The sequence below is a fragment of the Somniosus microcephalus genome, chromosome 11 (assembly GCF_052327205.1).
Source record: "Somniosus microcephalus isolate GS21.2 chromosome 11, FLI_Smic_1.0, whole genome shotgun sequence".
NCBI lineage: Eukaryota > Metazoa > Chordata > Chondrichthyes > Squaliformes > Somniosidae > Somniosus > Somniosus microcephalus.
In genome coordinates, this window is record NC_140997.1 from 29,566,546 (window position 1) to 29,638,634 (window position 72,089).

The 72,089-nt window shown below is 46.9% G+C and overlaps 1 protein-coding gene across 1 annotated transcript; it reads right to left on the reverse strand.

The window, feature by feature from the left end:
- Positions 1 to 19,169: 19,169 nt before the first annotated feature.
- LOC147110439 (phospholipase A2-like) lies at positions 19,170 to 43,112 on the reverse strand. Its single transcript, XM_086000423.1, has 4 exons — positions 42,355 to 43,112; positions 38,937 to 39,099; positions 36,885 to 36,991; positions 19,170 to 19,819 (listed from the first exon to the last, which is right to left on the reverse strand). Exons 1-4 carry the CDS (start codon positions 42,392 to 42,394, stop codon positions 19,671 to 19,673), a joined length of 459 nt encoding a protein of 152 aa, XP_085856549.1. The 5' UTR covers positions 42,395 to 43,112; the 3' UTR covers positions 19,170 to 19,670.
- Between the last annotated feature and the right edge of the window lie 28,977 nt (positions 43,113 to 72,089).

Consider the following 72,089-nt stretch of genomic DNA (forward strand, 5'->3'; position numbering starts at 1 on the left):
CTGAGTGTTTCCAGCATTTTCTGTTTTTATTTAAGGTTTCCAAATTGCATAGTGGGCAGAAGCATTTTCCCTCATAGGGCTAAACTGGACAGGCTGGAAGCGCCCTGGTTTGATTCCCAGTCTGTGTCGTATTTACTGATCTAAACCAGGACAGCAGCTCGGGTTTACAACTGGCCATTATTCTTGGAAGTGGAATTATCAGGCAGGATTCCTGCTCCTGATTACTATCCAGTGACCCCTGCCGGAAAACATAGAGCCAATTTTCATCTTCAGGTGTATAAGTCAGTTCTAATTTCATTGACATTGCTTTGAGCTCAGCCTGAATCTCAAGTGCAATTACCACTCATTCTTCCACTCTAAGATTATTTGTATAAATATTCATAACTGTAGATGCAAAATCTGATCGGTCTTGGGCTGACAGCATGGGGGCGATGGAAAGCTTCCTCCAACTGAAGGAAAGTCAAAAATAGAAAAAAATTAACCACTTAAAAAAAAAATAACAACACAAATGCACACAGACATAGACTTCGAAGAATATACAGTACCAGGATACAAATCTGCGTGTTGCTGTGCCTGCAGAATTGGCACAGGGCAAAATTTCTGCCCATTGCCTTGACCTGCCACTGACTGGGTTCCAGGTTCTGGGGATGGGAACATTTTAATATAATCGAGGCGAGTTCGCATGCTTGTAGTAATGTAATGTGCAAGAACTAGAAAACTGAATCCCCTGCACAGAAACCACGTAAATGCTATAATTCCCAAGAGATTATGGAAAATATAGAAAATTGTTAGCACAGTTATTGTTGTCATGGCAATAATACTTGGATTCGAATATACGCCATCCTCACAAGATGGGAATTAATGGAAATAAAAGGAGAGCTAAAAATATAACAAATGTCCCATTCCCACATGAGCACAGAAAAACTTTCTCAAACATTGAACATTTGTGGTTTCCTATGTTTACTCTTTTTAATTTAATCACAACATTGCAGTATTTTTATTTGATATTTGGTCCAAAAAATAATCAAGAGCACACGGGCTATTTGTCTTGTACATGTTTGTACGCCATTTAACTCAGATTAGATGTTCAGTACATGGAAACGTAACATTAGCAAATCAAGGGTAAAATCCCTCCCTCGATTATTTTATTTTAGTACGAAATGTGGCAATCGAGTCAGCTAGTAGTATTACATCTGAGAGTGCATTGCAAATGAGAAAACTATAACAATTAGTAGAATTTACAAAAAAAACACAAACAGAAGCAGAGCTGCTAATCACAGTGCTCTTTAACTAGAAAGGCCATTTTCAAGCTGAACAAAATCGATTGGCCTTTTAAGATCAGTTTTGTGATTAAATTCTTGTTCTAATTGCATTTTTGACTATAAAGTATATAGCATATCATTCAGTGTGAAAGGGTGTAATAGCCCTGTGTGAATCAGATGGCCTATTAATTCAGCTTGGATTCCATGGCAGCCAGTCAGCTCCCACTCAGGCTATCAATAACTCCTGCATCTTCCACACTTAGAGCCCAGTCATTAGCTACTTTCTATGACTTATGTTATTTTTATCCCTTAGCCTGCTACTTTCTGCTATTTATATATCACATTTTCAGGCTTCTGGCTTAGGCTAAATATAGATCCTGCAAATCACCGCTAATAAACACTATAATTTGCTGCTGTACTAGCAGAATCAGATGGGCCCCAATCTTTACTGGGGCGTGATTTTGGGGCGTGATTTTCAAGCGGTCAAGGGGGGGCAGGGGTGGGGCAGTTCTGGCCCCCGAATGCTACAGTGTGTGTGTTTTATTTTCAGTAGGATTCCCGCCCTGGAGCCAGCCTGATTGCCGGTGTTGGTTCCCTGTCAGGCAGGGAACACTGTGGAAGAGGCCGCAGCCCAGGAACAGGTAAGTTCCTGCTGCTGGAGTAGAGATGGCGAGGTGGGGTGTGGTGGGGGCGAGGGTGGTGGGCACAGCATGGCTTGGAGGTTTGCAGGGTGATCGCGGGGGGTCGGGTAGAGATCAGAGGCAGAGATGGGGGGTTGGGTGGGGTCAGTGATCGCGGGGAGGGGTCAGTGATTACGGGCGGGTCGGTGATCGCGGGGGTTCTGATCATGGGGGGGAGGTCCTGTCGCAGGGAGGGAAGCAGGTTAGCTTGGGGGGCTCGGGGGAAGCACTCCTGTTCCTCCTGGCTCACAAGCAGTGCTGGAAAAGCACTTACCTTTTGCACGCAACAGTCCTCGCCTCCCTTTAGCTGCCGGGTTTCCTGAAGCCCAGAAAACCCGGCCGTCCTGGGTTAAGCCTGGAAGAGAGATAAAACTTGAGGCACGCAACCTCATTAAAATATTTAAATGACCAACCCGCCTCCTGGGAACAGGTTGGTTGCCCGCTGCCCCGTGCCATCTCTGTTAAAACCAGAAGTGGGTGGGTTTGAGGCGGGTTGGGTTCGAGTTTGAGATTTTAAAATTTTTTACATCCCACCTGACCCAAACCCACCCTATGGGGGTTAAAATTCCCCGCATAGTCTCAGTAACCCTGCAAGAACTCTCATATATTTATATTTTCCAATTGATTCTACATCCAACCTAACGTGTTAAACTCTCACATAATAGCAGAGGAACAACACGCCTGACATCTAGGAGTGGAATTTCCTGTGTACTTCTGCCCAGAGGCATGAGTAATCAGGCATAAAGCAAGTAAGCGGAGTGACAGGTCAAGAAAACTCGGGCGCAAGTGTGTTGCGCATGTAATTACGCTGTGCCCGAATTTCCTCAATCTATTGATCCCTAGCCCCAGAACGCATCTCAGCTCATTATGATGGCTCCACCTCCAGGCTAAAGAGCCGCGCAAGCGAATTTCCTGCAATTACACTGGTTCAAAATGTGTGATAAGTATGCCCAGAATTTTAGATGCAGTCATTTTTCTGATGTTTTATTACACTTTTTTAAAAGCAATTTCTTTTATCTTCACTGAGACCTGCACTATATATTCTGTTTCTTTGAATGCATTTTTATGTCTTCAGTATGAGTTACATTACAAATTGAAAAGCTTCCACAGTTGCATGTTAGATAGTATTACGTAGTATTTACAGCACAGGAACAGCACATTCGGCCCAACAAGTCCATGCTCCACACGAGCCTCCTCCCACCCTTCTTCATCTCACCCTATCAACATGTCCTTCTATTCCTTTCTCCCTCATGTGCTTATCTACCTTCCTCTTAAATGCATCTATGATAGTCGCCTCAACTAATCCCTGTGATTGAGTTGCACATTCTAACTACTCTCTGAGTAAAGAAGTTTCTCCTGAATTCCTTATTGGATTTATTGGTGATCATCTTATATTTATGGCCCCTAGTTCTGGTCTCCCCTGCAAGCGGAAAAATCTTCTCTACGTCAACCCTATCAAACCCTTTCATAATCTTAAAAACCTCTATCAGGTCACCCCTCAGTCTTTTCTTTTCTAGAGGAAAGACCCCTAGCCTGTTCAATCTTTCCTGATAGGTATAACCTCTCAGTTCTGGTATCACAGAATCACAGAATCACAGAAACCCCACAGTGCAGATAGAGGCCATTTCGGCCCATCGAGCCTGCACCGACACATATCCCACCCGATCCCCGTAACCCCTACACCAACACATATCCCACCCTATCCCCGTAACCCCACGTATTTAATCCCCCTAACACTAAGGGTCAATTTTTATCATAGCCAATCAACCTAACCCGCACATCTTTGGACTGTGGGAGGAAACCAGAGCACCCGGAGAAAACCCACGCAAACACGGGGAGAATGTGCAAACTCCACACAGACAGTCACCCGAGGCCGGATTCGAACCTAGTAAATCTTTTTTGCACCTTCTCCAGTGCCCCTATATCCTTTTTATGATTTCACAGTACTCGAAGTGTGGTCTAGCCAAGGTTCTATACAAGTTTAACAAAACTTCTCTGCTTTTTAATTCTATCCCTCTAGAAACGAACCCAGGTTTGCTTTTTATGGCCTTATTAACCTGCGTCGCTACTTTTAGTGATTTGTATATCTATATCCCCAGATCCCTCTGCTCCTCTACCCCATTTAGACATTTTTTTTAGGAGTATGTGGGCTCCTTATTCTTCCTACCAAAATGCACCACCTCACACTTACCTATATTAAAGTTAATTTGCCAATTACATGCACATTCTACAAGTTTATTAATGTCTTCCTGTATCCTGTGTTCTTAAACATGTTGGCCTAGAAATTCAGTTGTTAGCGCCAGCCGCTAGCACCTTAGGAGGAGGAGAAGTGGGGCGCTAAGCGGCTAGCGCCCGGGCGCGGCGCGATCTGCGCCTCTCGCGAACTTCACTCAAAATTTAGCGGCGGCGCAAAACTGCAGCGCCCGCTCAGCTGCGCACGCAGATCCTGACGTCATTTTATGGTGTAACGCCCTTGGTGCGCCCCGAACCAGAACTTCAGTGGCGCCGCCCTTCTGTGCGCCTGGCGCCCCCAGTGACTGGTAGAGGGGAACGGTTCCCAGTCGCTGCGGGGCACGGGGGGCGCTATTTAAAGGGGACTCCTCCTGCATTATAAGTGGCAGCCATTTTGTGGTAATCTTTCTGTGTGAGAGACGGATATTTGGAGAGAGACAAAGGGAGAGAGCTTTCTGCTTTGACTCAGCGCTCGCACAGGTACTTCTGGCTTCAGGCCAGAGCTTTGCACTTGGATTTAACTTTCAGTGCCATAGCCTTGAGTCGCCACATATAATGGGGGTTGCAATGGATGGAAACGTTGGCTTCCTGCATTGCATTCAAAGGGCTCAGAGACGCTGTGAGAGAGTGCCAGTCATGGCCAGACGGTGAAGGGCCAACAGGCGTCGGCACAGGAGGCCTTACCCACCCAGGGTATACCGCCAGCAGTTCTCATATCTGAACATGTCTGAGGAGCAGTGTGTTCGGAGGCTGTGATTCAGAAGGGAGGTGGTCACTGAGATCTGCCACCTGCTTCGCAGAGATCTGCAGCCACAGCTGAGGAGCAGCATGTCTCTGTCGGTGGCAGTGAAGGTGACGGTGGCTCTCAACTTCTATGCCACCGGCTCCTTCCAATCCGCTACTGGGGACATTGCCAACATCTCCCAGTTTGCGGTACATTGCTGCATCCGCCAGGTGACCAATGCCCTTTTCAGAAGGAGATGTCAGTACATCTCCTTCCCCATGACCCTGGACAAGCAGCAAGAGCGTGCAATGGGATTTGGAGGAATAGCAGGCTTCCCCATGGTCCAGGGCGCCATTGACTGCACGCATGTGGCTTTGCAGGCACCGCTAGAGAATGCCGAGGATTACCGAAACCGGAAGGGCTACCATTCGCTCAACGTCCAGTTGGTGTGTGACCACAGGCAGCTCATACTAGCTGTCAATGCCTGCTTTCCAGGCAACAGCCATGATGCCTTCATCCTGCGCCAGACTTCTGTGGCAGACATTTTCGAAGCCCAGGCTCACCCACGAGGATGGCTTCTCGGGGACAAAGGCTATCCTTTGTGCACCTGGCTGATGACCCCGCTCTGTGCACCCAGCACCCCTGCTGAAGAGTGATACAATGACAGCCATCAAGCTACCAGGAACATCACTGAGCACACAATCGGTGTGCTCAAGCAATGGTTCCGCTGTCTGGACCGTTCCGGAGGAGCCCGACAGTACTCGCCTGAGCGAGTCTCCCATTTCATTGTAGTGTGCTGCATGCTGCACAACCTGGCTATCCTCAGGACTCAGCCACTGCCAGCAGACATTGGAGGACCACCAGAGGAGGAGGAGGAGGTGGAGGAGGAGGAGGAGGAGCACCAAGACGGGAGGGAGGCACAAAGTGCAAGGGCCGTCCGTCGGCGGCTTATTGCAACTCGGTTCTAGGTCCCCTCTCAGGGAATGGCTTGTGCCAATGAAAGAACATGAATGGAGCCGCTCCGCAAGCCCTCAGCCGGTCAAGGCAACAAATAGTTCAAAGTGCAAACATGGACAATGTGATTAAAGAAAAATTTTTACTGTGCAAACTCTGTGCCCTTCCCGCATGACAAACTAATTCAGATAAACCCCCCAAAAAGCAGTCAGAGACATAACTGGCTCTCACAAACTTCAGAAAATGAAAAAAACAGTTAAACAAAAATGACCATGATCCTCGGCCTTCATATAAAAAACAAACACAACAGTCTCGGCCTTCATATATAAAAAAAACATTCTCGGCCTTCATATATAAACACAACATTTGGCCACACCTTCTACATTTTCCCCTGTGAGGGTGATCCGCCTCGCTTCCGTGAATGGCCCCTTCCCGCCCTGCAGCTCCTCCTCAATGGGACCCCAGTGGCTGCAGCAAGGCTGGGGGAAGGCTGCTGAGGATCAGATGGTGAGACGCCAGATGCCCTTGGGGGACGGCCTGGACCAGCTCTGGGCCTGGAGGGCCCGGCTGCTGACTGCTGCAACTCTGCTTGGGTGGCAGCAGTCTGTCCTACGGGTGGTGGCAGCTGCAGTGGAGGAGTGACAGTGTTGGCTGCAGGAATGCTGCCAACCTGACAGAGCACAGGCACTCTCTGGTCGGCTGATACACTGGCACTCGCACGGGCCAGCACTGCAGCATGCAGAGCAATCTGCTGAAGCACAGACTGCTGGGCTGCTGCAACGCAGCGAGGGCCCCGGCGATGCCTGGCCGATCCAGCGAGGGTGGCAGCAGTTAGTGTCCGTGTGGCCCTGATCTGTGTCTGCATCAGACCAACCAGTGAATGCACGGCACGACTGAGCACTTGGCTGGAAGCCGCCTGTGATGCAGCGAAGTCCTGCTGACTCCTAGCCTGTGCTGCCGCAAAGTCCTCCAGACTCCTTGCCTATGCTGCACTGAATTCTTGCAGACTCCTGGCCTGTGCTGCCCTGAATTCCTGAGCACTCCTTGCCAGTAACTCTATGGAGTCAGGCATCCTTGCCACTGCAGCCATGAGCTCAGTGTGCCTGCGCTCAGCCTGGGCACTCATTTCACCAAGGAGCCACACCTCCTCTGCACTCAGCGTAGCAGGACTGGAGGTCGCACTCACCCTCCGGGGAGAAGGCCGCCGAGCTTCCCCACCCCTCCCGCGTTGCTGCAGCCCGCTGGGCCCCGGAGCTTCACTCTCCTCAGGCCCTTCCCCCCTGCTCCCCTCTAGGGAAGACGTGTCCCCATCATGGCCATGGGCTGCCTCGGCTGAGGGTGGCACTGATGGGCCGGCTTCCTCTTCCTCCTCCTCGAATTCAGAATCACTGACAATGGCAGCTTGAGGGCCCACCTCCTCACCTGGCGAATCAGCATCTGAAAGCAGGGAGGCACAAGAGTTGCTTTAGAGTGAGGACAGGGCGGCAGCGAGGGAGGCATGAGTGCTGCTATGCACTGCACTGGTTCGATAGTGGCAAAGGATGCTGGTGTGAGGCACAAGTGGAAAGAGAGAGGTCAAAAAGGTGATGACCTTACCATTGCTGTCCAGAACAGGGTCGGCATCTCCACTGGCGACGGGGCCAATCAGCCGGCCTGCCATAATGCGCTCCACATGCTGCTCCAGGTCGCTGAGCTCTTTGAGGTCAGCACGGCCTCCCCTGGTCTGTCGCTGCTGCCTGCGATTGTGGGCCAGCTTGCCCTGCAAGAGAAAGGACGGCCTCTAAGTAGTAGAGTGTCAAGCCCACATCTTGCCTGCACTGCCTCCCATGGTGGAATAGCCCTGACAGTGTCAAGCCCTCATCTTGCCTGCACTGCCTCCCATGGTGGAATAGCCCTGACAGTGTCAAGCCCTCATCTTGCCTGCACTGCCTCCCATGGTGGAATAGCCCCGACAGTGTCAAGCCCTCATCTTGCCTGCACTGCCTCCCATGGTAGAATAGCCCTGACAGTGTCACGTCCTCATCTTGCCTGCACTGCCTCCCATGGTGGAATAGCCCTGACAGTGTGTAAAGTGCTGAATGCGCAAGTGGTTTTCATGAGAGTCCCATAGCTCTTGGATGAGGGCTGGGCATTGGGGCTTTCAGGTCCCTTTGGCCAGAAACTGAGGTGCACATGCAGGGATGAACAGGATAGTGGAAAGGGTACTCACCCTGACAACCCGAGTGAGGTCGTTGAACTTTTTCCTGCATTGAAGTGCAGTCCTGGCAACCATGCTGTTGGTGGTCACCCTGTTTGCCACATCCCTCCGGGCTTTTCGGTATTCGCTGGGAAGCGGCCTCCTCCCACTGTCAGGGAAGAGGACAGGTCGCCTGCACTCTACTGCGCCAGCCAGTAGCCTCAGGGCACCCTCGCTGAAGCGCTCCGCTCGCTCCCTAGCCTTCTGCATGGTCCTGGGCGTAGAAATGATGATCCAGCAATGGTCAGGCCTTGCTTCAGGGCTGCAGTGTGCAGGGCGTGGCAGCCAAACAAGTCCACCCTCCCCCTTTAAGAGCTGACCGGCGCCAGCGTGTCTGCCTTCAATCAGCAACTCGCCGCACCTGCGCTGCGCCCGCCCTCGGTGTTAGCGCCTCGGCTCACCGGCTTAGCGCCTTATGATAGTCGTGCATCGCCTGCTTTAGCGCAGCAGCAACCTCTTGGGGTGATGCAACTCAATTTCGACGAAGGTGGCGCCAAGTTGCGCCGGGCGCTAAATTTAGCAAACGCCCGGCTGTAGCGCCCCAAACGTGGCGATACTGAATTTCTAGGCCTCTGTGCCTAATGTGCCTGAATGATGGTTAGATGGCTTACAACTTTAATTTTCATAATTAAAAAGGTATATATGGTGTGACTTTGGCGCTTTCCTCGGGCCCTGATTGTTTACGCTGATTTCCACTTGTTTACATCGATTTTTATGTTCCGTGCGTGTACTAATGAAATCGGTAGGATCTCATGAGGCATAAATTGACATTGGCAAAATGGCCGCACAAATGGGCGTAATTTTGGGTGTAACCTCCCAATTACGCCCCCACAGGAAATTCCAGCCCCTAATTTTTAAACATTTTGTTCTGAGATCCTGTGGATGGTGCTGGCAATACGATGACATCGCTGTGCACGAACACCATCCTGTTTACCCCGTGTGCCTTTCCCTGGCAGTATAGAAAGTGAGCAATCCTTGCTTCGTAGCCGATTCCAATAGTGACTGGAATGCCACATATCAATTAAATATTGGAATGCATAAAATGAACAGTTTAAACTTACTGTCAAGTAAAGTACCCATGATTAGGTTTCCCTTATGGCTTAATGGGTAAATTCACTGCCACTAGGTAATCCTGCTGAACCATACAAACCAGAAAGAAAGAACTTGCATTTTATATAGCACCTTTCACGATCTCTGAAATGTCCCAAAGTGCTTTACAGCCAATGAAGTACTTTTGAAGTGTAGTCACTATTGTAATGTAGGGAAATGTGGCAGCTAATTTGTGCCCAGCAAGGTCCTACATCAACAGCAATGAGATCATTAACCAGATACAGGAAACTCTTTTTTATCCGGCACCGATGGGACCAGCGTGGTGCCGGTTTATCAAAAAGTCCGGATTACAGAGAGGTATAGTAAAAGCTACGAGAGCCTCGTACACAGCAGCAGACCCAGGCTTCCCTGTTGCTTAGCAACAGGTGCAGGAACCCCGGCCACAAGATCCAGGCGTCCCTGTTGCTTAGCAACAGGTGCAGGAACCCCGGTTACACAGCCACAGATCCAAGAATGGCCACTAATATGAAGTAAAACTTACCTGAACCTACTCCTGAATTTTGCCGGTTAACAGCGATTTCCGGTTATTTAGGTGCCGGTAAATCGAAAGTTCCCTGTAATCTGATAAAGTGATGCCGGTTGAGAGAGAAATGTTGTCCAGGTCACTGGGAGAACCCCCCTGCTCTTCTTTGAAAAGTGCCTTGGGACTTTTTACATCCACCTGAGAGGGCAGCTGGGGCCTCGGTTTAACATCTCATCTGAAAGTAATTGTATTGAAGGGGTCGATTTTGTCGAACATGTCGGGAAGAAGGCGGGACTTCCTCTTTCAGGTTTCTGACCCGCCTACTTCAACATCCGGCCAATCCGCGCGATTTTCCCTTGATTGACCTTGTTGAGCCCGCCCAGCGGGCTCAGCAGGCCAATTAACGGCCACCCGGCAACAGGTGACGTCACAGACTGAAATTTCATCTGTCAAGATTTCTGACAGATGAAATATCAGTGTTTTACAGTTGTTTGAAGCTGTCAAACACTGACAGTCTGATTTCTAAGATGAGTCCTTCTGCGCAGACTCATTTAGAAATCTCAGCAGCACTAAAAGCTGAAGGCTGTCACTTTTGACAGATCGCAGCCGTTCAGCTTTCAGTTCCGGCTGAGTGCTGCGCTCCCGACGGCTACAGGAAGAAAGGCTGTTAAGGTAAGTAAAGGTAAGTAAAAGTTCTTTACACACTTTAGACACACCAAACACACTTACCTTTACACTCATGCACCCATCACTCACCTGAACACCGACATCGCGACCCCTCCGACTCATTCAACCCGACGGCCCGCTGCTCTAACCTGGCATGGTTTGAAGCTGTCGGGAAACCCACACGAAACCCCTCAAAATGGGGATTAGGCTAAAAACTGCCTGTTAACTACCTGTTAACAGGCAGTTAATTGGCACTAATCCCTTCCCGCCTGGTTTCGGCGGGTCCCAGTGCGGGGCAGGTAACCGCCGCCCCTGAAACTTACGTGGGGCAGGGTTTTGGGCGGGATGGTGTCGGGACCCCCAAAGTCGGGATTTTCCCCCCCCACATGCCTGAAACCCCGCCTGACGGCTCCCCGAAAATCTAGCCTGAAGTGTCAGCCTTAGACTATGTGCTCAAGTCTCTGGAGTAGAGCGTGAACCCACGACCATCTGACTCAGAGGTGAAAGTGCAAAGGTCTCAAGTTCAATCTCTGGTCTGTGGTGTGTTAGCTGATCTCAGACAGTGTTGTAACAGTAGCAAGGCAACAGTTCCTTATCCTGACTACTATCAAGTAATCACTACTGGGAAGTAAGTGGGTGTCCTTTGGGTCAGGGAAAAGTTGGGTTTAGCTGTAGTGCCCCACTGGCCATATAACCTGACCAACACTCACTGTTGAGGCTCACAGATAAAGAATGGCTAGTTGAGCGATATACTGGAAGGTGACTAGTACCTACAGCACTGTACCCTAACAACCGTCACCACCAACAGGGAGGAGGAAAGTAAAGGTGAAAAAATGCACCAGAAAGGAGCAAAATAAATGGATATTAATTTTGTTGATGAGCCAACCCAGGCTCCTTCTGTACACCTCCCAGTATGGGATTTATGGGATGGGTAACCAGCGCAGTGAGACGGGATTTATGGGATGGGTGACCAGCACAGTGAGATGGGGTTTATGGGATGGGTAACCAGCACAGTGAGACGGGGTTTATGGGATGGGTGACCAGCGCAGTGAGATGGGGTTTATGGAATGGGCGACCAGCGCAGTGAGACGGGGTTTATGGGATGGGTGACCAGCGCAGTGAGACGGGGTTTATGGGATGGGTGACCAGCGCAGTGAGACGGGATTTATGGGATGGGTAACCAACGCAGTGAGACGGGGTTTATGGGATGGGTAACCAGCACAGTGAGATGGGGTTTATGGGATGGGTGACCAGCGCAGTGAGACAGGGTTTATGGGATGGGTGACCAGCGCAGTGAGACGGGGTTTATGGGATGGGTGACCAGCGCAGTGAGACGGGATTTATGGGATGGGTAACCAACGCAGTGAGACGGGGTTTATGGGATGGGTAACCAGCACAGTGAGACGGGGTTTATGGAATGGGTGACTAGCGCAGTGAGACAGGGTTTATGGGATGGGTGACCAGCGCAGTGAGACGGGGTTTATGGGATGGGTAACCAGTGCAGTGAGATGGGGTTTATGGGATGGGTGACCAGCACAGTGAGATGGGGTTTATGGGATGGGTAGCCAGCACAGTGGGACGGGGTTTATGGGATGGGTGACCAGCGCAGTGAGATGGGGTTTATGGAATGGGTGACCAGTGCAGTGAGATGGGGTTTATGGAATGGGTGACCAGCGCAGTGAGACGGGGTTTATGGGATGGGTGACCAGCGCAGTGAAACGGGGTTTATGGGATGGGTGACCAGCGCAGTGAGACGGGATTTATGGGATGGGTGACCAACGCAGTGAGGTGGGGTTTATGGAATGGGTGACCAGCGCAGTGAGACGGGGTTTATGGGATGGGTGACCAGCGCAGTGAGACGGGGTTTATGGGATGGGTGACCAGCACAGTGAGACGGGGTTTATGGGATGGGTGACCAGTGCAGTGAGACGGGGTTTATGGGATGGGTGACCAGCGCAGTGAGACGGGGTTTATGGAATGGGTGACCAGTGCAGTGAGACAGGGTTTATGGGATGGGTGACCAGCGCAGTGAGATGGGGTTTATGGAATGGGTGACCAGCGCAGTGAGACGGGGTTTATGGGATGGGTGACCAGCGCAGTGAGACGGGGTTTATGGGATGGGTGACCAGTGCAGTGAGACGGGGTTTATGGGATGGGTGACCAGCGCAGTGAGACGGGGTTTATGGGATGGGTGACCAGTGCAGTGAGACGGGGTTTATGGGATGGGTGACCAGCACAGTGAGACGGGGTTTATGGGATGGGTAACCAGCGCAGTGAGACGGGGTTTATGGGATGGGTAGCCAGCACAGTGAGACGGGGTTTATGGGATGGGTAACCAGCGCAGTGAGACGGGGTTTATATAGCAGCATGAGCAGAGGCCTCAACCTCTATGACCTTTGCCACAGGTGTTGATTTGTAACAGTGTGGGATGAACAAAAGGGAGATGGTGAAAGAAAAAGCAGCAGCTGTAAATACTGTTAACTTTAATTTTTCTTTTTGTCACTAATTTCCTCCCCTCGTCTCCCTAACTCCTTGTTGAGGTTCGGTTCCAGGGTGCTCTTAGGCACCTTCCTCAAGTGGCTATTATTCATGCTCTCTCTCCTCTGAGTTCACTGCCCTTCTATCCACCCTAAACCTATCCCTCCGTGTAAACTCCCCAGTCCATATTCATGGCAACCCCCTGACCTTGCCATCTCACATGGCCTCGCTACTCCCATCATGTCAATCACAGATAAGGCCATCTCTGACCACCTCCTTGTGTCGCTCTACACCCACATCTCCTCTTTCCCCCTCCCAACCCTACATCCTTCTGTGTCCATCCCTGGAAAAAACTCTCTCCCAATTTACTCACAACTGCACTTTCAAAATCACAACTGTCTAGCATTTGGCCCTCAGTTCACCACAAGATTTCTGCAGCTACCAATCTACTCAACCACACACCCCTTTGATGCCCTAGTTCCCATTAAAACCATTAGGGGTAAAAATTGGGTAACGCTTCCTTTGGGATGGATATAGCGCCCCGAAAAAGTTAGCGCCCCCACGGCTGATTTTCCCAGGTAGTGCCCCGAGAGGAAGGAGGGGCGCTACTGGAAGCACCCCGTGTCCCTCTTGGGGCACTGCGAGCCAATATCGCGGTGTTGCGGCACATCACGCCGAGGTACTGCAGGCCTTTCTCACCTTATTAAAGAGGAGGGGCCTGGTGCAGCGCGTCCTGGCGCACAGCTGGGCCACCAAGGGATCGGGAGAGCCGGCTAATGAGCCCGGCACCAAGAGGAGTGCCGGGCTCACGGAGAGCAGCCGGCACCCCGCGGGGGGGCTTCACGGGGGCCGGGGACAGCAACGGGGGCAGGTGCTGGCAGACAGCCAGCAACAAAAATGGCCGCCCACCACCTCCCCTTTAACTAGCGCTGCCCCGGCCGCAGGTAGGCCCCCCCTGACCCCGGTGGACATAGCATCCACCGGTAAGTCGGGGAGCACCACCCAATATTACAGCCAGGGTGCGAACGGGGCGCTGCGCACGTGACAGCGTCATTGCCGGCGGCGCCAACGAGTAACACCGCCGCTAACCTCCCGCTGAATTTCGCGGGATGCATTAGCTGCGCCGTGCCCAGGCGCTAGTTGATTTGCGCCCCGTTAGCGTCCTCTTAGGGCACCAATGGGAGGCGCAAATCAAACAAATTTAGCCCCCTTACTCTCTATCACCCTGGCCATCCCCCCAGTATGGCCCTTATCTCCACTCCCTTAAATCTAAGGGACACAGACTTGAATGGATATGGCAGACAACTGGTTTAGCCATTCACAGACAGATCTGGCTGGACCACGTAAAGCACTATTGGGTCCTGCTCTCGTCTGTCAAAAATGCTCACTATTCCAGGATCATCCTGTCTCCTCCACCCTCACCTACAACAACAAGTGCGAGGAGCTCATGGACATCTTTGTCACTAAGACTAAGACCATTTGTTCAGCTGCCTCTGCCGCTTCCCTGCCATCCCCTAGCCCACCAAGCCAAACTTCCTCTTGCCACAGTACCGAAATGGCTCTCATCAAAGTCACAAATGATATCCTATGTGACTATGACCATGGTAAACTATCCCTCTTCATCCTTCTCAACCTCTCTGCAGCCTTTGACACGGTTGACAGATACCTTGCAGCAAGTAGTGACTGCATGCTGTAGAATTGAGACTGTCGTGTATTTGGATTTCCAGAAGGCATTCGATAAGGTGCCACATAAAAGGTTACTACACAAGATAAGAGCTCACGGGGTTGGGGGTAATATATTAGCATGGATAGAGGATTGGCTCTAACTAACTAACTAACAGAAAACAGAGAGTCGGGATAAATGGGTCATTTTCAGGTTGGCAAATTGTAATTAGTGGGGTGCTGCAGGGATCAGTGCTGGGGCCTCAACTATTTACAATCTATATTGATGACTTGGATGAAGGGACTGAGTGTAATGTAGCCAAATTTGCTGATGATACAAAGATAGGTGGGAAAGCAAATTGTGTGGAGGACGCAAAGAATCTCCAAAGGGATATAGATAGGCTAAGTGAGTGGGCAAAAATTTGGCAGATGGAGTTTAATGTGGGAAAATGCGAGGTTATCCACTTTGGTAGGAAAAATAAAAAAATAAATTATTATTTAAATGGGGAGAGATTACAAAATGCTGAGGTACAGAGGGATCTGGGGATCCTTGTACATGAATCACAAAAAGTTAGCATGCAAGTAATTAGGAAGGCAAGTAATTAGGAAGGCAAACGGAGTGTTGGCCTTTATTGCAAAGGGAATGGAGTATAAAAGAAGTCCTGTTACAACTGTACAGGGCGTTGGTGAGACCACACCTGGAATACTGCGTGCAGTTTTGGTCTCCTTATTTAAGGAAGGATATACTTGCATTGGAGGCAGTTCAGAGAAGGTTCACGAGCAATCTGTGTGTAGAGCCGGAGGATGTGGGTGAGGTTTTAAATGAATATTTTGCATCTGTGTTCACTATGGAGAAGGACGATTTAGGCATAGAAATCAGGCAGGGAGATTATGATACACTTGAACAAATTAGTATTGAGAGGAAGGAGGTACTAGTGGTTTTAGCGGGCTTAAAAGTGGATAAATCCTCAGGCCCAGATGAGATGTATCCCAGGCTGCTGTGTGACGCAAGGGAGGAGATTGCAGGGGCTCTGACACAAATTTTCAGAACCTCTCTGGCCACAGGGGAGGTGCCAGAGGACTGGAGGATAGCTAACATAGTACCATTATTCAAGAAGGGTAGTAGGGATAAACCAGGGAATTACAGGCCAGTGAGCCTAACATCAGTGGTAGGGAAATTATTGGAAAAAATTCTGAGGGACAGAATTAGTCTCCACTTGGAGAGGCAAGGATTAATCAAGGATAGTCAGCATGGCTTTGTCAGGGGGAGATCAAGTCTAACCAATTTGATTGAATTTTTCAAGGGGGTGACTAGGTGTTTGAATGAGGGTAGTGCAGTTGATGTAGTCTACATGGACATCAGTAAAGCTTTTGAAAAGTCCCACATGGGAGTCTGGTCAAGAAGGTAAGAGCCCATGGGATCCAGGGCAATTTGGCACATTGGATCTAAAATTGGCTTCGTGGCAGGAGGCAGAGGGTGATGGTCGAAGGTTGTTTTTGTGACTGGAAGCCTGTGTCCAGTGGTGTACCGCAGGGATCGGTTCTGGGTCCTTTGCTGTTTGTAGTGTACATTAATGATTTAGATATGAATGTAGGAGGTATGATCAGTAAGTTCGCAGATGACACGAAAATTGGTGGAGTGGTAAACAGCGAGGAGGGAAGCCTCAGGCTACAGGATGATATAGAAGGGATGGTTAGATGGGCAGAACAGTGGCAAATGGAATTTAATCCTGAAAAGTGTGAGATGATGCATTTTGGGAGGACTAACAAGGCAAGGGAATACACAATGAATGGTAGGACCCTAGGAAGGTCAGAGGATCAGAGGGACCTTGGTGTGCATGTGCATAGATCCCTGAAGGCAGCAGGACAGGTAGATAAGGTGGTTAAAAAGGCGTATGGGTTACTTGCCTTCATTAGCCGAGGCATAGAATATAAGAGCAGGGAGGTTATGATGGAGCTGTACAAAACACTAGTTAGGCCACAGCTGGAATATTGTGTGCAGTTCTGGTCACCACACTATAGGAAGGATATGATTGCATTGGAGAGGGTGCAGAGGAGATTCACCAGGATGTTACCTGGGCTGGAGTGATTTAGCTATGAAGGGAGACTGGACAGGCTGGGGTTGTTTTCCTTAGAGCAGAGAAGGCTGAGGGGGGACCTGATTGAGGTGTACAAAATTATGAGGGGCATAGATAGGATAGATAGAAAGGAACTTTTCCCCTTAGTAGAGGGTCAATAACCAGGGGACATAGTTTCAAGGTAAGGGGCAGGAGGTTTAGAGGGGATTTGAGGAAAAACTTTTTCACCCAGAGGGTGGTTGGATTCTGTAACTCACTGCCTGAAAGGGTGGTAGAGGCAGGAATCCTCACAACATTCAAGAAGCATTTAGATGAGCACTTGAACCGCCATAGCATACAAAGCTATGGACCAAGTGATGGAAAATGGAATTAGAATAGACAGGGCTTGATGGCCGGCGCGGACACAATGGGCTGAAGGACCTCTTTCTGTGCTGTATAAACCTATGGGGGAGAAATTCAGTAGGTTGCGCCACCCGTTAGCGCCTTAAGAGGGCGCTAAGTGGGTCGCAAGGCAACTGGCGCCCGGGCGCGGCACTGTCCACGCCTCCTGCTAAATTCCGCGGGACGTTAGTGGTGGCGTTAACCGTTAGCGCTGCGCTGCTACTGATGACGTCTTCGGTGCCGGGCTCTTTTGCCTGCACTCCCGATCCTTGGGGGCCCAGCTGGGCCCCAGATCGCGCTGCACAAGGCCCCTCCCCTTTAAGAAGGGGAGGAAGGCCTGCAATACCGCAGCGCGACATGCTGCAGCGTGTGGCGCTGCAGCACGTTGCGCCACGATATTCAGTCGCAGCGCCCCAAGAGAGATGCGGGGTGCCTCCAGTAGCGCCGCGTTTCCCTTTGGGGCACTACCACTCAATTTCCGGCGGGCGGCCGCGAATGCTTCCGGGGCGCTACTTTTAGCGCCCTGGCGAGGCTGGCGCCCCAAACGGGGCTATGCTCAATTTCTCCCCCTATGACTCTATGAGGTTGATTCCGGAGATGAAGGGGTTCTCTTATGAAGAAAGGTTGAGCAGGTTGGGCCTATACTCATTGGAGTTTAGAAGAATGAGAGGGGATCTTATTGAAACATATATGATTCTGAAGGGGCTGACAGGGTAGATGCAGAGAGGATATTTCCCCTCGTGGGGGAATCTAGAGCTAGGGGGCATAATTTCAGAATAAGGGGGCACCCTTTTAAATCGGAAATTAGGAGGAATTTCTTCTCTCAGAGGGTCGTAAATCTTTGGAATTCTCTTCCCCAGAGAGCTGTGGAGGCTGGGTCATTGAATATATTTAAGGTGGAGATAGACAGATTTTTGAATGGTAAGGGAGTCGAGGGTTTTGGGGAGCGGGCAGGGAAGTGGATCTTATTGAATGGCGGAGCAGGCTCGAGGGGCCAAATGACCTACTCCTGCTCCTACGTCTTATGTAATCTCTCTCATTCACTGTGAAGTCTCTTGTGTTTTTCAACATGAAGCCTAAATTTTGTTTGGCTGTCTGAATGCATGCACAAAAGTTCACCTCTAGCTGTCTGGTTCTGCCTGAAGTCAGCCTTCAGTCTCAATTCTACAGCATGCAGTCACTACTCGCTGCAAGGTATCTGTCTTTCGTTTATCTTTCTCTAATTTCTAGGCACTTTACAAGACTTTTCTTTGTTCTACAATGGGGAGTGGTGAGACTGACCGTGGTGCTCCTCGCTCCTGTGTTTAGATTACAAATTAGTCATGAGGTGTGGTCTGTACACAAGTCAGGTCTTGTAACAGAAGAAGCAGCACAGATATCTGTAATCTGAATATGGGGGAGAGTTGCACCAAGGTTGCTCAACACTGTTCTGCCGCTGTGCTCGCTAACCTACATTTGGTTTCCGGTCCGACAACGCTTCAATTTTAAAATTCTCTTCCTTGTTTTCAAATCCTTTCATGGCTTTGCCTCTGCCTATCTCTGTAAACTCCCCAGCCCTACAACCCTCCGAGATCTCTGCACTCCTTCAATTCTGGCCTCCTGTGCATCCCTGATTTTCTGCGCACCACTTTTGGTGGCCGTGCCTTCTGTTGCCTAGGCCCTAAGCTCGGGAATGCTCTCCCTAAACTGCTCCGCCTCTCTCCTCCTTTAAGATGCTCCTTAAAACCTACCTCTTTTACCTGTACATCAAGGATGTAAATGTGTTGGAAGCAGTTCAGAGAAGGCTTACTAGACTAATACCTGGAATGGGCGGGTTGTTTTATGAGGAAAGGTTGGACAGGCTAGGCTTGTATCCGCTGGAGTTTAGAAGAGTAAGAGGTGACTTGATTGAAACATATAAGATCCTGAGGGGTCTGGACAGGGTGGATGTGGAGAGGATGTTTCCTCTTGTGGGAGAATCTAGAACTAGGGCTCACTGTTTAAAAATAAGGGGTCGCCCATTTAAGATAGAGATGAGGAGAATTTTTTTCTCACAGAGGGTCGTGAGTCTTTGGAACTCTCTTCCTCAGAGGGCGGTAGAAGCAGAGTCTTTGAATATTTTTAAGGCAGAGGTAGATAGATTCTTGATAAGCAAGGGGGTGAAAAGTTATCGGGGGTAGGCGGGAATGTGGAGTAATCAGATCAGCCATGATCTTATTGAATGGCGGAGCAGGCTCAAGGGGCCGAGTGGCCTACTCCTGCTCCTAATTTGTATGTTTGTATGTCCTACTACCTCCTTATGTGGATTGGTGTCAAATTTTGTTTGATAATTGCTCCTGTGAAGTGCTTTGGGATGTTTTACTATGTTAAAGGCGCTATATAAATGCAAGTTGTTGTTGCCTTTGTTCTCTTTGGATCTGGTAAATGCTGGAACTCTATAAATAAGATTTATTCTAACACCACTGTAAAAGCACAACTTTACTGAGATAGGGAAACGTATAGGACTGAATCTGCAATCCCGCACTCTAGGAGGCAGCTATGCTCACAAGGAGCGTATAATGGCAGCGCAGCCTGTGAGTTTCCATTCATTAAAGTTAATGTATGGAACATCGGAGGCAGCGTGGCTGCAATTTTACACAATCCACTCCCCATTCATCGCTGTAAGTGTGGGATCAGGAAAAAAGCTGATTTCTTATGGGCTGAGTCAAGTGAAAGATAGCTCTACATTCACGCACCACCCACATTTCAGAATATACTCTTAATATTTAATAGTAATTACAGTGTGGTCTTCTTCTTCCACAAAGGAAATTGGGCCACAGCGCATATCTCTTGTTGTACACAGCCTTCTTTAAGCATTTTGATAGATGCATATCACATTCGCAAATCATACTTTTACAACTGCCAAAGAAGTTCCCTGTAATAAAAACAAATAAATAAAATGAATGTCATCACTTGATGCTAAGTAATTAGTATAAAACACTCAGTTGATGGTAGTCTTGCCTGAATCAGAATGTTGCGTGTTCAAACCTCACTCCTGGACTTGAGCACATTACATAGGCTGATACATCAGTGCAGTACACAGGGGGTGCTGAATTGGCACAGATGCCATTATTTCAGATGAGATATTAAACCAAGGCCCTTATCTGCCTGGTTAGGTGGGTGTATAAGATCCCACAGCACTATTTCAAGAAGATCATTGTAGTTCTCCTGATGTCCTGGCCAACATTCATTCCTCAACCAACACCAGCAAAAACAAATAACTGATCATTTATCTCATTGCTGTTGTAGAACCTTTCTCTGTACAAATCAACAATGACTACACTTCAAAAGTAATTAGTTGGCTGTGAAGCACTTTGGGATGTCCTGGGAATGTGTAAAGAGCTACATAAATGCAACTTCTTCTTCTTCTTCTCCTTCATTAGATTAAACAACCTTTTAAGTGGTTGCTCCAGGGCTATGCCCCAGGACTAGGTATGGAAATAGCAGCTCAGGTGACTTCTTGGCTTTGTGTTGTAAAATGATAAATGCAATAGGCTCACTATCCACATCTGTCACTACACCTAGCTCAAGGTGATCAAGGGTTGTCGGAACTGTCTACTTTGATACAATACTACCTTAAAAAAATTAAATTAAATTAAAGTAAATATGAGTTTCAGATTTTAAAATGTTCTGATTGGAATTTAACAGGCTTGGTTAGACTCAATTTGCTGTTTTTTTATATGAGCAAACAGTATTAAAGGGTTTTCTCAGTAGACTCATCATGAGGTAGATGAGTTGGTAACTAAATTGACTAAAAGAGACTTGTCCACTGCCGAGACCAAACTCACTGTATTGCTGAGGTATTCTAATCACTCAGAAGTTAAGGGAGATGCAGCTCAATCAGAAGTTAGGAAGTATCAGTAATAGGAGTCAGGTGTAGCTGGGTCATTAGAAGTATTAAAAGCTCAGTGATGTTATGTTTCACAGTTTCATTCATTCAAGGTGAAAGTTAGTAAAATGGTGTCTCCATATTTATTATGTGGAGAAATAAAATTTAAGGAAGGAGTGTCAGTTCCAACAGTCTTATTAAAAATCAAATTGTTACAGACAGGGTGCTAACTTTGAGGAATCGAGCACTAAATTTCAGTGCAATGGAATGGGACAACTATAGGTACAATCCCAATTTGAGCTGTGCTGAGCTGAGAGGTACCAAATGGAGACTTGGATGTCACTTTATAAAAATTCATGATTCCACTAGGTGTTTAACACTGTCCTGGCCAATATTTATCCCTCAACCCACATAACAAAAACAGATTATCTGGTCATTATCACATTGCTGTTTGTGGGACCTTGCTGTGCGCAAATTGGCTGCTGCTATTCCCAAAATTACAACAGTGACTCCACTTCAAAAGTACTTCATTGGCTGTAAAGCACTTTGAGATGTCCAGTGGTCATGAAAGGCGCTATATAAATGCAAGTCTTTCTTTCTTATAGAGGGAAAGGGAAATAAGGGAGAGCCTCAGCTGGGTAATTCGTGCTCGAATGTTGTGTGTCACCACCTGGCCAATAACCATTTGATTTTTAATAGGACTGTTGACTCTGTAACTCCCTCTTTAAACTTTATGGGTAGGATTTGTATTGTGCCATGGAGTCGGGATTGGAGGCGTGGGGGGGTGTTAAAATCCCGAAATCAGGGGTCCCGACCCCTTCCCGCACCCAAACCCGCCTCCATGCCAGTTTCAAAGGAGATGGGTACCCGCCCCGCACTGGGACCCGCCTACCCGAGGCGGGAAGGGATCAGTGCCAATTAACTACCTGTTAACAGGTAGTTAACAGGCAGTTTTTAGCCAAATCCCTATTTTTGATGTTGAAGTGTGGGATTCCCGATGGCTCCAAACCACGCCAAGTTAGAGGAGGCGGGCCGTCGGGTTGAAGGACTTCAAGGGGTCGAGATGTCGGTGTTCAGGTGAGTGATGTGTGCATGAGTGCAAAGGTAAGTGTGTTTGGTGTGTCTAAAGTGATTAAATAAGTTTTACATACCTTTTCTTACCTTTTCAGCCTTCCTTCCTTTAGGTTCCGGGAGTCCCTCATCTCACCAGCACAGAAAGCAGAATGGCTGCGAACTGTCAAAAGTGACAGCCTTCAGCTTACTGTGCAGGAGAGATTTCTAACTGAGTCTGTGGAGAAGGAATCAGGTTAGAAGTAAAACTGTCAGTGTTTGACAGCTTCAAACAGCTGTGACAGATGAAATTTCAGTCTGTGACATCACCTGTTGCCGGGTGGCCCTTAATTGGCCTGCTGAGCCCACTGGGCGGGCTCAACAAGGTCAATCAAGTTAAAATCGCATGGATTGGCCGCATCTCGATGGAGGCGGGACTACAACCCCGAAAGTTGTAGTCCTGCCTCCAACCTGACTCCTGAGTTAAATTCCTGCCCTATGGGTTTTTGTTTCGCTGCAGAACAAATATGGAGACACATAAGAATAACTTTTACCAGCTTTCACGCTGAAAGATCAGCTACACATGACACCGTGCTTAACATAGGAGGAGATAGTGAGGGTCCAGAGCAAATATGTTGCCACAAAGATAAAGGGTGGGTCTCCCACACATAGAGCCCCTTGGATATCAAGGTGCATACAGGGTAGGATAGGGGAAAAAAAGGGGAGCTTTTGTCAGATACCGAGAGCTCAATACTGCAGAAAGGCTGGAGGAGTATAGAAAGTGCAGGGATGAAATTAAAAAGATTAGGAAAGCAAGGAGAAGGCATGGAAAAAATTGACAAGTAACATCAAGGAAAACCTAAAGATGTTTTAAAGAACAAGAGGATAACTGAAGAAAGAGTAGGGCCGATTAGAGACCAAAAAGGTAACTTGTGTGTGGAGGCGGATGATGTGCATATGGTTCGTAATGAATACTTTGCACCTGTCTTCAAAAAAGAGGAACGATGTAGAAATTGTAGTTAAGGAGGAGGCGTGTGAAATATTAGATGAGATAAACATAGTGAGAGAGGAAATCTTAAGGGGTTTAGCATCTTTGATAGTAGATAAATTGCCAGGCCTGGATGAAATGTATCCCAAGCTGTAAAGAGAAGCAAGGGAGGAAATAGCAGAGGCTCTGACCAATGTTCCCTCTATCTTTCTTTTGTGCGCAGTCCCTTTAAATTTGCTGAACGGCAGCAGCAACAGTTGGTGAGCTTGCCTGCGCGCGTCCTCCCAATCGATGCGTGGCCGTGCTTAGGGGGACTATTGGCTCTGACCATCATTTCCAATCCTCTCTGGCTACTGACATGGTGCCGGAGAAATGGAGGAATTCTAACATTGTACCGTTGCTTAAAAAGGGAGAAAGGGATGAACCAAGTAATTACAGGCCAGTCAGCCTAACCTCGGTGGTGGGCAAATTATTGGAAAAAATTTTGAGGGATAGCATTAAACGTCATTTAGAAATTCACAGATTAATCAAAGACAGTCAGCATGGATTTGTTAAGAGATGGTCATGTCTGACTAACTTGATTGAATTTTTTGAGGAGGTAACAAGGACAGTTGACTCGTTAGCGCGTTTGATGTAGTCTACATGGATTTTAGCAAGGCTTTTGATCAGGTCCTACATGGCAGACTGGTCAGAAAAATAAAAGCCCATGGGATCCAAGGGAAAGTGGAAAGTTGGATCCAAAACTGGCTCAGTGGCAGGAAGCAAAAGGTAATGGTCGACAGGTGTTTTTGTGATTGGATGGTTATTTCCAGTGGGGTTCTGCAGGGCTCAATACTGTTGTATCCGTGTGTTAATGGAGACACAGAATGCAGGAGTTGGTTTCACAGGTGTTTACTGAACAAAGTCTGGAGGTGAACTAACAGATTCAAGACACTATACAGGCTTATATAGCCTGAGTGGCCATGACCGGCATTACAGTACACAGGGGGCTCTTAAAGGCACATACACCACAATTCCTCCCCTTTTAGACTACCAGTACATAATATTTTAAGTAATCATTAATTAACATGTTACAAGAACAATAATCTACACATTTGCTGCAGTTAATCAATTATAAGTCAGTCTCTCTGGAGGCTTCCTGACTCGGTCCGGATAACGCCTCGGTGGTGTAGTAGTTTCTGGTGGTGTAGTAGGTTCTTTTGGCAAGGTCGATTCGGCTTGAATGCCAGTGTCGGGTTCATCTGGTTCCAGTATCACCGGATTGGAGGTAGATACTATGGGTATCTCTGCTTCATCATTAGGCGTATACAGTTGTGGTGTAGGTTGTCCCTTTTCGGATGACTCTATCATCTGGTCAGCATGGCGCCTTATTATGCTTTCTCCAATGTCCATGGTATACATCAGCGGTCCTAGTCATGTGCAAATAGTTCCAGGCTGCCATTTCTCGGTACGGTAGTCCCGGGCCAAAACTTGTTGACCTATCTGGAAGGTTCTAGTTGGCCTTTCATTCATGCCTTGAAATTGTCGGTTCTCCACGTCCCTTCTGATATTTGGCTTGATCAAATCCAGCCGGCATCTTAGGCTTCTATTGAAGAACATCATGGCGGGAGTTTTGTTTGTAACCACATGTGTTGCATTCCTGTATGCAAACAAGAAGTTATCTACCTTATGCTGTAGATTTATCTCTTCAAGAAGGCCATAAAGGCCATGGGTAATGAAGGTCTGGACAAACCTTTCAGCCAATCCATTGGTGGCGGGATGGTATGGGGCGGACGTGTAGTGCTTAACCCCATTGTTTTTTAAGAACTTCCTGAATTCTTCGGACACAAATTGCGGTCCATTATCAGAACAGATCTGTTCAGGCAGCCCATTCCTGGCAAATATGGTCCTTAATACTGTGATGGTTTTTCCCGTGGTGGTGGAGGACATCTTTATTACCTCCGGCCACTTGGAGTGTGCATCAACCGCGATTAAGAACATTGAGTCCATAAATGGACCAGCAAAGTCGATGTGTACCCTTTGCCATGGAGATGAGGGCCACTCCCATGGATGTAGAGGGGCTTGTGGTGGGGCGTTTTGGACCTTCTGGCATCCTAGGCAGCTCTTGGTCATTTCTTCGATGTCTCCATCGATACCTGGCCACCACACAAACGCTCTGGCTAGGTTCTTCATTTTCACTCCACCCAGATGCCCCTCGTGAAGCTCTTTTAGCACTTTATCCTGGAGTTTGGGTGGAATCACCACTCTGGATCCACACATCAAGGTTCCTCGGCACACTGACAGCTGTTCTCTTCTTTGCGAGAATGCTGGCAACAGTGGTTCGCCATGTGCTGGCCATCCCTTCACCGTTAAATCGTAGACTCGTGAGAGAGTCGGGTCATTTCTCATTTCCTTTTCAATGGCAGAATTTGTTACTGGTAGACATTCCACTATGGTTGAGTGGAACATCTCCACTGGGTCCGCTGTAGGTGCCTCTTCTACCGTTGGCAACGGTAGGCGCGATAAACCGTCAGCATTCCCATGCTGTTTTGATCCTTTGTATTCTATGTCATATTGGTGTGCCCCTAGGAAAAGGGACCACCTCTGTAGCCTTTGCGCTGTCATAATGGGAACACCCTTTTTAGGGTTAAATATGGAGACGAGGGGTTGATGGTCAGTCAACAAGGTAAATTTTTGTCCGTGTAGGTAATGGTTGAATTTCTTAACTCCCCATACCAGGCTGAGCGCTTCCCTGTCGATCTGGGCATAGTTACGCTCAGCTGAGTTCAATGAGCGTGACGCAAAAGCTATCGGCCGTTCCGAGCCATCAGGGAATCTATGAGATAATACCGCTCCTACGCTGTAAGGGGATGCATCGCACGCCAGTCTGATTGGCAGTGATGGGTCGTAATGAGCCAAAACTTCCTTGGACGTGATCAAGCCTTTGCATTTATGGAAGGCACGTTTACAGTCTTCGCTCCATTTCCAAATTACTCCCGTTTGTAGCAGTTCGTTAAGAGGGTGCAGAACAGTTGACAAGTTCGGTAAAAATTTATGATAGTAATTTATTAATCCCAGGAACGACCTTAATTGTGAGACATTTTCAGGTGCTGGGGCTTTTATGACCGCTTCAATTTTTTCAGGTGACTTATGCAACCCTTCCTCGTTAATTATGTGGCCACAATATGATATTTGTTTCTGGAAAAATTCGCACTTGGGGTGATTTGCTCGTAGGCCCCGTTCTCTCAGCCTAGTGAGCACCTGCTCCAAATTGGCAAGGTGCTCGTTGTCGTTTTCTCCTGTTACAAGGATGTCGTCTAATAGCATTGAGTCCCCGGAATCCCTTGGAGGACTTGCTCCATAGCTCTTTGCCAGATAGCTGGAGCTGATGCTACTCCGAAAACCAGTCGATTGTACTGGTACAGGCCTTTGTGTGTATTAATCGTGAGATACTTTTTAGAGGCCTCTTCAACCTCCATCTGTAGATATGCTTGTGCCAAGTCAATTTTGGTAAAACGTTTCCCTCCGGATAGTGAGGCGAAAATATCTTCTATCCTCGGAAGAGGATACTGTACCGTGTGAAGGACCAGGTTTACAGTCACCTTGAAGTCCCCACAGATACGAATTTTTCTCTGTTTTTCAGATTTATCATTATTCAATGTTTTTTTCATGACCGGGACGATGGGTGTTGCCCGCTCGCTCCAATCTATCTTGGATAATATGCCTGCCTTTTCCAAATTCTCCAGCTCTGCCTCGTCTGCTGGACGAATTGTGTATGGCACCGGCCTTGCCTTAAAAAACTTGGGAATTGCCACATCTTCCACTTTTATTGAGGCGGTGACGCCTTTCAAGGTTCCTAGTTCCTGTTGAAACACTTCCTTGGCGTTGGCCAAGATGTCTTTTAATCGTTCTGGTATGACGTCATCATCATTTTTTTTCTTACTGGTCACCGTCAGTGCCTGAATGGAGTGCCAGTCTAAACGTATCTTCCTGATCCATTCACGTCCCAACAGCGGTGGACCACCATCTTGCAGAACGTATAAATACAACTTCTGTATTTCCTTGCCGTTGTATACAACAGGCACTTTGGGGTATACTTTCTGCCCCGTATATGTTTTCAAGATAATGGATGTGTCTTTCAAAGGTATATGCGGAAATAGCCGCTCGTAATCCCGTCGACTTATGACGGTCAGAGCTGATCCTGTATCTAGTTCCATTTTAACTGGGGACCCCGCTATCATGAGGGTAACCCAAATGGTCTGGTAATCTTCTTTGGCAATTACATTATGTAATTTGAGACAGCTTAGTCTCTTGTCTCCGGAGTCGCTATCGCTCTTCTGGTCTTCGGAGCTACTGTCCGTCATCATTTGTACCTTTCTGCACTTTTCCTTATTGATTTTTTTCCTGTCCGTGGATTTTTTGTTTCCAGATCGGCATGCACGTGCAATGTGTCCAATTTTTCCGCATTGCCTGCATGCTTTGTCCTTTAACCAGCAGTCCCTCTGGTCATGGGTGGATCTGCCACAGCGATAACATCTCTTGAAACCCTGTGTCATTTCATGGGTGCCGAAGTCCTGTGGCTTTTGCTGTATCTCTGCAGCTCCTCTTGCGGCTGCTTCGTATGATACAGCCACACTGAAAGCCTTGTCCAGTGTCAAATCTTTCTCAGAAAGTAGCCTTTTCTGTGTTCCTTCACTTAGGAGACCGCAGACGAATTTGTCTTGAAGAGAATCTGCCAGTCCTGCCCCGAATTGGCAGTGCTTTGACAGCTTCCTTAATTCGGTGAGGTAATCAGCGTTACTTTCATTCTTGTGCTGATTCCTCCTGAAGAATTTGAATCGTTCCGCTATCAGCAGTGGTGTTGGGTTTAAGTGCTCCTGTAGGGTATCAACAATCTCCTTAAAATTCTTGTCCCTCGGTTTGGCTGGAGTGATTAAGTTTCGTAACAGCCCGTATGTCCTTGCGCCCATTAGATTTAGAAGTACTGATGCCTTTTTATCATTCTCTGTTTCATTTGCTGTGCAATATACCTCCACTCTTTCCACATATGTGGTCCAATCCTCTATATCGCTATCGAAAGCAGTAATATTGCCAGTCTTAGGCATCCTGAAAAAAAATGGCACCTCCCGCGCTTTCCTTTCTTCCCCGCAGAAAAAAAATGGTGCCTCCCGCGCTTTCCCGCCGCTGCCGCTGCTGACAACGCTCTTCTCCGCGGTTTTTATTTACACAGGTATTTTTTTTTTAATAGGTGTAGACTCGTTCCCGTCGGACTCTCTGGGACTTTTCCCTCCCTCTGCTTGGTCCGAACGCCGACCTGCTTTGCAGCGCCGGCCGTCTCCCGAGTGCTCCACCCTCTGTCTCTGTTTGCCTCCGCCTTCGCTGCTCGGCCCCGCTGCAGAGCCAGCCGATGGAGCCCCAGCCCGCCGCCCAGGAAGGATTATTGCAGTAACTGCCAGCAGCTCGGCTAGCTGGTGAAACCACAGTTTTTTTTTCTTTCTTGTTTTTCTTCGATTTTCGTCTGAGGAATCGATTTCCTTGAGGTGCTGCCAAATTGCAGGTAAGTCCGTTTCCAATTCGTCGCCACTGTTGTATCCATGTGTTAATGGAGACACGGAATGCAGGAGTTGGTTTCACAGGTGTTTACTGAACAAAGTCTGGAGGTGAACTAACAGATACAAGACACTATACAGGCTTATATAGCCCGAGTGGCCATTACTGGCATTACAGTACACAGGGGGCTCTTAAAGGCACATACACCACAAATACTGGGTGAGGTCTCTTGCTTTTTGTGGTATACATCAATGATTTAGACTTCAATGTAGGGGGCATGATTAAGAAGTTTGCAGATGATACAAAAATTGGCCGTGTGGTTGATAGTGAGGATGAAAGCTGTAGATTGCAGGAAGATATCAATATACTGGTCAGGTGGGCAGAAAAGTGACAAATGGAATTCAATCTGGAGAAGTGTGAGGTGTTGGCCCAGAAATTCGGGTCCCAATGCGTGAGTACGCATGGGGTACTCACACGTGGACCCGATGGAAGTGCTGGTTTCTTGCATGCACTGCGCATGCGTGAGAAACCGGCACTTCCGTTCCTCTGAACGAAGGGGTTCAGAGGTCGAACGCGTGCGCACGGGAGTCTGCGTGTGCGCTTTGAACTTACTTTTTTTTACAGGTTTTTCTGTGAGGGTAAATCTTTAGATTTTAGAAATGTAAAAAACAGGCGTAAGGCCTGCATTTTAAAAGGTAAGTGGTCAATTAATTAAAATTAAAACATTTTTCCACAGGTTTATTATTTTTAAATACTTTAAAGCAAGGTAAGTTTATTTTTAGCCCCGTTTTTTTATAAAATTATTTTTTTCAAAAATTTAAATTATTGTTTAAAATAGTTATTTAATGTAATTTATAGTTTATTTTAAAAGTGTGATGTTTTTAAAAAATTTATTTGAAGGTTTACTGTTATTTTGGGGCCCGTATATTCATAAGTTTAGACAGGTCTTCCTGTCAATCTTATGAATGGGCTTTTCCCTCCTCTGATTGGCTGCCCATGGCTCACGTGATCCCAGGGGACGCATCGCACTAACTACGCCCCTGGGACACGCAAGCACAGCGCGCCGGGAGTTGGAGCAGGCCCCGGAGTGGAATTCCACGGGAGCCCAGAGATCAGCTGCCGGCGCGCAAGGTAAGTGCAGGTCGGGGGCTTGCACCCGCGGGAAGCCCCCGACCCGAATTTCTGGGCCAATGTATTTGGGGAGGGCTAACAAGGCAAGGAATACACAATAAATGGTACAATACTGAGAAGTGCAGTGGAACAGAGGGACCTGGGAGTGCACGTCCACAGATTCCTAAATGTAGCAGGACAGGCAGATAAGGTGGTTAAGAAGGCATACGGGATACTTTCCTTTATTAGCCGAGGCATAGAATATAAGAGCAGGGAGGTTATGCTAGAACTGTATAAAACATTAGTTAGGCTTCAGCTAGAGAACTGCGTACAGTTCTGGTCACCACATTACAGGAAAGTTGTGATTGCATTAGAAAGGGTACAGAGAAGATTTATGAGAATGTTGCCAGGACTGGAGAACTTTAGTTCTGAGGAAAGATTGGATAGGCTGGGGCTATTTTCTTTGGAACAGAGGAGGCTGAGGGGAGATTTCATTGAGGTGTATACAATTATTAGAGCCTAGATAGAGGGGATAGGAAGGACCTATTTCCCTTAGCAGAGAAGTCAATAACAAGGGGGCATAGATTTAAAGTAATTGGTGGAAGGATTAGAGGGGAGTGGGGAGAATCTTTTTCAGCCAGAGGGTGGTGGGGGGTCTGGAACTCACTGCCTGAAAGGGTGGTAGAGGCAGAAATGCTAATCACATTTAAAATGTACTTGGATGTGCACTTGAAGTGCCGTAACCTGCAAGGCTACGGACCTAGAGCTGGAAAGTGGGATTAGGCTGGATAATTCTTTTTCGGCCGGCGTGGACATGATGGGCTGAATGGCCTCTGTCTATTCTTTAAATTTCTATGATTCTATGAAGAACTTTGCTGGGCTTTCAATTCCTCTTCACCCAGCTACTCTTGACTTCTATTAGAGAGACTTTCAACTTCCGGTGGTGAGGAAATTGTCTATACAGCTGCTCTCTTGATGACAGAAGGGTGAAGGCTTCACAAACCATCTTTTAAAGGGTTACCAAAAATAATAATTAAATCTATCAACCTTTGTGTTCTGTCACTTCTATAGACTTACACAAGAAATACAAGTGAGTTCTGATGACATTACTGAGAGACCTGGATTTAAGCAGCCACTGTACCCTGGGTTGTGGAGATAGATTTAACGTACACAGTCAAAATAAAATAATGACTGGAGCACTTTGGGCTAGTGACTGTATCTTTGATGATGTTAATTTAGCTGTTGGGTACAGTAACTTCTTCAATCCAGTTCCCTTGATATCATCAGCACTCACTATTCAACAACAATCAATGCTCAGCAGAAGTAGATTAATAATTTTAAAAATGGTAATCTTAAATAATTAATTTTTGAAATTGAATTTTTAAAAAGGAGTCCTGATGGTTAGACCATCTCTTGGAAATTAAGCAATTGGGAAGAAAGTGTTTTTTGAAATAAATCACATTAGTCAAACAATGGGGAATTCTCAGCAATTACTTCCAAGTAGTCTGTGGTGCTCATTAGAGTGCATCATCCCGGGGTACAAACTGGGATCTGTTTACAGACATGATGATGCTTTCCCTTTGGGTACTGAATGCCCTTTTCACTACTCATCATGTTCTCCACAATAAACTCGATGAACCAAAACAATTGTGAATTTTGTACATTGTTTTATCTTGATGTTCAAACTGTGCCTCTGGGCATCTCAACTTCTAATAACTTTCAGCTGTCAGACCAGTCTCAGGGACTGGAAAGGGAGTTGATTCCCATTTGACTTTAGATTGAAAGTGTTTCCATCATCCCATCCACATCAAACACATTATTGTTCCCCCTTTAATTATAAAGTCGATTTTTTTTTTGCCAACACTGATCTTATATCTGATGTTTTTGAAACTTGGAAGAAAATTTCAATTCCCTAAAAGGAGCACCGTATTTCTGAAATATTAGATATAATTTGGATTTGATTTGGATAAAACTTATTACAAAATAGAACATTCTCAGATACTACCAATGCTTGTTACGCAGGACAAATACTCTGAGGCACAGATTGTTGTTACAACCATTGTAGCTTCAGTCTCCAAAAGAGGAAAAACAAGTTGAAACAGGTCATGTTTTAACATTTGGTAAGCCCAGGACAAAGAACATTTCCACTCTCAATACCTGGAGTGAAATATCCAACAGTATATTTTACCTATTGATCTAGTATCATGGCACATCTTTTAACTCTGTACTACTCATTGTACTAAATCTATATATACTGGTCATGTTTGTTGAAGGTCATCATTTGTAATTTAAATTAAAATTGCAGGCGGCCTCCAATGATTTCATCAGGGCCGACTCCAGAGGCCTGAGTGGGGAAGCAGTGGTGGCTACTCCACCAGGCCAAACCAGCTGGATCAAGGGCCAAAAGAGGCTTAGTAAGGTGAGTTTCTTTAAATTTCCTCATGAGCCAGGAGGGCCAAAGTGCTCCTCCGGACCCCACAAGGAACCCTTGGGCCTCCCCTGTCCCGGGCACCCCCCCATCCCGATCAACATACCTTATTTTCGGGAACTGTTCCCGCGAGTCCCCGCCAGTGGCCTCCCGCTGCCAGAAATCACACTCACACCCGCTGGCCAGTTGAATGTTATGTTCATAAATAAATAGACGTTTTCATTATGAACAGCTAGCTTGGAGCTAGTCATTTATTCAGCCATGTGGAGTAGTGTACAGCATCCATCTTGACTACTGCCTCATGGGTAGCCTAGTGCCTTGTGGGTAGCCCCACTCTTACATACATACAGCTCCACCTAGTGTACCATTCTAGAATGACATGTTACTGATCATTACATCCCCCTTTCTTTGAGGTTAAACAAAATCAATATCAATCAATATCAATCAACTTTCAAGAAACACGATAAAGATGATATCAGTAACACTTTTGTTAGTGCTCTATAAACATAAACATTTTCACAACAGTCAACACATTTTCAAAGCTTTACTTTATACTCAAAGATTAAGTCTATCAGGCTTTTTTACTTCATGTGTGGATCTTCTCAGCACAGGTAAGTCTGATGTGTTTTCATGAGAGCCTGTATGTGTGTTTGTGTTAGATTGTTCTGGTGGTGAGTGACAAGATTCAGTTGCGGCATTGTCATCGATTTGCTCTTGGATGGTTTCTTGTGTTTTCAGGAGGGAACGGCGGTTCCTCCTGAGAATCTGTCCTTCCTCAGTTCTAACAGTGTATGACCTTGGTCCTACTTCCTCAAGAACTGTAGCTTTCCTGTTCCATGCATCTGGATCCTCAATCCTGACAACATCATCCCTTGTCAATGGTTTCAGAGTTTTGGATGACTTGTCATAGTATGATTTCTGTTTCAGCTTTAACAGTTGAAGTCTCTGTCTCAGTTCCTTACTCTGCTTTTCTTTTGCACAGCAGGGTAGCGTGGTGCGCAACTTGTGACCCATTAGGAGTTCAGCAGGTGAAGAACCACAGTCTAAAGGGGAGGCTCGGTAGCTCAGCAGGGCGAGATAAGGATCAGACTTGCTTTCTGTTGCTTTCTTCAGTAGCTGTTTGAGAACTTGAACACCTTTCTCTGCCTTACCATTCGACTGAGCATACAGAGGACTGGATGTGATGTGTTGAAAGTCATAATGTGCTGCAAACTGTTGCCACTCCTTACAGTTGAAGCACGGACCATTGTCGCTAACGGCAATCCTGGGAATTCCATGTCTGGCGAAGATGGATTTAACATGCATTATGACACTGCTTGCTGATGTGCTTGAGAGCAGCGCCATCTCAGGATAGTTAGAATAGTAGTCAATCACTAATAGATAGTCTTTACCATTCAAACGAAAAAGGTCCATACCAACCTTTTGCCATGGTGCTGTTGGTAAGTCAGCTACTATCATTGGTTCCTTTGCTTGTTTGTTTTGGTGTTTCTGACATGTCTCACATATGCCTATCATGTTCTCAATGTCCTTATTTATGCCAGGCCAATAAGCAGTGTCTTTTGCTCTCCTTTTGCATTTTTCAATTCCGAGGTTTCCCTCGTGAATCCTTTTGAGCATGTCTCGACATAGAGCCTGTGGAATGACTATTCTGCTCTGTTTTAGTAATAGTCCACTTGCGACACTCAATTCTGACCTGATGTGAAAGTACTTTGGACAGGAACCTTTTGGCCAACCATGATGAATGTTCTCTATTACTGTTTGTAACACTATATCTTTGACTGTTTCTTCTGCTATTTGCTTTGATTTTGTGTCTGACACAGGCAGCGCAGCAGTGACCATACTCACATGAACATCCACGTCTTCTTCAGTAGCGCTCACATGACTCATTGTGGGTGCTCAGGATAGTGCATCTGCTAACACTATGTGTTTGCCTGGTGTGTAGATCAGTTCAAAGTCATATCTTTGCAGCTTCATCATGAGTCGTTGAATCCTTGGAGACATCTCATTCAGATTCTTTTTTATGATGGCAACCAGTGGGCAGTGGTCTGTCTCAGCTGTGAAGGTGGGAAGTCCATATATGTAGCCATGGAACTTTTCTAGTCTAACTACCAAGCCTAGACATTCCTTTTCAATCTGGGCGTATCGACACTCAGAATCAGTCATAGACCTGGAGGCATAGGCAACAGGCTTCCAATCTTCACCCTCTGTTGTAGCAAGACCGCGCCTAGGCCATCTTTTGATGCATCCGTTGACACTTTGATTCTCTTTGTTGGGTCAAAGAAGGTGAGTACAGGTGTGGTTGTCAGCACTGTTTTGAGGTTCATCCACTCTTGTTCATGTCTTTCTGCCCATGCAAACTCATTTGTTTTATGTAGCAGGTCTCGCAGACAGGCTGTCTTGGCTGACAAGTTAGGAATGAACTTTCCAATGAAGTTTATCATCCCCATGATGCGTAGCACTCCTTTTTTGTCAGTGGGTCGGGGCATGTTGAGTATGGCGTTTACTTTTTCCATATCTGGCTCTGTTCATTTTCCAGATAGATTATCTACTAGGAAAGTGACTTCCTGGACGCCAAACTGATACTTGGCTTTGTTGAGCTTCAGTCCATTCTGGCGTATGCTCTGTAGCACTTCAGTCAGTCTCTCATTGTGTTCTTTCAGTGTGGAGCCCCAGATGATGATGTCATCAACATAGACCCGAACTCCTTCCAGACCTTCAATTATGTGTTCCATCGCTCTATGAAAGATTTCAGATGCAGATATTATCCCGAAAGGCATTCTGAGGAAACAATACCTGCCAAATGGTGTGTTGAAGGTACTGTATTTGGTGCTCTCTTTATCCAGTTTTAGTTGCCAAAATCCTTGTGAGGCATCGAGCTTTGTGAAGTATCTGGCACCTGACATTTCACTGGTGATTTCTTCTCGCTTGGGAATCTGGTAGTGTTCATGTTTTATGTTTGCATTTAATTCCTTTGGATCCATGCATACTCTTGGATCATTGTTCTTTTTCTTGACACATACCATGGAGTTAACCCAGTCTGTTGGCTCTTCGACTTTCCTGATGACTCCTAATGTGGTCATTCTGTCCAGTTCTTTCTTGAGCTGGTCACATAGGGGTGCTGGAACTCTCTGTGGAGCAGGTACCACTGGCTGAGCATCCTCCTTTAGCTGGATCTTGTAAGTGAATGGTAGAACTCCAAATCCTTTGAACACATCCTGGAAATTACTCACTACAGAATCCACCGAGTCACCTGGTCTGCTTATGGCACAGTTTATACGGTAGACTCTCTTGACCAGTTCTAAGTCCTCACAAGCTTTGTCACCTAGTAGTGAATCAAGTCCTTCAGCCACAACAGAAAACATGAGATGATGCACTTTGTCTTTGACTGTCACTTTAAGTCTGCATACACCTAAGCTATCTATTTTCTGTCCATTATAGTTCTTCAGTAGTACTGACTTTTTCTGTATTTTTGGCTTTTCTTTCATATTTTTAATGTCACTCATACTGATTAAGTTTACTTTTGCCCCAGTGTCTAATTTCAATGTAACTAATGCTCCATTTACCTGCAGTGACATTATCCATTTGTCCTCTTTTACTGCATTAACTTTATGTTCAGCATTGTCCATTCCTGAGGGCTGCACATTTTCTGTATCCTTTTCGATATTGTCACATGACACCATTCCTACAAAAAATGTCTCACTTAAATCAGTGTCCTCAATCACATTGACTTGTTGCCCTTTCCTTGTTTTTACTTTTGAAAAGCATTGTTTGGCAAAGTGATTCTTTCCAGTACATTTTGTGCACATTTTTCCAAACGCAGGGCATTGTCGTGACTGGTGTTTGTAACCACAGCATTTACAATTAAAAATTCCATCCTCTGATTGCTTTGCATTCCTGTTCTGCCCACGTATCTTCCCCTTGTAGTACACAGCACCAACAGCAGCACAGTCATTCATTACCGTCGCATTATTATTAATTTCACTGAAAGTCTTCGCGTGCTTTTGAGCTAGCTCACTGGCATGGCATATTTTCACAGCAGCCTCCAATGTTAGTTCGGTTTCTCTCAACAAACGTTCCCTGACTTTTTTATCATGAATACCAAAAACAATCTGGTCATGAATCATGGATGATTTCAGCTCAGAGAAATTACATGTCTGTGCTTTCAGTTTCAGATCGGTCACAAAGCTATCAAAAGTCTCATTTTGCTGCTGTGTCCGTGAATGGAACATGTACCTTTCATAGGTCTCGTTCTTTTTGGGAGAACAATGTGTATCAAACTTCTTTAGCACATCATCCATTTTTTTTCTGTCCTCCTCTTGATCAAATACAAACGTATTAAATACCTCTATCGCCTGCGGGCCTGCAACCATGAGCAGCAACGCTATTTTCCTTGTGTCTGGCTTCGTACCGAACCCGATGGCAGCAATGTAGGGTTCGAATTGTTGTTTGAAAGTCCGCCAATTGCAGTCGACATTCCCCGTGAGTTTCAAACCCCCCGGTGGCTTCAACTTCTCCATGTCGCGTTTCACAATATTCAGCAGATTTTACCAATCCTGGTACCATGTTATGTTCATAAATAAATAGACGTTTTCATTATGAACAGCTAGCTTGGAGCTAGTCATTTATTCAGCCATGTGGACTAGTGTACAGCATCCATCTTGACTACTGCCTCATGGGTAGCCTAGTGCCTCATGGGTAGCCCCACTCTTATATATACATACAGCTCCACCTAGTGTACCATTCTAGAATGACATGGTACTGATCATTACAGAATGAGGTACCACAGGCAGTCGATTTGGCCGGGAAGCCGACAATCTCCACGTAAGTGAGGCTCAGCCATTAAAATCAGCTGGGTCTTGCTTGGCTCCTGATTTCTGGGTGCACCGCTCACTTCGGACCCCTCATGCACCGGTCCCAATCCCGCCTTTTATTAAAATCAACCCCTTGATGTTTATTATCTTCTGATGTACTGTGCCCCTTTAAGAGTTACCTCTTGAATTACTCACCACATCTAGGATTACCATTGGTGCAATACCAGTTATAGCTGTCTGACTTTGGATAACAACCGGCTGTCTCTGCTTTCCCATAGCAGCAGTCGTGAGTATAGCAGCACCTTAAGAAAAAAGAAGGAATAAATGAACGAGGAAAATAACCAATTGGCTGGGCGCTTCATCTAATGTGAGTGTGTGGAGGGACAAAATGTGCTGTCAGTGTCTCAACAAAAGATTTCCTTCCATGGATGCCAGTGTCTGCCTATAGCCATAGAAGCAAGTGACAAGTGGTCTTTTTCTTCCCCACCAATTTTTTCCCCCTCTTCTAAAAGCACTGACTCTTGCCAGGGGTATAATTCTGTGAGTGCCTCTGCTACCTCACTCGACTGACCATTGTTGATGTGTGCACCTAGACAGCAAGTATCAGCAGATTTTTTGACCGTCGTACCTGAGCCCAATACTAATCTCACCCAGCAGCCACACACATACAGAAGTCACTGGATAGTAATCAATAACAGGAATCCTGGCTCAATGTTACTCTTCCTAACCCAGGGGAACCAAGGCTTTGAGTAGCAGACCCACTGCTATCCTGGCTGAGATTGCCTTAACTCAGCACAGGCCAGAGATCTCGCTCTTTATCATTTAATTGTGCACAAGGCAGTGCCTTCACATGCGAGACTATCAGGGAAGTTTTTAAGTGGTATTTTTATTTCTAGAAATCGTTTGGGGGTTAATTTTCACTGGGGCAGGTAAATCCTTTTATCCTGCAGAAATAAAGCCAGCTCCGTGTTCCTGCTACTTCTCAGTGTGGGTGGTAAGCTCGTCATTTAAATGAATTAGTTATTACTACAGGTAGACTATCCTTTATCCGAAAACCTCGGGACCAGCCGTGTTTCGGTTTTAGGAAAATTTCGGATTTCGGAAGGTGCGCGAAAACACTTCGGTTTTCAGAGTAATTCGGTTTGCGGGAGTGCGGATAAAGGATGCACTATCCCTTATCCGAAAGGGTGGGGGTCGGCGGGAGGTCGGGGTCGGCGGGGGGGTCGGGGGTCGGTGGGGGGTCGTGGTCGGGGGGGTCGGGGGTGGGGGTCGGCAAGGGTGGGGGTCGGCGGGGGGTCGGGGGTCGGTGGGGGGCGGGGGGCGGGGTCGGCGGGGGTCGGGGTCGTGCGCACGACTTACGCTGAGCGATTTCGGTTTTCAGAAGTCATGCTTTGCGCCACTTTCGGCTTTCAGAGGTTTTCTGGTTTCGGATGTGCGGATAAAGGCTGGTACACTTACGCTGAGCGATTTCGGTTTTCAGAAGTGCGGAAAAATGCTACACTATCCCTTATCCGGCTAGGCCTGTAAGTCGTGCGCCACTCTGGTCATGTCGTGCGCACGACTTACGCTGACCGAAAAAACCTTCGGTTTTTAGAGGGTTTCGGTTTTCGGAAGTCTGGATAAAGGGTAGTCTACCTGTATCAGTATGCAGTCATCGATCATCTCAAAGTCAGGTGCTGCTGGCAACATGTTAAAGATTTTTTTAAAGAAAGAAGCTGACACCAGGATAATTATAAAAAATTCTCTTGGCAATAAAAGTTAAAATTATCCCCAGGCCTTTATGGAACAACTGATCCCCGGGGAAGGAGGACAAGATCAACAGGAATGTCATTTTTTTTAAGAATGTAGATTAAATTGTTAAATTATTACAGCTAACTTTCTGTTGCCTTTTACACATCTCTTTCTAGATCAGAAAATTAGGATTGGGGGAAGCAATCTCATTCCTGGGAGTCTCGTGTTGAATAAATCTTTGTAAGCACTATTGATCTTGGAGGTGTGGACCGTCTGGGAGCAGGCACTGGGGTTAGGCAGGTATGTGACAAGTGTCTGGTGACCTAGTGGGTGGGAGGCTTGTGGCACCCATGTTCTGTGGTGCTTTTGTCAGATTGTTTTCACTGTCAGGACTAGGACCTGCCTTTGGCTTCACGAATAAATGCGTTGACTTTCGAAGGCTAAACCCAAGGAAAACAAATCCTGACTCCTAGCAACTGCAGCTATTTTAAAAAAAAGTACAGAAGCCTCCCTTACCAATCTGTGCCATCCCGTGGCCAGCCTCTCCCTCCAACTCCGCAGTAACAACCGTACACGATGTAGGAAATAGAGCGACCTGTGCTACACCGAATCATTCCGACCAGGTCCAAAATACTTCTGGCTTGCCATCTATGATGTTCTGTCACGGCTGTGACATGCACTGGATCAAAAAACACAAAGGCAATTGCCCCCTAACATTGATGTGCAAAACAACAACAACAACTTGTATTTATATAGCACCTTTAACGTAGTAAACCGTCCCAAGGCACTTCACAGGAGTGTTTTAAGACAAAAAAATTTGACACCGAGCCACATGAGATATTAGGGCAGGTGACCAAAAGCTTGGTCAAAAAGGTAGGTTTTAAGGAGCATCTTAAAGGAGGAAAGAGAGGTAGAGAGGCAGAGAGGTTTAGGCAGGGAATTCTCCCTGTAAAATACACAACATGAGAGTATGCCTGCTTTCAGCAAAAATAGTACAATATTTTCAATGTGTGCCAAACACAATCCGGCCCCTGCAGCCGTTGACAAACTCAATGGGGATGAAATTCGACATGGGTGGAGACGCAAAACAGATGGAATCGCATTTGCCAACCATTACACGCCCTGCCTGATATTTAGTTCTTCTGAGCTCAATGGAACTGAATATCGGGCGGCGTGTATAAGAGGCAACTGATGCGATAGGAGAAGAAGTGGAGGCCCTCTAAGGTAAGTCAAAACAATTCCTTAGTAGGGGGCAGGAGAAGCAAGAGTGATACTCCAGGCCTCACACTCCAGGCCTCGCAAGGAAAGTCTGCGCCACTGCTGCCCTGGTACACTCCCCCCCCTACCCCCCACTTTCCCACCTGCAAGACTGCCCCAGCTCCCCTCCCACAACTTTTCTTGGTGCCCGAGAGCGACCTCTGGGCCCCCCGCGATTTTGACCTGCCCGAAGCCAGCCAGCTGCCTCTTCAGCACAGAGCACTTCCAGGCCAAGTTTTGCACAGCTCGCTGCAGAATGAAAACGCCCACATTTCATGGGCAAGCAGCTGGCTGCTGGGATGCAAATGAGGACAAGGAATTAAAATAGCCCTGGCCTCAAAGTGGTGACGTCTGATGGGCATGACGCTTCATATTTTGTGTCCTCGGCCCGTGTGCCCGAAACCATCTCCCAGTTAAAATCCCCCCTCCCCCCAGGAAAGGTTAATGTTAAAGGCAAGTTCTGATGAAGGTTCTTAAAACATTAATCTGTCTTTGCCTTTCAGAGTGGCGTGCTGTGTATTTCCAGAATTTTACTGTGGAAAAACACAGCTGCTACCTCCCCTGCCCATAGCCTCCCTCCTCTGTTTGCACGTTGATACATGTACGGCACTCATTCATGCAGAGCCATCTTTTTTCAACAAATGTTTATTTTTTAATCAAACTTCAGGTTTCTTAAGTGCGTCTCCATCCAAACCAAGGTTAAAGTGCTAACTAGACATGACATTCTGCAGTACATACAGATGACTTTCAGAGCCGGCAGGCACAAGGGAATTAGGCTTAATGGAACCTTTTTTTAAACTTACTTTTTTAGGTTGAAGGATGTTGGTACTGGGGAGTGGAAATTTTTTTAAATTTAAATGTTGTTACCCAGTGTCAGCACAAAGCACTTCCAGGCCAAGTTTTGCACAGCTCGCTGCAGAATGAAAACGCCCACATTTCATGGGTGGAAACTGTACAGCCAGCAGACAGAGGAAACTTTCTTCTCATCGGTAAAGACAGAATTCAAACCCAAGCTCCATAAGTAAATGGACAGCGTGCGAGCTGGTGGCACCTTCCAGTCCCACTCACCTCTGTGGTGTCTGAGCACTGTAGAATAGCAACAGAATGGCAGACAGATTAAGGTGCACAGAGAGTTTAGCTTTGACTACTTTACACAGGAGATAGTGTAGGTGTGGAATAAACTGCCCAGGGAGAAAGTGAAGGCAAATATTGTGGAAAAACTGAGAGCTGTATAGATATTTGAAGGAATGTTTGATTGTATTGGTGGGGGAGTCTGGAACAAGAGGACATAACCTTAAAATCAGAGCCAGGCCATTCAGGAGGAAACACTTCTTCACACAAAGGGTGGTAGAAGTGTGGAATTCTCGCCCTTAAAAAGCAGTAGATACTAGCTCAATTAATAATTTTAAATCTGAGATTGATAGATTTTTGCTAGACAACGGTATAAAAGAATATGCAGCTGGATGGATTTAAGATACAGATCAGCCATGATCTTATCGAATGGTGGAATTGGCTCGAGGGGCTGAATGGCCTACTCCTATTCCTATGTATTAGTTTTTGGGAATCTTTTCGGGCCCTGCACGCTTCTGTGTTCCCCACTGTATTCTGAAAGTCATACATTCAAGGCTAAAAGAATGTCTTTTCAATACGAAGACACTGACTTAAGAAAATATGACACTGGTGTCATTGTTGCTGCCCGGTCATTTATATATACTGTAATAACAAAAATCTGCTGCATTTACAATTTTAAAAACAAAAACACACCCCAGTGCTCTCTGGAATCTCACTGAAGAAATGATGTGCATTCCGGTCAGTCATTGTCGTGTATCAGCACCAGCTAATCTTGGCAGCGCACGACACAACGGCTGAAAGATAATGGCAGCTTGGGCCACATCGAAGTCACACCACAAATGACAAAAGGAAGTGAAGCAGACCTCAAATTAAGTGACCAAATTATACATAATGAGGCCTATATAGAGTTAGAACAAAAAAAAATCAAAAATCAAAACAACACAGGAGCAGTAACCTGTTAACCCCTTCATTCCAAGACACAGTCCTGCATATCTGACTGAAATGCATTGTCTCTATGGAAGGTGTTAACCTGGGTACGGAAATGGCTATCGGTGAGCACAGAGCAAGGGAAAAAGGAGCAATTCTGACAGGGCACTACAGTGGAACCTCTATTATCCGTGTTCCAATTAGCTGCCTTCCCGATTATCCTTCAGAATTTCCACAGGCTAAAGTCTTGATGGTACACAGCTTGCAAAAAAATAAATCCATCCCATCTATTGCAAATCAATCTCCCAGTATATTGCTGCACCACAGATTTAAGACCAAAATTTGGGAACGCTCAATTATCCACCAGTTTCTGTTATCCGTCCGAGGTCTCCTCCATTATGGCAGACAATGGATGTTACACTGTAGTTAAATTCCCTCACTGACTCACTAGGAGACTTATATCTTTAAATATGAAATATTAAACGCATGGTCGGCTCTACCCTAATTATTCTTTTAGTGTTTCTTGTAGAACTTTAAAGGCAGTATTACTTTGAATTGTTGTGTTAGTAGAAATATTCCTCCTAGCAAACAGTCTTAGCACTTAAATGTCTCCAATTAAAGGAAAAAAAGTGAAACAAATTAAGAGCAATCAATAAAGAGTTATGTTAAGATTGTTTACCTGATAGCAGTAAAAATAGACCAAAGAGCAGGGATTCCATTGGTGAAAGCACAGGCAGATCTAGGCTCACACTCAGGATAAGGATGAGCTGATGGTTTTCTGGTTTTCTCAAATGGTCCGGAACTAATGCCAGCTGCTTAAACCCTCCAACGCCATCATTTCCTGAAAGCAGGCATATAGTAACAGCTCTGTTCCAGCTATGTCCACCAAGTAGCCTCACACTTCCACCTTTGAGTTATATGGTTGTTGAAAAGGAACTGAAAGTTAAGACAACTTTTCATGTTCAGTCAAAAGCAAATCTGCACTAGTAAAGCTTCTATTCATGGAAGTATCCATTCCACAGAGAGAATGCCTGGCTGGCACTGTCACAAATCACAGAGTAATTCTAGCAGCAAAAATTCTGGTACAGTGTAGCGTGAAGGAAAATCTCACAGTTTTTGAAAAATCGAAGCGTGCGACACAAGGTTATTTAAACCTGTCCTTCCTGTAGCATTAGTACAAAGGAGGCTTTGTTAGTTTCGGTCTCTATTTGGTATGTTGTTTCCTGGATTTGAATGTAACGTAAGAAGATTACTTTGTAGAATCTGAATCACAACTTTTCTGTTGTAATAGCCTTTCACGTTGGTCCATTGGGTACCTCAGAGGTAATTATCACCATTCTTTTTTGTACGTATTGAGGTGAGGGATGTTATACTGAGGAATGGAACACGTTCCCATTTCAGCCACCCAGTGTCAGCATCAAGCATTCCCAGTCAAGTACAGCAAAATAAGACTTCCTCCATCTACTCTGTCAAATTAACATGCTCTGCTCCCAACCTTGTAAGTGTAAACCTTCTACTAGTGCAACATGCTTTACCCACATCAGCCATTCTTGTGGCCTCTATGAGTGAGATTGCCAGTTAGTGACAGATTAGAAAAAGTTTCATGCTGTGGGCCCACACCCACTGGGATCTGGATTGAAACCACCCAAACTCATTTCATATTCATAGCTATCAAGTGTCCACTCTTGGAGTGGGCATGCAAGGGGCGATTTTGACCCTACCCCTCTGGCGGAAACTGGGCGGACAGTTCAAATCGACCGAGTGATTTACCCGGTGACATCTGCCATCTTCAATTTTAATCTTCTGAGCACCCCCCTCGAAGCTGCTGTAGTCCTTTTTGAAATATGCAAATTGGGGTCCACCGATGTCATCGGGCCCTGACTGCAATTTTAACTCTGGCCCAGCAGGGGAAGCCGTTGAAGTTTCTCCCCCAGGTGAAAGTAGAACGAAAAGGATGGAGGTCCGGAAAAAGCCATTTAAGGTAAGTTTTTTTTTTTACTTTCTTTGTGGGGTCAGAAGCAGTAGTTGTCCTCCAGGCCCCACAAGAAAAATGTAGACATCCTCTGCCCCGGGTTCCCATCTCTTTCTCCCGTGACCCCTCCCAAATCCCCATTCCAATGACTTGCCTGAGCGTCGGGAAGCCTCCCTCTGATGCCGGCCTGCTGCCTTCTGCTGCCCAAAATTCCGCTCCTGCCCATTGGCCAGCTTGCATTTTGGGGGCGGGCTGCTGACCAACATCATGCAGATGAACCCCGCGAGTTAAAATTGCACGGGCCTCACACTGCTGAGGTCGGAGGGGTTTAGCGTTCGCCCCACTCCTCGCCTGCCTGTGTCCTGCTCCAGGTTAAAATTGGGATTGGTCTTTCCAACTCTCATTCATGCTCTTTATGCATCACTATCTACCTCTGCAACTCTAGTTCCCTTTCCAGATTGAATAAGTTACCCGTCTCCTCCTTGGTAAATGCTGAGGCAAAAAACTTATTTAGCACTTTATCCGTCTGTGCAGCATCAATTGTCATGCCCCTTCCCAATCCCACTTTCAGTGGCCCTACTCCATCACTCGTTTTCTTTTTCTCTTAATATAACTGAAAAACCTTTTATTATTATCCGTCACTTCTCTCACCATATTCAATTCAAAAATGTTCTTTGCCATTTTGATGCCCTTTTTACACACCTTTCTACATGCCTTTTGGCATTACTACGGTGTCATTTTCCTTCATAGCCTTAAAATGTTTTATCCCCTTCTTTATGAGTTGCTTGCTAGTTCTATTTAACCAGGCAGAAGTGCACTTAAGCTCGGTACCTTTGCTTTGCATGCGTACACATTGGTCCATTGCATTCAGAATCATCTCCTTGAAGGAACTCCACAGTTCCTCTATTCTTCTAGCCATGTTCAAACCTTCCAGGCCCACTCTAACAAGACTGTCAACATAGGATGATAGGGACAGAAGTAGGCCATTCAGCCCCTCGAGCCTGCTCCGCCATTCTATTAGCGCATGGGTGATCTGTAACTCCACCTGGCTGATCTGTAACTCCATCTACCTGCCTTAGTCCCTTAATACCCTTGCCTAACAAAAATCTATCAATCTCTTGAAAATGTTCAATTGACCTTGGAGGAGAGAGTTCCTGATTTCCACTAACCTTTGTGTGAATATGTGCTTCCTGACATCACCCCTGAACTGCCTAGCTCTAATCTGGAGGTTATCCCCACCCCCTGCCCCCCCCCCCCCTTGTTCAGGACTCTCCCACCATAAGTCTTTTAATCATCTTAAACACTTCAATTAGAGCACCCCTTAATCTTCTATATTCAAAAGAATACAAACCTAGTCCTCAAAATGTAACCCTTATAGCCCTGGTGTCATTCTGGTGAAGCTGCGTTGCACCAACTCCAAGACCAATATATCCTTCCTGAGGTACGGTGCCCAGAACTGAATGCAGTGCTCCAGATGGGGTCTAACCAGGGCTCGGTACAGCTGTCACATAACTTCCACCCCTTTGTATTCCAGCCCTCTTGAGATAAAGGGCAACATTCCATTAGCCTTTTGAATTTTTTTTGAACCTGTCCACCAGCTTTTAGTGATTTCTGTTCTTGGACCCCTAAATCTCTCTGCTCAACCACAGCTCCCAACTTCTCGCCAATTACAAAATACTCTGATCTAACTTTCTTAGGTCCAAAGTGGGTGACTTCACACTTTCCCACGTTGAAATCCATCTGCCACAGTTTTGCCCACTCACTCAATCAATCAATGTCCCTTTGCAGCTTTCTGCTCCCATCTGCACTATTTACTGTGACACCTAACTTAGTGTCGTCAGCAAACTTAGATATATGGTTCTCTATGCTTAAGATTGTAAGAGCTTCTACAAGTATGTAAAAAGGAAGAGAGTAGCAAAAGTAAACGTTGGTCTCTTAGAGGCTGAGACAGGAGAAATTATGGGGAATAAGGAAATGGCAGAAGTGTTAAACAAATATTTTGTGTCTGTCTTCACGATAGAAGACACAAAAAGCATACCAAAAATGATGGGGAACCAAGGGTCTAATGAGGGTGAGGAACTTAACGTAATTAATATAAGTAGAGAAAAAGTACTAGAGAAACTAATGGGACTAAAAGACGACAAATCCCCTGGACCTGACGGCCTACATCCTAGGGTTCTAAAAGAGGTGGCTGCAGAGATAGTGGATGCATTGGTTTTGATCTTCCAAAATTCCCTAGATTCTAGAACGGTCCCAGCGGATTGGAAGATAGCAAATGTAACGCCGCTATTCAAGAAAGGAGGGAGAAAAAAACAGGGAACTACAGGCCATTTAGCCTGACATCAGGCATCTGGAAAATGCTGGAATTCATTATTAAGGAAGTGGTATCAGGGCACTTAGAAAATCATAACATGATTAGGCAGAGTCAACACAGTTTTATGAAAGGGAAATTGTGTTTGACAAATTTATTAGAGTTTTTTGAGGATGTAACTAGCAGGGTAGATGAAAGGGGAACCAGTGCATTCGATAAGGTGCCACATAAAAGGTTATTACACAAAATAAGGACTCATGGGGTTGGGGGTAATATAGTAGCATGGATAGAGGAATGGTTAATGGACAGAAAACAGAGTGTAGGGATAAACGGGCCTTTTATCAGGTTGGCTGTAACTAGTGGGGTGCCGCAAGGATCAGTGCTTGGGCCTTAGCTATTTACCATCTACAGCAATGACCTAAATGAAGAGACCGTGTGTAACGTATCCAAGTTTGCTGATGATACAAAGCTAGGCGGGACAGTCAGCTGTGAGGAGAACACAAAGGGGGAAGAATTGGTTGGCTTTGTGCCTCCCGTTAGCACCCCAAGGGGGCGTTAACAGGGCACAAAGTAACTAGCACCCGGACGCGATGCCGCTAACGCCTCCCGCAAAATTCAGCAGGAAGTTAGTGGCGGCGGTAGCCGGTAGCACCCCGCAGCGCTGCACCTTCGGTGATGACATCATCACCGTGCGCAGCGCCCCGCTCACGCCCCGGCCGCAAACTTTGCTCATGCCCCCTGACCTACCGGCAGACGCTATGTCCGACAGGGTCAGGGTGCTGTGTTTCTGGGCGCAGCGGTGCAAATTAAAGAGCAGGTGCCGGGTGGCCATTTTCTTGGGCTGCCTGCCAGCACCTGCCCCATTTTGCCACCTCCTGCGGGGTGCCGGCTATGATCGCTGTGCTCCACAGTGGTCCAGCAGGGCTCCGGTGCCCCTCCCCTTTAATCAGGGGAGGGAGGCCAGTAGTACAGCGGCGCCACGTGCTGATGCATGTGATGCTGTTGCATGTACCACCCCGATATTAAATGGTGGCGCCCCAGGAAGGAGGGGAAGCACTTCCAGTAGCACCCTGCCTCTTGCTTGGGGTGCTACTGTAATGTATATACCTTTAAGGGGGGAACTATCTTTTACAGCTCATGTATACTGCAGTACCGGCAGTGACCACACCTGTATATAGCACTGAGTAGTAATCTGTACAGATCAGTTCCCGTGTGAGCCACGTTGAGTAAACACCTGTTATACCGTTCTCCTGCAGTCTGTGTCTTATTATACACAGACACAACATTGGCGACAAGGCAAGTTCGAACCTACCTGCAACTTTGCATCACCTCCCGGGGATTCGTTCCTGGAGATCAGTGGATTGGAGGTCAAGGCCAGAGACTCGGGCGTCGACCACGGGCAACCACCCAGTCATCCAGCAGAGACTCGAGAATTGCGGGGGAGGCTGTCGAGAGCCAGGCTTGGCTTTCCAGTCGAGGTGGTCCAGCGAAACGGGCTGGCAACAGGTAGTGCGCAGACCCTTCCCGGACAGCGGCAAGCTAGAGCCCGACCAAGCGGCACAGCAAAGGGCCGAGCAGCGTCGATGGGGGAGAGAGAGGGAGGGCAGAGCGCACAGGGCGCAGCCAGTGTTCAGGGGCCGAGCAGCGTCGGAGAGAGGGGGAGAGAGACGCGCAGAAACCCGCGAGGCGCCTCCATTGCCACGAGGACCGCTGAGAGCGGCATTGGCAGCAGCGCAGGAGAAGCGCGTGAAACTTACAGGGCACCACCACTGCCACGAGAACCACTGGGAGCGGCGTTGGCAGCAGCGGGGGAGGAAGGAAAGCGCGGGAGACGCCATTTTAAGCCATTGGGAGACGCCATTTTAAACCACACCCAAAATGCCGAAGAGTGGCAGTATCACCGCGTTTGACAATGAAGTCGAAGATTGGACTACATATGTCGAACGAATAGAGGTGTACTGCAAGGCAAATGAGGTGTCAGATGACAAGAAATCGTCGGTATTGTTAAATTTAATGGCTGCAAAGACGTATGGTTTATTATGAAATCTAGTAACCCCAACGAAGCCAATGGAAAAGAGTTTTGAAGACATAGTAACGATACTACAGGAACATTTAAACCCCACACTGCTGCTGATAGCAGAAAGATTCAAGTTTCACAAACGGAACCAGCATAAGGATGAAAGCAATGCTGATTATTTAACAGAACTGCGCAAACTATCGAAACACTGCCAGTTTGGAGCGGGACTGGCAGATACCTTAAGGGACAAGTTTGTGTGTGGGCTTCAAAGTGAAGGAACCCAGAAACAGCTTTTATCTGAAAAGGACCTTACGCTGGAAAAGGCTTTCAGCATTGCGGTATCATATGAAGCAGCAGCACGGGGCGCTGCAGAGATACAACAGAGACCGCAAGAATATGGCACAAACGAAATGTCATATAGAACAGAGAAGTGCTATCGCTGCGGCAGAACAACACAAGACCAGAATGATTGCTGATTCAAAGACAAAGTGTGCAGACAGTGTGGAAAAGTAGGACACATAGCACGAGTCTGCAGGTCGGGAAAGAAAACCAGCAATAAGAAAGCTACCAAAGAAAAGTACAAGAAGGTACATAAGATGACGGAAAATAGTTCAGACGAACAAAAGAGTGAAAACGACTCCGAAAGCAGGGAACTGAGTTGTCTGAAACTACATAATGTGATCACAACGGAGGATCACCAAACCATTTGGGTCACTCTCAAGATAGCAGGAGTCCAGGTAAAGATGGAATTGGACACAGGATCAGCCCTAACAGTCATAAACCGACGGGACTACGAGCGGCTATTCTCACACATACCCTTGAGAGACACAAAATTATTTTGAAGACGTACACAGGGCAAAAAGTCTACCCCAAAGGAAAAATAAGGGTGACCGTTATATATAACGGTAAGGAAACACCAAAACTAGACCTGTATGTATTGCAAGATGGAGGACCACCATTACTGGGACGTGAATGGATCCGGAAAATACAACTGGATTGGCATATCATACAGGCACTGACTGTGGCTGACAAAAAGGATGACGACGTCACACCTGGGCGACTGTCAAAGATCCTAACTGACGCGAAAGAAGTGTTCCAGCAAGGACTCAGAACACTAAAAGGCATGACAGCGATGATTAAAATTGAAGAAAATGCAAGCCCAACATTTTTTAAGGCCAGACCGGTACCTTATGCGATCCGCCCAGCCGTCGAAGCAGAGCTGGAGAGTCTGGAACGTTCAGGTGTACTATCCAAGGTAGACTGGAGCGAGTGGGCTACACCCATCATCCCTGTGATGAAAAAGTCATTGAGCAGCACGCCTGGGGAACCAAGGAAGGTTCGCATCTGTGGGAACTTTAAGGTAACAGTGAACCCGGTCCTTCACACCGTACAATATCCACTTCCACGGATTGAAGATATTTTCGCCTCGCTATCTGGAGGGAAACGCTTCACTAAGATTGATCTGGCCCAGGCGTATCTGCAAATGGAGATAGAAGAAGCATCAAAAAAATACCTCACAATCAACACCCATAAAGGTCTCTACCAATACAACCGGCTGGTATTCGGGGTAGCATCAGCTCCGGCTATTTGGCAGAGGGCAATGGAACAAGTCCTGCAAGGGATCCCAGGGACCCAGTGTTATTTGGACGACATCCTGGTCACGGGCGAAAATGACAGTGATCACCTTGCCAACCTGGAGCAGGTGTTCACTAGATTGCAGGAATAAGGGCTCCGAGCTAACTGCCCCAAATGCGAGTTTTTTAGAAAACAGATCTCGTATTGTGGCCACGTTATCGATAAAGAGGGGTTACATAAGTCCCCAGAGAAGATTGAGGCAGTAGTCAAGGCTCCAGCACCGGAAAATGTGTCACAACTGAGGTCGTTCCTCGGGCTGGTAAACTACTACCATAAGTTCTTGCCAAATTTGCCTACAATACTACACCCACTGAACACCCGACTGCAAACTGGGGTGCCATGGAAGTGGAGTGACGAATGCAGACGAGCTTTCCAGAAGAGCAAAACACTAATCACATCGAAAGAGGTATTGGCCCATTACAACCCGGCATTACCAATTCGGTTGGCATGTGATGCGTCACCCTACGACATTGGAGCGGTGCTGTCGCACAAATTCTCGGACAGCTCAGAGAGGCCAATAGCCTTTGCATCACGATCACTAACCTCAGCCGAGCGTAACTACGCCCAGATTGACAGGGAGGCCCTCAGCCTAGTGTGGGGAGTGAAAAAGTTCAATCACTATCTGCACGGGCAGAAATTCATCTTGCTGACTGATCACCAGCCTCTTGTCTCCATTTTTAATCCGAAGAAGGGCGTTCCGGTGATGACTGCGCAACGACTACAAAGATGGTCACTTTTTCTAGGGGCGCACCACTATGAGATTGAATATAAGGGCACGAAACAGCATGGAAATGCTGATGGGCTATCACGCCTGCCACTGCCTACTGCGGAGGAAGTACCAGCAGTGGATCCTGTCGAAATATTCCATTCGACTATAGTTAAATACCTACCGGTAACTAACGCTTGTATCGAAAAGGAAACCCGAAATGACCCGACACTGTCTCGGGTATATGATTTGACGGTGAAGGGATGGCCAGCACATGGCGACTCACTGTTGCCAGCATTCTCGACAAGGAGAGAACAGCTGTCAGTGTGCCGGGGACCTTGATGTGTGGATCCCGAGTGGTAATTCCACCCAAGTTAAGGGATAGAGTGCTCAATGAGCTTCATGAGGGTCATCTGGGAGGGGTAAAAATGAAAAGCCTAGCCAGGGCTTATGTGTGGTGGCCGGGAATCGATAAACAAATCGAGGACCTGACCAAGAGCTGCTCAGGATGCCAGAAAGTCCAAAATGCACCACCACAGGCCCCTCTACACCCATGGGAGTGGCCCTCATCTCCATGGCAATGGGTGCATATTGATTTTGCTGGTCCATTCATGGACTCAATGTTTTTAATAGCCGTGGATGCGCACTCAAAATTGCCTGAGTTCATCAAAATGTCCTCCACCACCACGGAGAAAACTATTGCAGTCCTACGGACCATTTTTGCCAGGAATGGCTTGCCAGAACAGATTTGCTCCGACAACGGACCACAGTTTGTGTCCGAAGAGTTCCGGAGGTTCTTGAAAAAGAATGGGGTAAGGCATTACACATCCGCCCCGTATCATCCAGCCACAAATGGATTGGCTGAGAGGTTCGTACAAACCTTTAAGAAGGCAATAAAGGCTATGTACAATGACAACATTCCGCTGCAGCACAAGGTGGACAATTTCCTGTTCGCCTACCGGAATGCGACACATGCAGTCACCAACCAGGCCCCAGCCATGATGTTCTTTAACCGAAGGTTAAGATTTCACCTGGATTTGCTCAGACCAAACGTACAAAGCGATGTTGAGAGTAAGCAATTCCAGCACATCCATGAGAAGGAGCTTCAATGTAGGGCAACCAGTCTTGGCCCGCGACTACCGAACAGAAAAATGGCAGCCAGGAACGATATGCACACGGCAGGACCCACTAATGTACACAGTGGACGTTGGGGAGAGCATTGTGAGACGCCATGCTGAACAGATCCTAGAGTCACAGGAACAAGTCAACCCCATGCCTCGCCCATACGTACCTGGTGATGAACCCGACGCACAGGTCGCATCTACCCCAGAAACAGTAGCATCGGAAGCTGATGAGCCAACCGACGACAAGGGGCCAGAATCGCCTCCGCACCAAGAGCAAGACACTCGGGAAAGGCGCTATCCAGAAAGGATCAGGAAGCCTCCCCAAAGACTGAATATATAACTAGACTATTTTCAGCTAATGTTGCATGTTAAAAGTGTTAATTGTAATTAGTTTGATATTTAATTGTTAAATGAGTGTTATGGTACTGTTAATCTAAAAGGGGTGGAATTGTAATGTATATACCTTTAAGGGGGAACTATCTTTTACAGCTCATGTATACTGCAGTACCGGCAGTGACCACACCTGTATATAGCACTGAGTAGTAATCTGTACAGATCAGTTCAGTGTGAGCCACGTTGAGTAAACATCTGTTATACCGTTCTCCTGCAGTCTGTGTCTTATTATACATAGACACAACAGCTACCATTCAATTTCCAGCGCGGAGGCGCTAACTTTTTCGGGGCACTAAAAGTAGCGCCCCGGCGAAGTTCGCGCCCCAAAGGGGGTGCAACTCAATTTTCCCCCAAAGAGTTTGCAAACATAGAAACATAGAAGATAGGAGCAGGAGTAGGCCATTCGGCCCTTCGAGCCCGCTCCGCCATTTAATGAGATCATGGCTGATCATCCAAATTCAGTACCCTGTCCCTGCTTTCTCCCCATATACCTTGATCGCTTTAGCCTCAAGAAATATATTCAACACCTTCTTGAATATATTTAATGAATTGACCTCAACTGCCCTGTGTGGCAGAGAATTCCACAGGTTCACCACTCTCTGGGTGAAGAAATTCCTCCTCATCTCAGTCCTAAATGGCTTACCCCTTATCCTTAGACTGTGACCCCTGGTTCTGGACTCCCCCGCCATCGGGAACATCCTTCCTGCAACTAGTCTGTCTAGTCCTGTTAGAATTTTATAAGTTTCAATGAGATCCCCTCTCATTCTTCTAAACTCTAGTGAATATAAGCCTAATCGACCCAATCTCTCCTCATACGTCATTCCTGCCATCCCAGGTATCAGTCTGGTGAGTCTTCGCTGCACTCTCTCCATGGCAAGAACATCTTTCCTCAGATAAGGGGACCAAAACTGCACACAATACTCAAGGTGTTGCCTCACCAAGGCCATGTACAACTGCAGCAAGACATCCTTGCTCCTGTACTCAAATCCTCTCGCTATGAAGGCCAACATACCATTTGCCTTCTTAACCGCCTGCTGCACCTGCATGCTTACCTTCAGTGACTGGTGCACAAGGACACCCAAGTCTCGTTGCACTTCCCCTTTTCCCAATCTATTGCCGTTCAGATAATAATCTGTCTTCCTATTTTTGCCAACAAAGTGGATAACCTCGCATTTATCCACATTATACTGCATTTGCCATGCATCTGCCCAATCCCCCAACCTGCCCAAATCATACTGGAGTTTCTCTGCATCTTCCTCACAACACACACGCCCACCCAGCTTTGTGTAGTCTGCAAACTTGGAGATATTGGGGGTGATTTTCATTCAGAAGTCGGGTTGGAGGCGGGACTACAACTTTCGGGGTTGTAGTCCCGCCTCCATCGAGATGCGGCCAATCCATGCGATTTTAACTTGATTGACCTTGTTGAGCCCGCCCAGCGGGCTCAGCAGGCCAATTTAGGGCCACCCGGCAACAGGTGACGTCACAGGCTGAAATTTCATCTGTCAAGACGTTTTGACAGATGAAATATCAGTGTTTCACAGCTGCTTGAAGCTGTCAAACACTGAGAGTTTTACTTCTAACCTGCGTCCTTCTACACAGATTCAGTTAGAAATCTCACCGGCACAGAAAGCTGCAGGCTGTCACTTTTGACAGATCGCAGCCATTCTGCTTTCTGTGCCGGTGAGATGATGGACTCCCGAAACCTAGAGGAAGGAAGGCTGAAAAGGTAAGTACAGGTAATTTAAACTTCTTTAAACACTTTAGACACAGCAAACACACTTACCTTTGCACTCATGCACCCATCACTCACCTGAACACGGACAGCTCGACCCCTCCAAGTCCTTCAACCCGACAGCCCGACTCCTCTAACTTGGCGTGGTTTGGAGCCGTCGGGAATCCCACACTTCAAGCTTTAAAATAGGGATTAGGCGAAAAACTGCCTGTTAACTACATTTAAAAAGGCAGTTAATTGGCACTAATCCCTTCCCGCCTCGTGTAGGCAGGTCCCAGTGCGGGGCGGGTACCCGCCTCCTTTGAAACTTACATGGAGGTGGGTTGAGGGCGGGATGGTGTCAGGACCCTCGAATTCGGGCCTTTAACCCCCCACAAGCCTCCAATCCCGACTCCACGGGTCAATGAAAATCGACCCCATTACATCTAGTTCCCTCGTCTAGATCATTTATATATATTTGTGAATAACTGGGGTCCAAGCACCAATCCCTGCGGTACCCCACTAGTCACTGCCTACCACTCGGAAAAAGACCCATTTATTCCAACTCTTTGCTTCCTGTCTGCCAACCAGTTCTCTATCCAAGACAGTACCTTACCCCCAATCCCATGTGCTTTAACTTTACACCCTAATCTCTTATGCAGGACCTTATCGAAAGCCTTCTGAAAGTCCAAATACACCACATCCACTGGTTCTCCCTTATCTATTCTACCAGTTACATCCTCAAAAAATTCCAGTAGATTAATCAAGCATGATTTACCTTTTGTACATCCATGTTGACTTTGTCCGATCCTGTCACTGTTTTCCAAGTGCGCTGCTATTACATCTTTTATAATGGACACTAGCATTTTCCCCATTACCGATGTCAGGCTTACCAGTCTATAGTTCCCCATTTTCTCTCTACCACCCTTTTTAAATAGTGGGGTTACATTAGCTATCCTCCAATCCATGGGAACTGTTCCAGAGTCTATAGAATTTTGGAAGATGACCAGTAATACATCTACTATTTCTAGGGCCACTTCCTTAAGTACCCTAGGATGTAGATTATCAGGCCCTGGGGTTTTATCGGCCTTCAATCCCGTCAATTTCCCTAACACATTTCCCTACAAATACTGATTTCTTTCAGTTCCTCCCTCTCATTAGACCCTATGTTCCCCGACATCTCTGGGAGGTTATTTGTGTCCTCCTCTGTGAAGACAGAAACAAAGCATGTATTTAATTGGTCTGCCATTTCTTTGTTCCCCATTATAAATTCCCCTGATTCTGACTGCAAGGGACCTACGCTTGACTTCACCAATCTTTTTCTCTTCACATATCTATAGAAGCTTTTACAGTCTGTTTTTATGTTCCCTGCAAGCTTACTCTCATAATCTATTTTCCCCCTCTTAATTAATCCCTTTGTCCTCCTTTGCTGAATCCTAAACTGCTCCCAATCCTCAGGTTTGCTGCTTTTTCTGGCCAAATTATATGTCCTCTCCTTGGATCTTATGCTAGCCCTAATTTCCCTTGTTAGCCACAGTTGAGTCACCTTTTTTGTTTTATTTTTATGCCAAACAGGGATGAACAAATTCTGTAGTTCATCCATGCGATCTTTAAATGTTTGCCATTGCCTATCCGCCGTCAACCCTTTAAGTAACATTCCCCAATCCATCCTAGCCAACTCGTGCCTCATACCATCGTAGTTTCCTTTATTTAAATTCAGGACCCTAGTCTCTGAGTCAACTACAGTACTTCACTCTCCATTTTAATGAAGAATTCTATCATATTATGATCGCTCCTCCCCAAGGGGCCTCACACAACAAGATTGCTAATTAATCCTTTCTCATTACATAATCCCCAGTCTAAGATGGCCTGATCTCCAGTTGGTTCCTCGACATATTGGTCCAAAAAACCATCCCGTATACACTCCAGGAATTCCTCCTCCACAGTATTGTTACTAATTTGGTTAGCTCAATCTATATGTAGATTAAAGTCATCCATGATAACTGCTGTGCCCTTATTGCATGCGTCTCTAATTTCCCGTTTAATGCCATCCCCAACCTCAGCATTACTGTTTGGGGGTCTGTATACAACTCCCACTATCATTTTCTGCCCCTTGGGATATAGATAGCCTAAGTGAGTGGGCAGTAAGGTGGCAGATGGAGTATAATGCAGAGAAATGTGAGGTTATTCACTTTGGTAGGAAGAATAGAAAAACAGAATATTTTTAAACGATGAGAAACTTTTAAATGTTGATCTTCAGAGAGATTTGGGAGTCCTCGTGCAAGAAACAAAGAAAGCTAGCATGCAGGTACAGCAAGCAAGAAGGAAAGCAAATGGCATGTTGGCCTTTATTGCAAGGAGGTTGGAGTATAAGAGTAAGGAAGTCTTGCTACAATTGTACAGGGCCTTGGTGAGACCACACCTGGAGTACGGTGCACAGTTTTGGTCTCCTTATCTAAGGAAGGATATACTTGCCTTGGAGTTTAGAAGAATGAGAGGTGATCTCATTGAAACATACAAGATTCTGAAGGGGATTGACAGGGTAGATGCTGAGAGGTTGTTTCCCCTGGCTGGAGTGTCGAGAACCAGGGGGCATAGTCTCAGGAGAAGGGGTAGGCCATTTAAGATCAAGATGAGGAGGAATTTCTTCAGTCAGAGGGTTGTGAATCTTTGGAATTCTCTGCCCCAGAGGGCTGTGGATGCTGCATCTTTTGAGTATATTTAAGGCTGAGATAGATAGATCTTTGGACTCTAGGGGAATCAAGAGATATGGAGATCGGGCAGGAAAGTGGAGTTGAGGTCGATGATCAACCATGATCTTGTTGAATGGCGGACCAGACTCGAAGGGCCGTATGGCCGACTCCTGCTCCTATTTCTTATGTTCTTTAGTGCTTAAAGTTGGTGTTCTTAAAATTTGGCAATTTATTTTGGATTTTAGTCACCTTTCCAACTCTTGTAATGTCAAATGTGATCACATTATGACCACCGGTGCTGAAAGTCTCACCCACCTTTGATGTTGGAGACTTGATTGGCCCTAATACTTATAGTCAAATCCAGGATGGTTTCTCCCCTTATTGGCTCTTTTACAAGCTGAGTCATAAAACGGTCTTCCATTAACTCTAGAAATCCCTTCCCTGCCTTACCAGTAGAGAGGTTATTGTCCTAGTCAATTTTGGCTAAATTGAAATCTCCAACTACTATAGCTGGTCCCTCACCAAACACAATCTATCTTATCTCAGGGCTGTTTTTCAGCTCTACATTGTTTTTTAGTTGTCAGCTTTTTTGAAGCTGCTGGTCAGTTTTTCTGAGTTTTGTAGGTTGCCATGTCGGCTATTTGGACTTTTACAGCTAGCAGAGAGAAGAGTTTTCATCCCATCAGACTCAGCTGTTCAACCCGGATTCCAATGGTGAAAGGAATGGTCATTTTTTAGTATTAAATGAATATGAACTGCAGGCCAAACCCCTGACATATTGGGGTCAATTTTCACTGCCTTCACCTGGCGGTAATGGAGCAGTAACGGACCCAAAATGGGGTCAGTAGCTTTGCCGCCCTGTTAACGCTGGTGATGTGGCCGGCTTCATTTAGAAAGGGACCTCCTGCCGGGTGTCCAAAGCGCCTACCCATTTCAGGCAATAGGCCCTTTTTAATACGGACATTGGGGTTCCATAATGTAATTAGGACCCCGATTGCCATTTTCGGAGAGAAACTGATTGGAGCCTGTGCCATGAACACTCTGACCAGTTCCACGGGCGATTGTGTTTTAGCACTCTGAAAAGTTCACCTTGTCCAAAGACAGCAAGCTTTTGTTGGTGCTGGCTGCCTCTTAAATAATTTGACTGCATGGGTGGTCTCATCGAGTTGCCTTCGGGGCTGGTGGATGAGGGGCAGTAATAAGGAAGACACCAGAGAGCAGGAGCAGCTGCCACGAGAGAGAGGAGGAGGAGGTCACTGTGCAGGAGGCCATACCCACAGCGGGAGTTAAGGGAGCACCTCTCTTACCTCAACTTTACTGAGGATCAATGTCTCAGGTGCCTTTGCTTCACAAAGGAGGCTGTCACCGAGCTATTTCACCTGCGGCAGCCACAACTTGTACCAGGGCACGGACAGCCCTGCCTCCGGCTGTGATGGACCTTAACTTTGATGACGCAGGCTTCTTTCGGGCTGCAGCAGGTGATGTCAGCGACATGTCCCAGTTTGTAGTCCACCACTGTCTCCAGGAGGTCACCAAGGCTCTACACCAAGAGGAACACCTGCATCTCATTCCCCATGGACATAATAAAGCAGGACGAGACAGCACTAGGCATTGCCTGCATGACAGGCTTCCCCAGGGTACAAGGTGCCGTAGACTGCATGCACATTGCCTTACGTGTTCACAATCACCAGTCTGATAATCTGTTATGGGTGATGAACTCAGAAGTGTCAATTGCTATGTGACAATCCCATGTCGTGAACTAGAGACTGCTCACATAACTTATAACCATTTATCTTTTATTGTGGCCGCTATGAAATTCTAGTTTTCATAATTTAATAATAAGAACATAAGAGCATAAGAAATAGGAGCAGGAGTAGGCCATTCGGCCCATCGAGCCTGCTCCGCCATTCAATGAGATCATGGCTGATCTTCTGCCTCAATTCCATTCAATGGCCCTATCACCATATCCCTTGATGCCCTTACTAGTCAGAAATCTATTGACTTCTGTTTTGCATATACCCAATGACTGAGCCTCCACAGCCCTGTGGGGTAGAGAATTCCAAAGATTCACCACCCTCTGTGTGAAGGAATTTCTTCTCATCTCAGTCCTGAATGGCCTACCCTTTATCCTGAGGCTGTGGCCCCTGGTTCTAGACTCCCCTGCCAGGGGAAACATTCTCCCAGCACCCACCCTATCAAGCCCTGTAATAATTTTGTATGCTTCAATGAGATCACCTCTCAATCTTCTGAATTCAAGAGAATACAGGTCTAGTTTACTCAATCTCTTCTCAAAAGACAGTCCCGCTATCCCAGGAATCAATCTCGTGAACCTTCATTGCACTCCCTCTATGGCAAGTATATCCTTCCTTAGGTAAGGAGACCAAAATTGTACACCAGGTGTGGTCTCACCACGGCGTTATATAATTGGAGTAAGACTTCTTTACTCCTGTACACAAATCCTCTTGTAATGATGGCCAGCATACCATTTACTGTCCTAATGGCTTGCTGCACCTACACATTCACTTTCAGTGACTCATGTGCAAGGTCACCCAGGTCCCTTTGAGCATCTGCATTCCCCAATCTTTCACCATTTAGGAAATACTCTGCCTTTCTGTTTTTTCTACCAAAGTGGATAACTTCACATTTATCCAAGTTATAATCCATCTGCCATGTTCTCACCCACTCACTGAGCCTGTCGAGATCTCCTTGAAGCCTCTTCACATCCTCTTTGTAACTGACACAGCCACCTAGCTTTGTGTCATCAGCAAATTTGGAAATGTTACATTTGGTCCCCTCATCCAAATCATTGATAAAGATTGTGAATAGTTGGGTCCCAAGCACTGATCCTTGCGGTACCCCACGAGTCACAGCCTGCCATCCTGAAAAAGACCCGTTTATCCCTACTCTTTGTTTTCTGTCTGTTAACCAATTCTCAATCCATGCTAGCATATTACCCCCAATTCCATGTGCCCTAATTTTGTTCACCAACCTCTTGTGTGGGACCTTATCGAAGGCCTTCTGAAAATATAAATACACCAAATCTACCAGTTCCCCTTTGTCTACTCCACTAGTTACATCCTCAAAGAACTCCAATAGGTTTGTCAAACAGGACTTCCCTTTCATAAATCCATGTTGACTCTGCCCAATCTTACTATTAGTTTCTAAGTGCCCAGTTATTGCATCCTTTATAATAGATTCCAGCATTTTCCCAATTACTGATGTGAGGCTAACAGGTCATTAGTTCCCCGTTTTCTTTCTCCCTCCTTTCTTAAATAGCGGGGTTACATTTGCTATCCTCTAATCTGCAGGAACTGTTCCAGAATCTACAGAATTTTAGAAGATGACAACCAATGCGTCCACTATCCCAATGGCCACCTCTTTCAAAACCCTAGGATGTAGGTCATCCGGTCCTTGAGATTTATCGACTTTTAGTCCTATTAATTTTGCTAGTACTGTTTTTTTACTAATAATAATTTCTTTAACTTCCTCATTCTCACCACACCCTTGGTTTTCTCGTATTTCAGGGAGGTGTTTTGTGTCTTCCTCCGTGAAGACAGAAACAAAGTATTTATTTATTTTTTCTGCCATTTCCTCATTCCGCATTATAAATTCTCCCATCTCTGACTGTAAAGGACCTACATTTACCTTCACCAGTCTTTTCCTTTTCACATACCTATAGAAGTTTTTACAATCCGTTTTTATATTTTTCGCTAGTTTGTGCTCATATTTCATTTTCCCTTTTAAAAAAATCAATTTCTTAGTCCCCCTTTGCTGATTTCTAAAAAGATCCCAATCCTCGGGCTGACCACTTTTACTGGCAACTTTATAAGCTTCCTCCTTTGACTTAATACTAGCTTTAATTTATTTTGTTAGCCATGGTTGGATTACTTTTCCTTTTGGGTTTTTATGCCCGAGAAGAATATATGTTTGTTGCAAATTATGCATTATTTCCTTGAATGTTAGCCATTGTATGTCCACCTTCATACCTTTTAATTTAATCTCCCAATCTACCATGGCCAACTTGTCCCTCATACCCTTGTAGTTTCCTCTGTTTAGATTGAAGACTTAGTTTCAGATTGGACTACATCACTCTCAAACTCAATATAAAATTCAATCATATTATGGTCACTTGTCCCTAAAGGCCCCTTTACCACAAGATTATTGATTAGCCCTTTCTCATTACACAGTACCAGATCCAGAATAGCCGGTTCCCTGGTTGGTTCCTCCACATACTGATCCAGGAAACCATCTTGCATGCATGCCAAGAGTTTGTCCTCCATACCATTAGTGGTAATTTGATTTGCCCAGTCAATATGTAGATTAAAGTTCCCCATTATTACCGTATTGCCCTTGTTACATGCACTTCTAATCTCTGGATTGATACTGTGCCCTACATTACCACTACTGTTTGGTGGCCTATACACAACTCCCACCAATATTTTCCACCCTTTGCTGTTCTTTAGCTCCACCCAAACTGATTCCAGTGCTACATCACTGTTAAGTCTGTGTGTCCCAGTAATGCTTATTATAAATCACTGGACACAGACCACAAGAATAACTTTAACAGGTCTTTACTATTCGGAGGTCAGGGCTGAACTGCCCAGCAAATCCCTACACAACACTTATATACCGGTGTGGTCACCACCGGTATTACAGTATACAGCAGCCAAGAGAAAGTAGTACATCTCTTAAGGTAGTTCTCTTAAGGTGGAACAGGTTACATACACCACAATCCTCCCTTTTTAGCTTAACAGTTATATCCCCATTTAACATAACATAATAACATATATATATACAACTCCATGCAAAACAGTTCAAAGATTCAGTCTCTGAGGAGGCCTCCTGATTCGAGTTGGATAACGCCTTTCAGGGGTCTCTGATTCTCGTTGCTGGGGTGACTCATCTAGTTGATCTCTTATGGATTGGACATCATCCTCAGGTACATTCACTTCTGAGGTAGATGCTTCGGGTTCACTAACTTCTTCCACGGTTGTCTCTGTCGTAACCATGGGTTCGACCCTTGTTCTCGATTCTACCAGTTGGTCAGCATGACGCCGTATTACATTTTCACCAATATCTACCGTGTACATCAGGGGTCCTTGTCTGGCCCGAATTGTTCCAGATTGCCATTTCTCGTTTTTATAGTCCCGGGCTAACACTGGTTGTCCTATTTCGAAACTCCGAGTGGTCTTGTTATTTATATGCTGGAACTGTTTGTTTTCAACTTCCCTCCGCACATTTGGTTTTAACAAGTCCAACCTGGACCGCAACCTCCTGTTATAGAACATCATGGCAGGACTTTGGTTTGTCACTGCATGAGTGGCGTTTCGATATGCCAGTAGGAATTTGTCCACCTTGTGTTGTAGTGGAATCCGATCTTCGCTCATGGCCTTTATTGCTTTTTTGAACGTTTGTACAAATCTCTCGGCCAACCCGTTTGTAGCCGGATGATATGGGGCAGAGGTATAATGTTTCACCCCATTCTTCTTCATGAATTTCTGGAATTCTTCTGACACGAACTGCGATCCGTTGTCTGAACATATTTGTTCTGGCAATCCATTTCTTGCAAATATCGTTCTTAGCACCGCGATCGTCTTTTCCGAGGTAGTGGTAGTCATCTTAATCACTTCTGGCCATTTAGAATGTGTGTCCACCGCAATTAAAAACATGGAGTCCATGAATGGACCAGCAAAGTCAATATGTACACGTTGCCATGGGGTTGAAGGCCATTCCCATGGATGCAGCGGTGCAATCGGAGGTGCATTTTGCACTTTTTGGCACCCTGAGCAGCTTTTCGTCAGATCCTCCATCTGTTGGTCGATACCCGGCCACCACACATAAGCCCTAGCAAGGCTTTTCATCTTGACTCCCCCCAGATGACCTTCATGCAGTTCCTTTAGAACTCTCTCTCTTAACTTAGGAGGAATAATCACCCTTGTTCCATACATCAATGTTCCTTGACAGACGGACAGCTGGTCTCGTCTTGCTGAGAATGCTGGTAACAGTGGATCACCATGTGCTGGCCATCCCTTCACTGTCACTTCGTAGACCCGGGACAGTGTCGGGTCGTTCCTGGTTTCTCTTTCAATACTTGCATTGGTGACTGGTAAACATTCGATGATGGTCGAGTGAAATAACTCAACAGGGTCAACCGTCGGTGCCTCCTCCTCTGTAGGTAGTGGCAGGCGTGACAGCCCATCAGCATTACCATGCTGCTTTGTACCTTTGAATTTGATCTGATATTGATGTGCCCCTAGGAAAAGGGACCATCTCTGGAGTCTCTGTGCTGTCATCACCGAAACACCCTTCTTAGGGTTAAAAATGGATACCAACGGCTGGTGGTCTGTCAGAAGCGTAAATTTTTGGCCCTGCAGGTAATGATTAAACTTCTTTACTCCCCACACAAGGCTGAGAGCCTCCCTATCTATCTGAGCATAGTTGCGCTCAGCGGAGGTCAATGATCTGGATGCGAACGCAACTAGCCTCTCCAGGCCATTTGGCAACTTGTGTGAGAGTACTGCCCCAATACCATATGGAGAAGCATCACAAGCCAAACGAATAGGCAGCGTTGGGTTGAAGTGAGCCAACACTTCCTCTGAGGTGATCAATGCCTTGCTTTTGCGAAAGGCCCTCTTACAGTCCTCGCTCCACTTCCATGGTACTCCCTTCTGCAAAAGAGCGTTCAGCGGGTGTGGCACCGTGGATAAATTTGGCAGAAACTTATGGTAATAGTTAATCAACCCTAGGAATGACCTCAACTGGGATACATTATCCGGAGCGGGAGCCTTCACAACAGCTTCGATCTTGTCAGGAGACTTATGAAGCCCCTCCTGGTCAATGACATGACCACAGTACGAGATCCGCTTCTGAAAGAACTCACATTTCTGGCGATTAACTCGAAGTCCATATTCTTTCAAACTGGTGAGCACCAGTTCCAAATTTGCAAGGTGTTCCTCGTCATCATCTCCTGTAATCAGAATATCGTCCAGGTAACATTGTGTGCCTGGAATTCCCTGTAATACCTGCTCCATGGCCCTCTGCCAAATTGCTGGAGCCGATGCCACTCCAAAAACCAGTCTATTATACCGGTACAAGCCTCTATGCGTGTTGATCGTGAGATACTGGCGTGACTCTTCCTCAACTTCCATCTGTAAGTACGCCTGCGCCAGGTCTATCTTGGTGAAGTGCTTCCCGCCAGACAACGAAGCGAAGATATCCTCAATCCGCGGAAGCGGATACTGCACCGTGTGAAGCACCGGATTAACAGTGATCTTGAAATCTCCACAGATGCGAACCTTCCCCGGTTCCCCCGACTTGTTGCTCGATGAACGCTTCATGACGGGGACAATGGGCATGGCCACTCACTCCAGTCTACCTTAGACAGTACTCCTGAACGTTCTAGCCCTTCCAGCTCAGCTTCCACAGCAGGTCGTATTACATAAGGTACCGCTCTGGCTTTGAAAAATTTCGGGTTTGCATGTTCTTCAACCTTGATGTTTGCCGTAATTCCTCTCAGTGTTCCCAGTCCCTGTTGGAACACCTCTTTAGCATCGTCCAATATTCTGGACAATCGTTTAGGTTTGACATCTTTTTTACCAGAATCTACCGTTAGTGCTTTTAAGGAATGCCAGTCCATATTTATTTTCCTAATCCACTCCCATCCCAGTAGTGGTGGACCTCCCTCAGGTAGCACATATAAGTCAATTCCTCGGCTTTCTTTGCCCTTGTGGACCACCTTTACCTCTATCTTCCCGATGGGGTATACTCTTTGCCCCGTGTATGTTTTCAATACAATCTCCGTATCCCGTAGGGGAATATGTGGGAATAACCTTTTGTAATCTTGCTTATTCATGACCGTCAATGCCGATCCAGTGTCCAATTCCATCTTCACTTGGACTCCTGCTATCTGAAGTGTGACCCAGATTGTTTGGAGGTCTGCTTCATTACCAACATTGTGTACTCTTAGACTACCCAGTTCATTACTGCTGGAGTCTGAATTTGACTTCTGTTCGTTCGAACTGTTCTCTGTCACCTTGTGTACCTTTCTGTACTTTTCCTGTGGTGACTTTTTGTTGCTGGTCTTCTTTCCTGACCGGCATACTTTAGCTATGTGACCAAGCCTGCCACATTTTCTGCATTCCTGATTTTTGAACCAGCACTGGTTCTGATCGTGCGTTGTCTTTCCACAACGATAACATTTTACTGTACCCAAGACCATTTGATTGGTGCTGAGTTCCGGTGACCGTAGCTGCATTTCCGCAGTGCCTCTCGCTGCGGCTTCGTGCGATGCTGCAATAGTGACAGCTTTATCAAGCGTAAGATCATTCTCCTCAAGCAGTCGCTTTTGTGTTCCTTCTTTTAACAATCCACACACAAATTTATCTCTCAGCGCATCTGCTAGTCCTGTTCCAAACTGACAGTACTTTGATAGCTTACGCAGTTCAATTAAAAATTCAGCGTTGCTTTCGTCTTTCAGCTGCGTTCTTCTGTAAAATTTAAATCGTTCCGCTATCATCAGCGGCGTGGGGTTTAAATGATTTTTCAGGACAGTAACAATATTCGCGAAAGTCTGATCCACCGGTTTATCTGGTGACAGAAGGTGCTTCAATAGCCCGTATGTCTTCGCACCCATTGAGCTTAATAAGGTTAGTGCTTTCTCATCATCTGGTACCTTATTTGCTTTACAATAAACTTCCATGCGTTCTACATACGTGGTCCAATCTTCGATATCGCTATCAAAGGTATTAATGTTCCCATGTTTAGGCATCCTTGCAAGTTTTTAAATTTTTCTTTTTCTCAAAATGGCGGCTTCCCGCGCTTGTCTTCTTCCCCCGCCTACTAAAATGGCGGCTTCCCGCGCTTGGTGGTCTTTCCCGCGCTCGTCTTCTTCCCCCGCCGACTACAATGGCAGATTCCCGCGTTTGCCGCCTTCCCCCGCTGGCTGCAATGGCGATTGCCTTGCTGCTGCCGTTCTCGCCTCGCAGTGGTTCTCAATGCCTTAAGCTGCCCCAGTCGCTGCGCCTCTCGGCCTCGATTGCAGCCCGGCCCTTTTCACCGGCCGTGGTCGAGTTCTCCGCCCTTTTTCCTCCGTTTTCCCTCCCCCACTCCACAGTCAACGCGGCTGACTTTCTGCTCGTGTCGCTGATCGGCTTACCCACCACCGTGGTAGAAGGGATGATCACTGCCTGTCGCTGATGGAGGGCTTCGTGGTCAGAATTTTTCTTTTTAACCCGGGTTCTCGATGCCTCCCGTGCGATGGTGCTCAGCAGGATGATGAGGGCGGATGCCTCTTCTCGACGCCCGTTCTGAGGACGAAGCTGCCTTGGATGTAAAACTGCCGCAGGGTAAGATCGGACTCGTCGCCACTGTTAAGTCTGTGTGTCCCAGTTATGCTTATTATAAATCACTGGACACAGACCACAAGAATAACTTTAACAGGTCTTTACTATTCGGAGGTCAGGGCTGAACTGCCCAGCAAATCCCTACACAACACTTATATACCGGTGTGGTCACCACCGGTATTACAGTATACAGCAGTCAAGAGAAAGTAGTACATCTCTTAAGGTAGTTCTCTTAAGGTGGAACAGGTTACATACACCACAATCACGATCTGCCAAGCCAAGATCTTTTATCTCTACCGTACCCTTATTAACAGCGCTACGCCACCTCCTTTTCCTTTTTGTCTGTCCTTCCTAAATGTTGAGTACCCTGGAACATTCAGTTCCCAGCTTTGGTTACCCTACAACCCTGTCTCTGTAATGGCAATTACATCATACCCATTTACTTCTATTAGTGTCTTTAATTCATCCACCTTGTTGCAAATGCTACGTGCATTTAGATAAAGTGCCTTCAACACTCTGGGGGGCGCTAACGGGACGCAAGCGACTTTTTGCCCGGGCGCGGCACCGCTAACGACTCCCGCTAAAATCGGCGGGAGTTTAGAGGTGGTGGTAACGGGTAGCACCCTGCTCCACTGCGCAGGCGGTGACGGCATCATCACCGTGCACAGCGCCCCGTTTTCACCCTGCCTGCAAAATTAGCCCGCGCCCCCTGAATCTGCGTCGGGCGATGACTGCGACCGATTCAGGGGGCAGGAACAGAGCGGCAGGAGGCTCGCGGGGCGGTACATGAAGGAGAGGTGGCAGGCGGGGGGAAAATAAAATCGGCCGACTTACTTGTCATGGCCCGTTGCGTCTTTCAACGCGGGGTCCATGCCGCGATCTGGCAGCTTTGCACTCCTCATGTGTGCCGGTCTGCTGGCACGGCGCCCTGCTCCCCGGTGGTCCAGGTAGGGCCCCACAGACTTGTGGGCTTGGGCCCTCCCCTTTAATGAGGGGAGGAGCCCTTCCATGCGGCAGCACTATGTGGCCCAGTGACTAGTGCTGCAGAATGCACCGCCCCGATATTCGGGGTTAGCGCTCTAAGAAGGAAGTGGAATGCTTGAATTAGTGCTCCAACTCCCCCTTGGGGCGCTAAAACTGAATTTAGCGATCGCTGGTGCTATTTGGTCGCTAATGAATTATTCCCTCTTGGTCTGTAGACTCAGGTTAGTTACCCTCAATTATTCCAGTTCTGTTCAGACCCAAAAATAGAAGATTCAATGGCCCAATTCAATATTCACTTGGAGCCGGAAAGAGAGCGGGGTGCGGGGGAGGAGAAGGGGGAAATTTTATGATGGGAAACCCAGAAGTGAAGACCTGCCAATTTTAATGGCAGGACGTCTTTTACATTTTTTAAAGAGGTCTACCTCCCAATAGCAGGCCAGATTAACAGGTATATCAGACATCACTGTGGGTGGGGCGAGAGGCGGGGGAGAATCAGGCATTGTGGGAGGGGTCGGACATCACAGGGGGAGTGGACATCGTGGGGAGTTGGACATCGCATGGGGTCAGCCGATTGCGGGGTCCGATTGCGCAGTGGCAAGCTTGTTGGGCCTAGGGGTAGCACTCCTGGTCCTCCTGGCCCACAACGAGTGCAATAAAGGCACTTACCTCATGGATCCAGCTCTTCTCACCTCCTTTCACCTGCTGGGATTTCCAAGGTCCGAGAATCCCGTCCTCTATGCGTTAAAACCAGAAGTGGGCAGGTTGGAGACGGTTTGGAGTTGAGATTGTGAATTTTTTAATTTTTACCTCCTACCCGGCCCCAACCCACATGACCTTGGGGGTTAAAATTCCCCCCAATATCTCAAAATAACACACATATATATATATAAAGTTATAGAACAACACGTGCTTACAAATACCCAAGTCATCTTCCATTTGTTCTTTGTTCAAGCACCTTTCCAAATGGCTGTAAAACTGAATATAACTGAAGAAAAAGTTAGTTTTTGCAGTTAAACAAAGCTTGAAATCTTTCGAACATTCTTAACCTTGTCTAAACTAAGGCTTACCGAAAAGTGCAATCACTGCAGCTGGAAAAGGGGTGGAGCTAGCAGGCTCCCAAAAAGCGATCTCTTTCACAATCATTTTTAAAGCCACAGTACACTGAAAACAAAAGAAATCCTGCAGCCTTCTGTATAATTTTTACCTCCAACAATTGTAATTTCTGATGTTTGCTGTGAGCTTCTCTCTTTTCGTCCTAACTTTGGACAAAGGGAGAGGTGTAATGACACGGAATACAGGGGGAATGGGGCAGAGGAGCAGCAGTCAAAAGTCCTAGTTGCTGACTGCCACTCTCACTGCTGGTCTCAACTCTAAACAACCATTCCTCCGCATTCCTTTAAGCTATGAATACACTCCTCACATACCTGCTCACTGAATTTATTACACAGTGTTGTAACTGCTTGATCAAGACTTGTCAGGCTATATATAACTCTTGGATCATCAGGCCCCTTTTTGGTCTAAGATCCCCCTCATCAAACAAGGCTCTAAACCACTTAAATAGCGTCTTTGTGTCCGACTGTCTCCAACGCAAATTGTGATCCTTAGTGTTCAAGGATCAGTTTCTCTAAACTCTTACCTAGTTTAGATTTTGATTCTGCCATGGCAGAATAATTTACTGTAGTGTGCCAGCTCTGAAGGTCAGTAGAAGGCTCGAAGCACTAGCCTACCTATCGGAGAAATCAGGGTGCAACCCATAAGTCTCCATTCTATGATACATAGAATTACATAGGGCAGGATTTTCATTGAGCCGTGGAGGCGGGATTGGAGGCATGTGGGGGGTTAAAATCTTGAAATTGGGGGGCACAAACCCATCCTGCCCCCAACCCGCCTCCATGCCAGTTTCAAAGGAGGCTGGTACCCGACCCGCGCTGGGACCCGCCTCCCCGAGGCAGGAAGGGGATTAGTGTCAATTAACTGCCTGTTAACAGGTAGTTAACAGGCAGTTTTTAGCCTAATCCCTATTTTCATTGGTGAAGTGTGGGATTCCCGACGGCTCCAAACCACGCCAAGTTAGCGAGGCGGACCGTCGGGCTGAAGGGCTTGGAGGGGTCGAGATGTCCGGTGTTCAGGTGAGTGATGGGTGCATGAGTTCAGAGGTAAGTGTGTTTGGTGTGTTTAAAGAAGTTTTACTTACCTTTACAGCCTTCCTTCCTTCAGGTCTCGGGAGTCCCTCATCTCACCAGCACAGAAAGCAGAATAGCTGTGATCTGTCAAAAATTGCAGCATTCAGCTTTCTGTTCCGGAGAGATCTCTAAATCATCCTGAGAGGAAGGAATTAACTTGGAGTACAGATTGTCAGTGTTTGACAGCTTCAAACAACTGTCAAACGCTGATATTTCATCTGTCAAAAGGTCTTGACAGATGAAATATCAACCTGTGACGTCATCTGTTGCCAGGTGGCCCTTAATTGGCCTGCTGAACACACTGGGTGGGCTCAACAAGGTCAATCAAGTCAAAATCGTGTGGGTTGGCTACAACTCGATGGAGGCGGGACTACAACCCCGAAAGTTGTAGTCCCACCTCCTACCCGCCTCCTCAATGAAAATCCAGCCCATAGAGTTTACAGCACAGGAACAGGCCATTCGGCCCAACTGGACTATGATGGTGTTTATGCTCCACACGAGCCACCTCCCACCCTACTTCAGCGAACCCAAACAGCACACCCTTTTATTCCTTTCTCCCTCATGTATTTATCTAGCTTCCCATTAAATGCATTATGCTATTCACCTCAACTATTCCTTCTGGTAACAAGTTCAACAATCTCACCACTCTCTGGGTAAAGAAGTTTCTCCTGAATTCCTTATTCGATTTATTAGTGACTATCTTATATTTATGACAATTAGTTTTGGACTCCCCCACAAGTGGAAACATTTTCTCTACATCTACCCTATCAAACCCCTTCATAATTTTAAAGACCACTATTCTGTCACACCTTTAGGTTAACATAAATGCTACCTTTCCAGGGTGCCAACTGTTAGAGGATGGGTGTCCTTATTGATATACCTATCAATTAATTCAATGAAAAGCGACGAGTTAAGATAGTAACTATAGGTTTTTATTGGCTAAATAACAGAGCCCACCCTCGTGGGTGATCGGGTCCAACAAGGAGGAATACCAGCCAGTTGACCACCTTTATACCTGGGCAAGCAGGCGGAGCCATGGGCGGAGTCAGCTGTGGTCAGCCCAGGTATAACAGCGTGACAAGAGGTGACCTTGTGTAGTGATACAACAGTGTAAACAGTGATAATCATAGTGTAACGATATAAACATAGTGTAACGATAGTGAACGATAAAAGTGGTTTACCACATTCACCCCTTGTTTAAATTTGAGTCCGGCGGGGTGAAGTGTACTACCAGTTCGGGTATGTCAGTCTGTCCGGAGGCCTCATAAGTCTTTCTGATCGGCGCAGCAGCGGCGGCGGTGGTGCAGTATCCGATGTTAATGCTGGTGTCTGCGTGGTCGGCGAAGGCTCGTGGTGTTCCGGCATGCCGTCTACCTGGGCTGGATTTGGGGGGGTGGTGGGGGGTAATGGTGGTGTCTCAGGGGTGCCCGAGGGTGCAAGGTCTCGTAAGGAGACTGTGTCCTCCCGCCCATCTGGGTATGCCACATAGGCGTACTGGTGGTTGGCGTGCAGGAGGTCCACCCTCTCGACCAGGGGGTCCGTTTTATGGGCCCTCACGTGCTTTCGCAGCAAGACGGGCCCCGGAGAAGTCAGCCATGTTGGTAGCGAGGTTCCCGTAGTCGACTTCCTGGGGAAGACAAACATTCGTTCATGGGGGGTGGCGTTAATGGCCGTGCAAAGCAGTGGCCGGATGGAATGCAGCGCTGCCGGGAGGACTTCCTGCCAGCGAGAGGTTGGGAGGCCCTTAGACTTTAAGGCTAAGAGAACGGCCTTCCAGACAGTCGCGTTCTCTCTTTCCACCTGGCCGTTCCCTCGGGGGTTGTAGCTGGTGGTCCTGCTTGCAGCAATACCTCTCGCTAGTAGGAACTAGCGAAGTTCCTCGCTCATGAAGGATGAGCCCCGGTCGCTATGTATATAGTTCGGGAACCCGAACAAGGCGAAGAGGTCGTTCAGGCATTTGATGACCGTGGTACTGGTCATGTCTGGGCAGGGGAAGGCAAAGGGGAAATGGGAGTACTCATCAATGATGTTGAGGAAGTACACATTACGGTCAGAGGACGGGAGGGGCCATTTAAAATCAATGCTCAAGCGCTCGAAGGGGCGGGTGGCTTTGATCAGGCATGCTCTGTCCGGCCTAAAGAAATGCGGTTTGCATTCGGCACAGGTTTGGCAGTTCCTGGTCATGGTCCTGACCTCCTCGATGGAGTAGGGCAGGTTGCGGGCCTTAATGAAGTGGTAAAGTCTGGTGACCCCGGGGTGGCAGAGGTCGTTGTGGAGGGTCTGCAGTCTATCAATTTACGCGTTGGCGCATGTACTTCGTGATAGAGCATCTGGGGGTTCGTTCAGTTTACCAGGCCGGTACAAGATATCATAATCATAGGTGGAGAGCTCGATTCTCCACCTCAAGATCTTGTCGTTCTTGATTTTGCCCCTCAGCTTGTTATTAAACATAAAAGCGACCGAACGCTGGTCGGTGAGGAGGGTAAATCGTTTGCCTGCCAGGTAATGCCTCCAGCGTCGTACTGCCTCCACGATTGCCTGGGCCTCCTTCTCGACCGAAGAGTGTCGGATCTCAGGGCCCTGGAGGGTCCTTGAGAAGAAGGCCACAGGTCTCCCCGCCTGGTTAAGGGTTGCAGCTAGGGCGAAGTCGGATGCATCGCTCTCCACTTGGAAAGGGATAGACTCATCCACCGCGTGCATTGTGGCCTTAGCAATGTCTCCCTTTATGAGGGAGAAGGCTGCGCACGCTTCTGCCGTCAGGGGGAAGGAGGTGGACTTCATGAGGGGTCTGGCTTTGTCCGCATAATTCGGCACCCATTGGGCATAGTAGGCGAAGAGCCCCAGGGTTCTCTTCAGCGCCTTTGGACAGTGGGGGAGGGGAAGCTCCACGAGGGGGCGCATTCTTTCGGGGTCGGGGCCGATGACTCCGTTCTCTACTACGCAGCCGAGGATGGCAAGACGCGGGGTGTTAAACACACATTTCTCCTTATTGTAAGTGAGGTCCAGCCGTTGGGCCGTACGGAGGAATTTCTCCAGATTAACATCGTGGTCCTGCTGGTCGCGGCCACAGATGGTGACGTTATCTAGATAAGGGAACGTGGCCTGCAGCCCGTTCTGGTCAACCATCCGGTCCATCTCCCTTTGGAAGACCGAAACCCCGTTGGTGACGCCGAAGGGAACCCTAAGGAAGTGGTAGAGGCGGCCATTCGCCTCGAAGGCGGTATACTGGCGGTCCTCAGGGTGGATAGGGAGTTGGTGATAGGCCGACTTAAGGTCGATGGTAGAGAAAACCCGGTACTGTGCAATCTGATTGACCATATCAGATATGCGGGGAAGGGGGT

Bases quoted from the DNA above. Each gene is read 5' to 3' on its own strand.
- LOC147110439 (XM_086000423.1), bottom strand. From the start codon at position 42,394: ATGGAATCCCTGCTCTTTGGTCTATTTTTACTGCTATCAG. The intron at 39,100-42,354 runs GTAAACAATCTT...TTTTTGATCCAG, and splicing joins TCTATTTTTACTGCTATCAG to TGCATGTCACAGCCGTGACA. The intron at 19,820-36,884 runs GTGAGTAATTCA...TTTTTATTACAG, and splicing joins CAATGGTAATCCTAGATGTG to GGAACTTCTTTGGCAGTTGT.